Here is a 72,089-nt window from a genome sequence, read left to right on the forward strand (position 1 = left end):
TAGTTTGGCCACTTTCAGAGATCCTCACTTCTACTTTTATTTTTTGACCTACTTTCTCCTCTCTACGGTGTGTGAACATGGATGCAACAAGAGATAAGCATGGACGGGGAAGGGTCGGCAAAGGACCCGGGCCGGGATCAAACCCGGGTCACCGGTGTAGCAGTGCAGTGCCCTACTAGCCTAGAAATCTAGACGCCCCTAGCGACCGCAAATTGAATTTGCTCCCGGGGGCAGTCTAGCGGACCCCGGTCGTTTTGCGAGGCTGAAAGTTATCCGATGACAGGGCCAATCAAATCGCGAGGGGGGCCGGGCTACCTAGTAAACAGGAAACTTTCTAAGAAGAAGCATGGTGTCCGTCCGTGCTACGTACAGCACGAAAGTGTTTACTTAATTTAAAAAGCCGGGATGATAATACATTTCGTGGCTGACATGGATTGATGTAATAATACACCATGAACTTATGGGGCACAAATAGATCTCAACACATTTGATCATTCGGTGTTTTAAACTAGCTCGGTAAGCTAAGTTGAGCATTTTACAAAACCAGATAGTCACACGTTATTATCAGACCACTACCGTAGGTGTAGAATGAAATTGCTGCTCCAATTTCTAACAAGACACATGCCATTAAAAACGAGACATTTGGGAGCTTTGGAAGTCTTTGAGTAGCTTACTAAATAGATGGGAATGACACCGAGTCTACCAAGCTAGTGGCTAGCTAACCTGTCGTCAACAACACAGACCTAGGTATCCATGTTAGGTTAGGGTTAGTCTTAGAAAAAAAACTAGGGTTAGAAACAAAAAACGAACATCAAAAAGATAACTAGCTCCGTTATATGGCGTTGGGATCGGTCTGGCTAGTGGGAGCGAGCTGACCGGGGAGCGTCCTGCATTGGGAGCGACAGTCCGGGAAAGTTATGGGTATACAGCTGGCTAGCTAACGCCGAACATGCCATGTTGACAACAATCATAAATATAACAATTTAACAAGCCCCAAATTGCTCGACATTTTGCTGATTGATCAGGGAGGGTCATGTGGTTGAAAACGAGGCATTTTTGAACTGTATAAGTGAAAACACGATTTATTAGGAAACTTGTTTGTGGCTGTGGTCATCACACGAATTCACTGCTACGACGGCTGGAAGTTGCCGCTTCAGCTACAAAGAGGCCCTCGCTAGTGGCTAGCTAACCTGTCGTCAATAGCAGAGCTAGGTATCCAGCCTTGTATTATATGCCTGCCCCAAATTCTAATAAGATCCATGTCATTAAAAACGAGACATTTGGGAGCTTTGAAAGTCTGTAAGTCGCTCACTAAATAGATGGGAATGACACCTGGTCTACCGAGCTAGCGGCTAGCCATGTATTAGTTATGGGTATACAGCTAGCTAGCTAACACCGAACATGCCATGTTGACAACAATCATAAATATAACCATTTAATAAGCCCCAAATTGCTCGACATTTCGCTGATTGATCAAGGAGGGCCATGTGGTTGAAAACGATGCATTTTTGAACTGTATAAGTGAAAACACGATTTATTAGGAAACTTGTTTGTGGCTGTGGTCATCACACGAATTCACTACGACGGCTCGAAATTGCCGCTTCAACTACAAAGGGGCGTGTCGCGTGCACGAGACAGCTGTGACGTTACACAGAAATGTGTGGGGATTGGTTGTTTGCCATCCAATTGCGTGACGTTGAGTGCTGAAGCAACCGTTTATCCCGCCCACACTGCTGCCCAGCTCTCCTAGACCCTGGTACAGCTTTTTGCTGTACGGGTCTGGCTGCGCTAGGCTAGTGCCCTACTGCATGCACAGCCCTTTAGGGGGGATTACAACCACATGTTTTGCTGACCTCATGACTCAGCTGTTTCCTCTGCAAAAATACACTTCCTGTTTTAAAAATTGTTGAAATCTGACGGAACTAGATCATTTCTTTTGCACAATACCAACACACACATACAGTCCACGGAAATTGGGTGTTATGCTGTGGGGTACAAAAATGATTTTACGTTGTCAGCTCAACACGCGGATTCAAGCTTGTGTGGCACACAGCTCAAGAGATTATCTCATTACACCATCGCCATCGAAGCGCGTGCCCTAAAAAAAAAGTACTTACCACTTGATGTTGTGCCTGTGTGGAAGTCAACAATTTTTAATGCAAATATCTTAGTGCACTAACCATGACAAAGTATGAGATTTATGAGTAGCCTAATAAGAGAATAACGGTGAGAAAAATGCACACCTCATCAGTCAAACATTATCACACACACACACACACACACACACACACACACACACACACACACACACACACACACACACACACACACACACACACACACACACACACACACACACACACACACACACACACACACACACACACACACACACACACACACACGTTACTAAGGTTCATTATTTAGTGCTGTTATCGTAGTTCTAGACAAACCCATCTTGAATAATGATGGGTAATTCAAAATGGTAGACAGAGAGAAGATCTATATTCATGTAAATTTTCAAGTCATAATGAATATTTAGAAATTGCTGCTGGTGGTAAACATTCATGAAAAAGGTAAATTGGTGAATATACAGCATACATACATTGAAAATACGCCTTTAATGAGATCAGGCTGCAAATAGAAAAAGCAGATGTGATAAAGTTGCTTGATTTTATGTGATGAGACAGTTTAAGTCCTAACTGTAGTACTAACTGTGGTACACTACCAAGCCATAAATAATGATAATGATAACCAATCCTAAAGCAATATCAGACTCTTGTCAGTCTTATTGTAGTCAAACAATCTAACAAAAGTTTCCTGACAGCTTTCTCTTGTTCCGTTAAGGTTTATCTGTGGGGTGAATGTTAAACATTCAGACAGAGAGCAGTTAAAGATCCAAATGTGTCTCACGGGCGTAAACTCAAGGTGCTAAGAACTTGAGTCAAAACGCAACACCTCTGCGGTGGCCATGCTCCCATAGCCGGTGGGTGCTACCCAATGACCGTGACCTCTCACCCTTGCGTCTCGCAGCATCTACGGCCAGACAGGGGTGAAGGCTCCATGCTGAGGAGGCTTACGACCTTAATGACCCAGACCAAAGCCAGGGTGCCATGCTGTTACAGATGTCTGTGTGTGTGTGTGTCTGTGAGTGCACGTGTGTATATGCCTCTTGACCTGACCTCTGCTCATATGGAGAATGGCTTATGTGCGCGCTAAGGTGGGTAGGAATCGGGTGTATATAATGCTGTCCTGGACCCTTGGGTGCCATCCCGTCATCTAATTTTTTCCGTGCCTAAGTTTAGGGCCTCCACATGAGGCCTGTCAGTAGCTTGGGTGAGAGGTGGGAGACCTCTGCCTAGGGGCACAGAGCCTCGGTGTCATGGTTCCATGTCAGCACCTCAGCAGGCCGCAGGGTCTGGCTACAAAGGGCCTACCACCCTGCAGCACCAGTGCCTAGCAACCAAACAACACCAGGCACCCACAAGGTCACCTTCAGAGATGACAAAAACAGACTCACTATTAGCCATGTCTGAAATGTCAAATTGCTCACCATAAACAGTACAGTGAATACATTTTTGTTTGGTGACTAACTTACATAAAGTGCACAGTTTGAACAGTGAACAGTTTGATGCCATGTAGAGCCATGTAGTATGCATGCATGTCTATGCATGTGGTAGGCACTCATAGGCACAGATATGTTCTTCTGATCACGGCATGAGTACATTATCAGAATGCCTACTGTTCACCAATTGTCTGGCAGTACATGAGTCCTTGATTCCATGATTCTGTAATTATGTGTCTGTGTGCCCATGTGTCTCTCTGTCAGATTTGTATTTGCTTGATAACTTTTGAAATAGTGGACAGACCTCCACCAAAACTTATGTGGTAATACTCTATAAGTACATAAACTGATTAAACCTTGGGAGGCCAATGCTTTCAAAATGGATAGCTGTCACAACAAGATAGGTATCTTTGTTGGAATAGAGTTCCACTGTTTTCCGTTTGTTTCATACATTAATTTGGGAATTGTAATTTATCTCTTAACGAGAGAAACCAGAGTTAGTGGATATCTCCAAATATGCATTATGCAGATAGATGCAAACAGTAGAACACTAATATGGTCAGACATTCACAAAACAACAGTTTTGTCAGAGTACACAAAAGACAGACTCCAGTTTTTAAGCATGAGATAATTGAGACAAAAATGCTACAAAACATTTTGATTTCTGACAGGTTGTATTATGAAACACGATCCTTAGACCCTTTCCAGATGCAACATGAGAAAAAAAAATGCATAAACAATTACCATAGTCTTGTGTCTAGACTCGAATAGGAACCCAAGGTAACCCTGGGAAATGCGACTGTGTGCAGGGTCGGATTACTGCACAGGCTAGATATAGCTGCAGCCTAGGGGCCCCCACCTGCCAGGGGCGACAATCGGCCAAAGGTGGGAAAAAGTCAATATTGGAGAAATGTAACAAGATGTTGTATTGATAACTTGGTCTGCCGCGTCAGGTAGAGTTTCAAATCTTATTGATACTCCTCTTGGGTTGGAATTGTGATGCCGTCTATGTCATTTTGTTATGAACTTTGCGTTCCGTGGGGGCCTACAGGAACCCGTAGCCTAGGGGCCCCAGGACTTCTTAATCCGGTCCTGACTGTGTGTGTGTGTGTGTGTGTGTATAAAGTCTGGACTCTACTGGGGTCCTTTCAGGGGCGCAGGGTACACGGGCTGATGTTGGTGGGGGTAGGGATGTCAGTCATCAACTTAATGACTCTGTGTAACATGAGATTAAACACATTGCTTTGTCCCCCAGAACCATATTCCTAGAGCACCGTCACATGACGCAGCCCAATGGTGTAATGCAGATACCCCAAAAAAGCTTGTTATGAAAATATATAAAATATGTCTACAAACCATGCTCGCAAAACCCACTTATTATAAAAAAAGATTCCTAAGATTGATTTGTGGCACTGTTGTGTTTTGCAAATGATATAGACTCATATCTGGGGCTAGACATTCTGCTAAGAAATTGGGTATCAATCACTGTGCTGCCAGTGATGACTTAAATGTGAGATAATTAAGTCTAGAAACCACTGTGCTTACATGTATGCATGTAGGGGCATGAAGAATGGTTATCTAGCCAGCACACGTCGAAGTACCTCAACAGAGAACTCAATGGATATACAAACTCACAAATAGTAACAAAAACACGAACACAGTTAATGTACTACAGTTAATGTACAAATTATATACATTTTTTTTCTTTTACAATGAAAAGTGTTGTATTAAGGGTCATAGGGAAACAATTCTTCCTTGACCAGATATAAACTGTCATTCCTGATGGTAAAAAAAACAAAACATGAAAGACTAATAAGCTATGTGATTAGGGGCTGTCTCATTTAACTTAAAGAAGGGTCCACTATGGGAACTATGGGAGCAATCATGGTGTGAACTCCAGTTTTGAACCCAGGGCCGCTGACAGCTTCAGCCGGGCCCGGGACAAAGTCATCTGAAAGGGCCCCTCTACCCAGTACACAAAAAGTAATGAGAACCCAGTTATGAGCCCCCTCATCTCCCTGGGCCCGGGACAACAGACCCCTTTGTCCCTCCCTGTCGGCTTCCCTGTTTGCATCATCTGACAAGAACAGCAGCTCCTTGCCTATAGAGGTCCACTTGGAAAGGAGGATGTTGGGACTCCCCTCTTGTGTCAGGGCAGGGCGTCTCAAATTTAGATTTGATGATTGCAAGAATCCCCTTCCCAAAATGGCCCTTGAGAAGGCATCTTTACATAATGCTGAGCTTACCACCAGGGCAAATTAATATTCATGATACATGCTGCCATATTTAGCCACCAGTGTACTGATTTTTTGTCTTCTTGTGCTGATTTTTCTGCCGCAGCATGCTAAAGGGTTTGAGTCATAACTGCCTGTCTAATTATTCTGACGTTTGATGGATGATTCCTCTGTGGCTATGATCAGTCACACTGGCACCATAGAAGTAGAGTGGCAACAGGGTATTTCCCTGGCCTGCAGCAGCACCTGTCATAGCTGCAAGCTTTCGCCTTTTGCTGCCAGGGTGGGGAGGGAGCTTTCTCTCTGCTCTCATTTCATTGTCCAAGTTAGCATTTACTATTTTTAATGGTTTTATACCAACTTGCATCTTGCAAATAGAAATGCCTCTATGAGTCTGCCAATACAAATACAAAAGCTGCCTGTGAAAATCAGTTTTTAATACATCTTACCAACATGCCTTTGCACACCCCTATCTACTGGCCTGACTCTGTAGCTATGCCATTATGGTGATGCCGTTGCCATACTAAACTAAACGTGTAAATGAATATTCCATAAGTCTTGTTGTACATACATAAATATGTCTAAGGAGCAGACAGTTTTCCTGGCCACGGCCGAATAAACACTCAGGCTAGATATGCCTGTAGCCCCATCTGCCAGGGGGCCCCTGATTGCCAAAAGTGAAAAATTGAAAGATGCAATACTGAAAATGTCATCTGTCGCGTTGAGTACAATTATGCCTCTTTTCCACTGGGGGTTTTCTGGTAGACACAGCGCGACTTATAGGACCCACTTTTTGCTCTTTGATTGAGCTGTGTCATGCCCAATCGAAACGAGCTGTAGGCCTACCAGAAAACCGGCAGTGGAAAAGGCATTGGTAGACATGCTATCCTTAATTCCTAGCCAGTAATTATAACAGAAACTTCTTCCCTGGGGGGTGGGGGGGGGGGGGGGGGGGGGGGGGGGGGCCTGTAGTTTAGGGGCCCCAGGCCATCTTAATCTGGCCCTGGACATGGCTTACACAAGCTAAATCATTATTAATGCTGTCATGGTTATACATGTTGTTAGAGGTGTGATGGTGTGTGGGCACGTTCACCTCCTTTTTCATGTGGATCTACAGTAAATGGGAATGTAGTAGCTTTTAACTCAATACACCAGACAAGTCATGCCAACCTTGAGGGCAAACATGATTCTCAAGATCAAGATTCTTTTTAATGGTTCCGAATGAACCATACACAGTGAACTTCCACATAACAGGAGATTCCTGCTATGTCACACTTTGGGCTCACTGTGGGGGTACTGGAGGTATACAGTGGATGCTTGAGAGAATAGCAACACTTTGCATCCAGAGTGTGGGTGATGTGTGAATTTAATGATACAACCCTTACAAATGCTGTAGGTGTGCCACCATGCATCATCGTCTGACAAGGTAAAATTATCTTTAATTGTAATGAGTATCTCCAGATTTATAAACACAAGTGCCAAAGCCTCTGTCTTATTTGTGAATGTTTGTTTTTCTGACATTTATATCTGAAAAACATTGCTCATATAAAAGGTCATCAGAAGCCATATCCATCCCAGTAACCCGTTAAAACACAGCATTATGAATTTGTTGTTACCAGAATGGCAATGACCGATTCGTAGTGGACTACCAAAGGCCCTGTGTTATGTCATAGCAGAGTGGTAATTAACCTTTCTATGACTATTACAGCATGCCTCAGATGGTATGGCGTGCATTATGGGGCTGCTCAATATTACCTTTTACAAGGGGAAACTCTGGCATGAAAGGGTATTATTATGCACTGGATGGTACATGTATGTCTCCCTCAGTAAGACCAAATTAATACAATGCCTCATTATCAGCACAGAATGGCTCCAAATTAGTTTTGCTTGTAACACCTGGCCATCAGAGAAGATCTGCACTCACATTTTGGCAACGGGTGGAACATCACTTATTGCTTTCAATAGGCCTACTGTATGGAACACACTGGGCATGTTCATTTCAGGCATGTACCTCACAACACCTCACCGCTGCTCCCCTCCCTGACACACACACACACCCTCTTCTCTCTCTCCCTGATCCGCATTTCACTAGTCAACATGATGCATAAAAAATGGCAAAAAATGTTAACAGTTCTGCACAGGGCCCTTGCCCAAGCAGAGAAGGGTAGAAAAGCCTGTTGCCTTTATTGGTTCCAGACACAACCTGCTTTACATGACAACATTTTAACGATTCATGGTTGACATAAATTGAGAGAAATATCATGACCAGGTGCAAAAGGTCATCCAGAGGACTTACATCTCTCAATCAATAAATCCCCATGTTTCAAATTATATGTCCAGATTCCAGAACTATTACATTTGTTATTGGCGAATCAGGCGTTATCAATAACCTACCTCACAAAGTGCCTTTTCCAAGTTGTCCAATTTGACCTGCAGTTGATGTGTCATAGTTGATACAGTGCCGTCTGCATTTAGTCCTATGACACACAGATTCGCACAGTATTGCTATGTTGCACTACTTCAAATGAAAATGGAGGAAGCTTGCCTACTACAGTTATTCATCTGAATCTGATCTTATGAAATGAAATCATTACAGGGCCATTGAGAGGCTGTTGTTGCACAGATGTAGTGTTCAGTGCTACTGGTAATGCTAACAGTGGCCTACTTTTTGAAGTGATGCAGCAGGTTAGAGAGAGGTCATTTGAATGTAGTCCACATGGCAGCCAGGGCCTAGCACTAGAGGGACAGTACAGTGCACAGCTCTGCAGAAGCTCTATCCTGGTGTCACGTACAGAGTACAGAGCCCCTGGGGCCTTGGGGGAGGGCCACACCACACTTAGATCAATAATGAACCTCTAAGCCATATGCCGAGACCTGCTCTGGGAACAGCACTTGGGCCACATTAGGGAGGAAGCAGAGCAGAGGCAGAACAAATGCCTACAGGGCCCCAGGGCAAAAACACTGATAGGGCCCTATAAATACGGGCTGCCAAGGTCACAATAGGGCCCCCACCACCCCTGGGCCCAGGGGGAAATGTCCTGCTCGCCCTCTCTGTTGCAACGCCCCTGAAGTAGAGGCTTAGAAAAGCACCATTGGATGCCCACCATCTGTACCCAACTGACCAAGACCCTGCATCCCTTCCTAGCACTTTCCCCCTGACTTGAAACACAAACTCCCAGAAAAGCTACAGTGGGTTCCTACGTGACCACCAAGCACCCTCCACTGACTTGTGTGGCATATTAGCAGTTGCACATAATATAAACACGTTCTGTGTTATTTCTGTGTTTTGTTTGAACTAATGACAAGCATACAGGATGATTGAATTCAACTGTTCCACAGCTTACCAGATGCATCCTGGAGAAGCACTACTACATGTAGAGCAGCAAGTATGAAACAGGATAAGAAGAAGTGGCGTTAGCATGGTATTTCTCAGACAGTGGATGTACATGTAAAGTATCAGTATTCACTTGGATTTCATTCAGTATTAATATTTTGCTATGTTAGTGTATGATATAGTATGAGAAGCTAACTTTGTTGTGGAGGTGACTATGGTGACTATGGTGCGTCTTCGCTAAGGTAGTTCAGGCCACTGCTCCAGTGGTCATGTTATGGGCTGGTTATAATAGTTGTAGTGGCAAAGGAACTGAAGGGCTGGGAATAAATGGAACCGGTGACCTTCGGGCCTCCAACTTGTGACTGAAGGATGGTCAGTTTGATGCCTGACCAGTACAGAATTGGGTTGAGGGTTGTGGTTGAGTATTCTATTCCATGTCCACGTTCATGGCTTACAGCAGGGATGGGCAACTGGAGGCTCGGTGGCCACATGCGGCCCGCCTCCTCAGTCAGGGTGGCCCATGGATAAAACATCATTAAAAACAAAATGACCAGACTTACTACTGAGTCAATCGGTTGTTATTATACTGTTGGCTGATGGCTACAAAACATTCCTATTTTTTCCAAACAATATTGGCAGTCAGTGAGAAACCAACTGCACCTCGAATTCTGTGAGTTGCTGTCAGAGCCGTGGTTGTGTGGCCCTCTGATCGTCAATTGTTCAGCTTTCAGCAGGCATCCCTCTTAAATACTTAGACTGTGAGGGTGCTGGCCCAAATGTTCAACTCAGTTTTTCAAAATAGAGGCCGCACCTAGCATGAATTGGGTTTTTTATTGCACAAACGGCATGTGCCAACAAAAAAGCCCTCTGATCGTCACAATGAAAAAATGTGGCCCTCCTTATCATGAAAGCTGCCCATCCCTGCTGTGGACTAATGGTGGAGCACTGGGTTACTACGCCAGCGACCCAGGTTTGATTCTTGCCCGGGTCATTTGCTGATCCTCCCTCATCTCTCTCTCCCACTCGCTTCCTGTCACCATCTCCAACTGTCCTATCAAATAAAGGCAAAAAAGCCCTGAAAAATATTTAGAAAAAAAACCCATGAAAGTTGCCCATCCCTGGCTTACAGTAGGCCTACATGCAGGGCACCACTAATCCGTAACCCCGGCCTCACTTATCCTAAGGCACCCCACTAGTAGGCTGCCCCCTGCTTACTGTGCTCACTCACTGTGCATATGGTGTGTAGAACTATGCCACTAATTCAGCGAGTTAAAATACAGAGCATAATTGCCTTATTTTATCTCTTTTCACAGTTTTGCATTCACTAGTATTTAACTCAGAAGGTACAAATATTTATTGGCAGCTGAAATAATTCACTACCTGGTCAGGTTAGTGGTAATTAACCACTGAAATGATAAAACTAGATATTGCAGTAACAAAACATTGTGCTGCAACTAAAGAAGAGATATGTACCAGCTGTCACATAGTTGCTGCAGACTACTTTGTCTCAGAGGGCTTTCTAGGAGGCTAGAGGGAAAAACTTGACCTGACTCACACCATGTCCATGACCTTCAAGATATAGATTAGGAGTCGGACAGATAAACAAATGCTTCAGTCTTTTTCCAGTGGACCTACAGACCTGTTCACCCTACCCTGTCAGTGGAATACCCCCTCCCACGTGCATGACAAGGGAAGCCATTTTAAACGGGTTGATTGTAAATCACTGTGTCCCCTTTGGCCTTGACATGCAACTGCACAGGATGAAACATCTCCTGCTGGGATATCCACCACATGCGCCGGCCTAACAACCCCGCCAAGGGCAAATCAGTCATGGGAAATAAGGAGCAGTGAGCTCGAAGGCCTCCCCACTGCCCCATACTCCTCACCCTTTGGGGAAGCCAGATTCCAACACAGGAGAGAGTGGTGGGGTTCGCATGAGCACCAGGGCCAGCGCTTGGCATAGGCAAACAAGGCGGTTGCCTTGGGCACCAAATGTCTTGGGGGCGCCAGTAACACCCAAAAGCCCCACAGAATTAGAACGTCAAGCGAAATAAAACATTCCACTTAACATTGATAATTCATGTGCATTCAGTACACTACATATAGGTAGGCTACTAGATCAGTTGTGATTGATCAGATGTGTGATGCTATGTTTACAGATGCCTGTTTCTAAATGCACAAAAAGGAAAGGGGGTGCTTGTTTAGGGCACCAAATTGACTAGAACTGGCCCTGATGACAAGCACTTAAAGCACTAGAGAGGGGGCAGGCACGCATGCCACTGTAAAAGACTGCCTGAAGTAACACACAATGAGCTCATTGTCAATTCTATGATATTACTATGCTAAGGCAGCAGCATATTCTGTATTACAGAGAGAAATGGCAATACATGATATACACGAACAACGACACAAACACTTGACATGTCATCCTAGTACTTTCCTTTGGTTAATGCGAACTCTGCGGGAATACAACACAACAACACACAATAGCACAAAACGCCTAGAGTATATCTGAAACGGCATGGGATGTAATGTCTTTATCTCGCCATTTGGAATGGTAACAGAGCTAAGGCGTAACTCTACACTGTAAGGCTGCTTTGTTTGTGCTTTTGTTTTACACACACGGCCAACAAACCCATAAGTGGTATGTTAGCACTAAAAAATGATGCTCCAGGCCTTTCCAAACATCCATACAACTTCCCTGCTTTACTGCCCACCCCCTGTCCAAATATGCTCCCCACTCTCCTGCTGGTTTTGGGCAAAATCTGCTCTGTGGTCTTGGAGATGGATGTTAGTCCAACAAGAAGTCTCTTACATGCTATATTCAAAACCCACATGAAATAGCCGTCTTACCCTCGCATGGAACAGCTGGTATTAGGCAACAAATACTGAGCTCATTTCTGAGAGTAGTTCAGCAGTTATAATACCATTAGCCTACCAGCATTACATGGAGCCACAGAGGACAGACAATAAAGACACCCAAAGGTAGTGTGTATGCTGATGATACTTGGTATGGTATCACTATACTGGAAAACGATGCATTTATAATGGGCCTACCCTTTTTTAGCAGCTGCACAATTTGATCCCGCACAAAAGCAGAAGTTTTACATGGTGTGCTATCAACTGTGAAATATGGACTATAGGTTTGGAGATGCAGTGGAGGCGAATCACTCATTTTCCATTGCATTTAATGATCAAACTGTTTTAGTGGTTTTAAATACAAAGCAGTTGGTGCTTAGTGAAGTCTATTTTCTGTGATAAGGCCCAGGCATCCACAGCGTGCTCAGCCCAAGTTTCCGAGAATGCTTGCTCAACATCTGAAAATCATAGAAAGGATGTTCCACATGGTTTTGATAAGGCCCCTGATTCGAACTGCAGTCTGTGAAGGAAGTGCACTGCCTCTGCTGTTTGAAGTAGCGTTCCATGTAACCACTAACACAGATTTACAGAGTGTGCAGCCCCCACGCACCCACCCAGCCTTTACAGCTTCATGTACTGTACACCAATTTAATGCTTACAATGGAAATGTGTTGAGATTCAGTGCATTTACCATGCAGCAGGCAGTCCGATTTTCCATCATTATTATTATCAAAGCAAATACTGTAAAGCTGTCCTAAGGATATAGCTTGTTATGGCTATGAGTATTTCCTTGATTAAAAATGGCCGGTACTCTCAATGACACAATAAATGAAACACACACACACACACACACACACACACACACACACACACACACACACACACACACACACACACACACACACACACACACACACACACACACACACACACACACACACACACACACACACACACACACACACACAATTGTATTTGTGACCAGAAAGAGACCAGTCCTTTGGTCCTGTCTGAGTATAGTTTACAAAAGATTGCATTTAGCTTTTAAAACTTAGGGGCAAAATCTTATTTTCATTTCAAAATGTTGTTTTGCCCAAAAATTGCAGCAATAACATGTAGAAAGTGGCCTAGAGTTTCCGCCGAATTTATTCCGCAACCCAGTCCACGATAGTTACTCACGGCACATATGAAAGTCTTCCAGGTCTGCTTTCGAGCACACTCACTCAACTTGCCAAATGCAAGACCTCGATGAAGACTGGAGAGAGCAAACCCAAGGAATTGAGGAAAACATCCTGACTCCCAGCCCATATGTTACGGGTCCCTCAGTGAGGCTTCAAGAGAAGTGATTTATGGAAGGGTGGCCAGCATTTATTTAGCTTTGTACAGTAGCGCTGAGAGATGGTGGACAGATTACTGCTCAAGCAGCGAAATCTAGAGAGGCTCTGTCATTTATCTGCATTTAATGCTTTCGACCACTTTGGAATCAAACACAGATGTGGCATGTCTTCACGGCGAGGGCCTTTCTTTCCTGTTCCATTGTTCTACATTCCACCATTCAAAGTGTTCTGCTTTAAAATCCTGCATTCAGGTTTGCAGGGCTGACTGACCTCCCAACTCTCATGTACTGCAAGTGGTGTGGTCAAATATATTCCTTCATATTGCGCATGATTTCTAGAGTGTAATAAAGTTTGGACATTTTTTTTGTCAAATGCAGAATGTAAGAGGGTGATGGCGACTGTGGAGGGCTGACTGGGCAGTGTGTACTGTTCATTTTCCCGTGCTCTGCCTGGTTCCAATTCGTCTTTCAAGGCTACAGCGCTCCAAAACACAACACATCCCTCAGTGAAAAGCCGGCAGTATTGCCGTTTATTTTGCATGGTCTTCACGTTTGGGCATATTTATTTTTCAAATTATGACCTCAGATTTTAACTCAGACCATTGATCTTTCTAAAAGACAGACTACCCTCATTTAACACCCAAAAAATAAACCTCACCAAGCTCAATAACAAGGGCAAGTAGATGAACTCATGCCCTGGGTATTATTTTACAACATAGAGAGGCAATAGAAACACCTTACTGGGTGTTTTAATATGTGCTGTAATGGTTTGTATCAACCTTTAGGTAACCCTGCAGAATGCTCATCATAGACAGTAGGCTAGAACAGACAGTATAGTAACCTAGAACCAACCTGAAAGCAGGCGTATGAAATTATAAGAAATTCAATTTTTGGTTCCTGGAATGTTCTGCTCACAGTTTGGCGTTGGCATGAGGGATGATTTACTTTGCAAGACAAAATGAAAATGTGAGAGTAGATATTGGACGGAAAATTGTGAAGATCAGAGCAAACGGTTCCCAGATGCAGCTCAACAGTTTTCAAGCTATACTGGACACTGCTTCAGCTAGAGCACCCAAGAAAAACACTTAGGCTACCTTCATTCTGTCTCTTCTGTCAGTCACGGACAGTTGATCACATACTTTGTTGACACTAATGCTTCATGCAAAATTTGGTTGTTATACACATGATGTCTATAAACCATGAGTGCTAATAAATTATCCCAACGAAACCAGTTTGTTCCTTTGAGTGTCTATGGCAGAACCATTTAGTGATGCATCCTAAATCCACTTCTTTATCCTACTGCCGTTAGTATGCAGTGTTGAGCTGACATCCATGTAACATATTTTCCACATGTACTGTCAGCTTTCCAAGGACATTTTTACAGTGATTGACTCAGTCTTTAACCTTGAGTCATAAAATATCATGAAGGCTGGAATGAGGTGAAGGGAACCAGTACAGGAGGGCCGAGCATGATGTCAGTGCAAGGGGAACAGCAGCTACACCCCCCCCCCCACACACACACACACACACACCACCACCACCACCATCACCACCACCTCCCCCCCCCCCCCCCCACATACACACACACGCACACACCACCACCACCACCACAACCACCTACCCACCCACACACACCCACACGCACGCGAACGCGCACACGCACGGCACGCTCAGTTTCAGTTATTGTGGTTATATAATAATTCAATTTGTAATTACATAATATGTTTTGATGCCTTTAGCTATAGTGACATAATGTTCCCAAAATATTTGTTTTTCTATTTTATGACAAAAGGCCAAAACATTTTTCCTTCCGAGTCTTAAATGGAAGTAGACGATGAAAGACAATACAGTATCTAAGATCAGATAACTTCAGGGTTCCTCTCAATGAACATCTTTGTTCACTAACATTAATCATTAGTGCAAGCCATACAGATTGATTCTCTTGTGCAAACAGTAGGCCCATATGTCTAATATAACAAGTAAAACATTTAGAATGGGAGAAATTGAGTTATGTTCTAATAAGCAATCATTTGGTGATGGTGAGATGGTGAAAAGGTTAGAGCCCAGAGAATCTTTGATTGAAAATTCTCTTATGCTTACTTTTACGCCATCTATCCTGATGCCTACCAACATTTTGTAACATAATTTGGCAGGTTAAGCAATGAAAGGTAAGTATCTTCCTTGCTAGTAGTGTATTTGGTGAACGAAGTGATTAGCTGTTGCTTCATCAAGTTCACTCCCTTATCCTCCCTTTACTTGGACTACTTTTACGGCACATCACCAGCACCAGGACAGTAATTGTGCACAGGGACTCTACTTTGTGTACAAATCACTGACCTGCATCATAATGAAGAGATATGATTAGAGAATAAATCACTACTCTTCTGAATTTGCACCAGACTGAATGGAGCCTTGTCATTACACGCAAGACCTCCTGAACAAAAACATACGCTTATTGCTTAGATCACCCCCCTGACATCATGATCATAAGTATGTTTTGGCTGAATCAGTAATGATATGGCACAAAGTATGATTTAAATATATGTTGTTTTATTAAAGGTTTAACTCTATTAAAACATTTGGACAATGTGCTTCACTTTATTATTTTTAAAGATATTTTTTTTGGTCTTTTCGACTTTATTTCTGATAGGACAGTGAAGCTGGTGACAGGACGCAAGTGGGGAGAGAGAGACGTGGAAGGGCCGGCAAAGGACCCGGCCGGGAATCAAACCTGGGTCAGCCACATGGTAGACGAGTGCCCTACCGTTTGGCCATGGCAGGGCCGTGCTTTACTTTATTGAGAAGTTATTTAGCTGGAAAGGGCATTTTGGATATGGTCTTTGAGATGGATATTAGGATTCAGTGGCGTTATAAGCAAATCCAGTCCATAAAAACGAACTAGTTAAAGACAAATACTTTGCCATTCAATATCAGTAAATGAGTTTGTGGTATGCAAAATGCACAAGACTAAAAAGGAAGTTGTCGGTGGGTCATTCAAATCATTCAGCACGGCACTAGTTTACTTGTGTGGAAAGCATGATGTGAATATCATACCTAATGACAATCACTGCATAGTCTTTGGCAGTCTCACCATATGTCCACCATTTGTGAAGAACCCCAGAAATAATCGTATTATAGTCACAAAGATGGTCATTAAAGCATTGCTTTAAAGCATTAAAACATTTGAGCTTTGAAGCACAACATGAAAAGGCGCCATCTCTAGCGCAAGTCCACTATGAGATATTTTATAGCAAAACGAATAAGACAAAATTATAATGAAAACTATTACTGAGCAGGTTCTGAGATATGCTATTGCCAGTGTAGACATTTGATTAGGCCAACTACACCTTCTTAGACCACAAAATGCTAAGTTCACACTTGCATAAGAGCACTTTCAGAAACCAAGCCAAATCCCAGCCAAAATCACTGTCCAAGATGAGGTGTTATAGCAGATTCAAATAATTCAATTCAAATAATTCACAACAATTCAATAATTCATATCCTTTTACAGCAAAGTGCTGTTTTTGTTCTACCTGCCAACGTGCATATAGCACTCAAAAGGGATGCCAAAGGGTTTGGCAAAACGGTATTCAGAATCCCTCTGTTGACACAGGAGAGAATGTGACTCGGATGTTCAGAAAACAGCTTGGAGACAGCACTTGTTAATTTAACTGTGTTGTGAGTTCTTGTCTAACCCCCTACTGCAGTGGTTGAGAATGTGAATTCAATCCATAAAGTACCAAATTGCTGGCATATTTCTCAACGGCAGAAAGCGAAAAAAGCTGCAATTCAAGCAACACTATCAAGAGCATCTCTTTGAAAATCTCAGAACTATGCAAGAGCATGAATGTGTCTGTCTGGATGTGGTGTTTAAGGGTAGATGTAGGACACTCTCCAACTTGGAGAATGGCAAATGATTTTAACGATTGACTGAGGACTGCATCAGGGATGGTTTAGAGAGGACCACAAAGGGATCCATGCTGAGTGGGGGTATGGGGTTGAACAGGAATGGGCTTCATGGAACCAAAATGCTTTGCTGATTATTTTCCAAAGACACATTATAGGGGGAGTCTCTGCTAATTGAAAAAAGCCATCTGATAACCAGGTACAGGCCAAGTCTCATCTTATTGTGTGTGGGGAATTGTTTGTGTTGTCATGGCTGCTCCTGTGACTCTTAAAACAACCAGTCTGAGACCATGCAGTAAATATGGCTCATGCTATATAAATATTTTATCTCCAATTATTTTCATATGACCGAATCTTACACACCATGGCAATTGTATGGCAACTGCTGAAGCAGTGAAACTGCAGGGGAAAAGTTCAAAATCTTGAACAGCTCTCTAAATGTTTATCCGCGGCATTTCCAGTTGTTAATGATTATGAAAACACACAAGCAAACAGGAACCATTCATTTATTATCATACATGTTCATTGTTGAAAAATAACATTCACCATCACATACTCCCTTAAGTATTATTCATAACAACATCTGGTTGATTAACCATATAAAATAATTTAACAGAATTTCTGACAATACTGTACAATAAAGTGCCTTTACAAAAATAGCAAAAGGAGAGACAGGACATTTTTGAAAAATAGTTTGACATGACGGTGTCCTGTATTGCATTTAGCACATGGTTCGGCACTTTGGCCTGGACTTAAATCAGCAACTCTGCAACCGTGAACTGAGCTAAAGTGAGCTATCCTCACTGGGAATCAGGAAGTAAGTGAATCAACATGCATAGTTGTAATCTACCAGTTGGCTAAGCATGTTCAATACTCTGCATCCACATTTCTGATCAAGTTTGTAGTCATCTTTTGATTTAAAGGTCCATAGTGTAAGGTATTTATTACCTTCTTTCAACTCGACAGGACAGAAAAGTGACGTCACCCATAGCTGTTGTGAGTTTATCATGTCATGTGCAAGTGAAAATTGGAATAGAGTTGAATGGAAAACTCAGAGCTGTGTGTCTGTTGAGTAGATGAAATAGTTCATGTGGTAGTGAACAAAGATGGAATGTGCTTGGACCGTCCTTCATATACATGAAAATATAACACAATACAAATACTTGAAATGAATGGCCATGGTCAGAATTAATGAAACAGAACAGTTTGTGAATGGGTCACAACAATGTTAATAATGAATACCTAAAAATGCCAGACTTTAACTGAATATTTTCTCCCTGTGGATACCCTAACGGCTTTTCACACAACAGATTGCATAGCTTTCTTTGTATAGTCCCATATCTTAATTAAGGAATTGAATATTTGCCATCATTGCAAATTGGTCTCTAACTTAAGAAGGATGACCATAGCCATTTGTGAACACAAAAGATGGCAAAGATGCCTTTGTACAGTACATCTCCTGAGAACCACACAAAGCGCTGTCCATTTTTGTGGGGTTGGGGATGGTGGGGACCGCAAATTCCTTTACAGACTGCATAACATAGTAATACTGTTTGGAGATACTTTCAAATGAACTGCATGTGTAGTGATTTCCCTTGAGATATTGAGCCACACAATGCAACATGAGCCAGATCTCCATCTAACCTCTGCTTTTCTTCATTATGGAGGTGAGTGATGAAGTGATTAGACCCCACAGACAGCTGAATGAACGAGAGGGTTTAGTTGATCATATCTGTTCTGGAACAGCCATCAAACACAGGGGAAGCTGGCCTTAATATATGTGCTGAGTTGTTAAATTAGTATTTTCATCCTTTTAGATTCACATGATGTTTGGCTAAATTTATTTAAGAACAGAACAGATCAGAGTCATAACCGGCACAATATGGCAGTGCTGACCTGCTGCATTCAGAGAACAAAACCTGGTTAAACACACTGGTACATACAACACAAATGCTCACTGGACCTCTGCCATTTAGAAAATCATCCAGTCCAAATGACTTGACATTAGGATGCCTGATATGCAAAGTACCTGGCATACAAGTATGGCTTCATCACTGAAAATGTACACAGAAAGTGACATTCCAGACAGACAATCATGTGTCCTTTCCAGATTATCCCTTTTCATCCTTTCCTGAAAGTTAGACCTGTATTTCTCCATCACAAATGATATTGCCAGGAAGGGGAGTTATTTTGGTGTGTCCCACCATGCCCGTCTCGGAGACAACTGGGGAGGCATTGGGTGTTCTCATTGTGAGCAGAGACAGAGTGGGCGAGAAACAGGGCGTCATTGCAGCGGGACTTAGTCCGCTGTTGCGACCCAGAGGAGAGTAGGCATATTTGGGGTAGGATGGCCGCCTGCCGAGGGTTGCTATTTTAGTAGGCATTCTGGGAGGAACGGCCCGTATGCCAGGCTGTGCCACTGCAGTGATGAGGGGTGGTGGACGCATCAGGCTGGACAGTTCTGATCCTGAGCTGTGGCCAATGGCCTCCTCATCTGGCAGAGAACCAATGTCAGTGAACACGGATGCCAGTGGCTGGAAACGAGGCTCCCAGTTCAGGAGGTAGTCCCAGCTGTAGCTGCCCTTGTGCTCCTCCTCTGCACAAGTCAGCGATGCCAGCGACCCGTCAAGCGTCGCCTGACTGTCCATCAGGGGGTTGTAATCTATCATTCTCTCCTCCACTTCTCTCATATTCAAAACACGTGACAGCATTGCCTCGCCGCCTCCCTCTTCTCTGAAATTATGAAGGCTTTCAGCGCTGGCCATTGCTGTTCCCAGACTGGCAGGAAACGAGGAGCTGGCGGTGCAGAGCTCCCTGTCCTCCGACTGACAGGAGAACTGGTCAGAGTCCCTGGCGAGGCCGGAGTCTGGCATGTGGGATCCCTGATCGCTGAGCGTCAGCTCGGATTTCCTGAGGCAGGGGTACTCGTTGATCATTTTAATCTCCTGGTCCTCTGCAGTCTCACCCTCTGCAGAGCCCCGTAGGCTTGTGTCAGACATCGTCAAGGGGTGAGAGATATCCAGCTTGGCACGCATTTGGCTTCGCATGTCTTGCAGGTTTATGCCATTGTGGCGTGGGCCACCCTTCCGACCAAACGTGCCCGTTCCGTTGTTCAAGTTGGCAGCAATACAGGCGGCCTTCTTCAGCGCGGCCTCCTTGGTCTTGTACCGCAGCACAACGGCAACAAAACTAATCAGCAGCAGGAGGAAAACAGTCAGTGCAGCGCTGAGGCTGACCATCTGCACACTCAAAGACAAGCCTGTCAGAGCCTCAGCTGAGTTTGAAATGTTTACAAAAACCATGCAAGAGCTTGACCTGGACTCAAACCTTGGACTGTTGGCCTGCACTCTGAGCTCAACTGTGCTCTCAGTGGCAGAGCTACCTCTCCGTCTGTACACCGGACCAGAGATGTAGACAGCACCAGTCGTTTTATTGACACTGAAGAATGGAGAAGGCTCAGCCAGGGAGTACTCCACCACTCCGTCTAAGCCTCCATCGTGATCCATTGCCACAACTTGGCCCAGGGCCTGTCCCATTCGGGACTGCTCTGGCAAGAGGAAGCGGTAGTGTCTCTGGGTGAACACTGGGCTGAACTCATCCAGGCCTTCAATGTCAACCTGCACTCTGATGGTGGCCGCCTGATCACCCCTGTCTCTGGCCTCCACAACAAAACAGTACTCACTCTCCCTCTCGTAGTCAAATGTCTGCCGGGTGTGGATGTCACCAGTCAGAGGGTCGATGGCAAAGGCCTCCTTCCTGTCTGGGTTGCCGCTGCCATAGTCCATGAAGCAAGAGGATAAGATGGAGTAGGTGATCCTTCCAAATGGCCCAGCGTCCTGATCGACAGCGTGGACCACACACACTGGGGTGAAGGCAGGCTGGTTTTCCAGCACAGAGCAGTTGACAGTGGGATGTGTGAAGTATGGGGAGTTATCGTTCTCATCCAGCACAGACACAAAGGCGACTGCGAAAGAGATCCGCCTATTGCCTTGTGCATCTCCATCAGATGCTTGTATGGTCAAGGTATATTTGAACTCCTCCTCGTAATCCAAACTATGGTTGACCTCTAGTACCCCCGTCAAGGGGTCTAGCTTCAAATGACCTTTACTATTACCAGAGATAATGTCATACTTCACCATTCCATTCAATCCTTCGTCAGCATCGTGAGCTGATACCTGTACAATAAAAGTGCCAGGTAGACTGTTCTCACGGACTTGGACGTGATATTCTGTACAACCAAAAACGGGAGAGTGGTCATTCACATCAAGCACAGTCACAGATACGGTGGCGGAGCTGTTGAGAGGGGGAACTCCCCTGTCAGACACGGTCACGATTAGAGAGTATGCAGCTGTGGTCTCACGGTCCAGCGGGTCGCAGAGGACCACGTGGGCCACACTCCTAAGCTGATCTTCCAAACGAACTGCGATGACCTCCAGGCAAAACCGCCTCTCCTCGTTACCGCCACTGATGCTGTAGTCCAGGACGCTGTTCTCCTCTGAGAAGTCTTCATCTTTCGCCATAAGGGTCAAAAGGGTGCTGCCCAGGGCTGTGTCCTCGGGGCACTCCACCTGATAGGCGTCTTGCAGGAAGTAAGGGGCGTGGTCATTGGCATCCAGCACCTTGATGTCCACAGAGGTCACACTAGACAGGACAGGATCTCCGCTGTCATGGGCCTCCACCAGCAGCTGGATCATGCTGCCATCATTCACATACTTCAACGGCTTGTTTGTAAACACAGATCCTAAAATAAAAACATCAACAAATATATTGGTATTCTGTTTATTTCTCAAAAGATATGCACTTTGATAAAGTTGTTATTAAACCACATCGAAGGAAAATATGACTACATATAAACATAAAAAATATAAATATCCATCCCATACAAATACATTTTGAATGAGGCTTGAGTCTTGGCATTGTTGTATTGTATTTCATTAAGAAAGCCATAATTCATAAGTGACACACATAATCCAAAGAGTATGTGTAAATTGAACAGAGCAAGATGATGTCTAATTGCAGATTTAATAAAGTTTGATAAATGCAAGATTTTTAAACGCTCAATTCTTTGGCTGACTCGAGTCCAAGTTTCACTTCCCATTTGTCACTTTAACACAAAACATGGCGTTCCCATTTTTTTCAGCTATTTGGCTTTGGCCCTCAAACAAACAGATGGTGCAAATCAAGCTAAAATGAGGAAAATGGCCGACAGCTTTCTATGCGCTGGACACAAGACTTTGTTCTGTCGGCCTCAATCCATCTTGTACTGTCCTCAAAAAATGTTTGTATTATATAAAGAATTATAGAAGACAGATAACCAGAGATATCGCTTGAAAAAGTTATTTTTCTATCAGTTACAATTCATCACCTCCCCTTGTAATCCCTCCTTACTGGCTTCACAGAGGAAGCTCTCAGATTCTGTACGTCGACTCGTGAAACAAAAGTTGCAGGCACAGACACTCTCCACTGTTCCCATAGTAGTAGGGGTGTTGTTTAGGGGGGTAAAGTGTGACTGAGTCAACAGGCCCCATGTACCGTATATAGGGGGCCCACACACAGTTCGATTTATGAAAATATATGGCTGGGGGGGGGGGGGGTGTACACTGGAGCTGATTGTACATAGGACCCATCATTTCCTTCTATGCCCTTGCCCACTAGTGTTATTAAAATGAACGCACATACTTTAAGAGTCTGACAGAACTGGGCATGGATTATCATTTGGCCTCTCGCCTTGGCGAAGACAACTTGCATGGCAGAGCAGGCAAGGGAAAATACAGGAAAATAGAGGAAGACTAAAATGGTAAGAGGAATTCTCAGTGGGAAAGGCTTCAGACATGAACTCTGGAAGGCCCTTTGCAATTACTTTTTCACTTTCTGCCGAGATGTTGGAGTGTTTGCTGCTTGTGTAGCGACAACAACTGTTTGAAACATGAAATAATGTACAGGGGTGGTGGGGTCGCTATATTTCAAGAGGCAGAGGTAGACATTTCAAGGCCAGTAATGTTGAGGGGGGGAAAATCCAGTGAGCAGAAAAGAGGGTGACACAAATTGTTGCACACATGTAATATACAGTATGTGCACAATTCTTCAACCCATTTTAGCGTGGGGTGACATATACGCTGCAGGCTCTTGAGATTTGAGTCTTTGTACAAACCCCAACTCCGGTAAAGTTGGGACGTTTGGTAAACAGTGAATAAAATCAAAATGCTATCATTTTCAAAACATTCAATCTATTCATTAGATGGAGAATAGTGAAAAGACAACATATTAAGTGTTAAAACCGAGAAAAAATATTGTTTTGGGGGACATATGTACTCATTTCTAATTTGATAAATCCAACACGTCTCAAAAGAGTTGGGACGGGGACAATAAATGGCAGCAAATGTCGAGGAAGACTAAAAACAAAACAAAAGACAACACTTAACAGTTAAATACATTAACTGATGAGATGATTTTATATAAAAAACAGTATTAATTCCTATCTTGGACATGATTTCACCAGCTTAAATGGTGGGTGTATTCCTTGTCATGTTTTGCAATGTTTTCCTTTCTGTAGTGCTTACAGTGTGACAGGTCTTGACCAAAAGCCCACCATTTTATCACCTGCTGGTCCTTATGATGGAGCCAAACTGTTAAAACATAGTAGAGAATGCAATTTGACCTTACTATGTGGCAGTAATTGAAGATCTCCCTTCAAAATATAATGCATGAGTGGCTTTTCATGCTGTTTAAAACCCATTTATACCATTCAGCACTGTATTTAACTCTACAGATGAGTGAGAACATCTTAACCAATGCACTACTGCACCCGCATGCCATCATGGAGGCTGACTTTTGAAGTTAGCACTAACACAAGTTGGATGGTCCATTTTCACTGTAGCACAGGATGTGCAATGCTCTATTATTGTCAAAAAGAATGGACTTCTACAACTTCTGCTGACTTCTGAAAGCAAAGGACAGTTTCCCATGTCTTCTGGGTCTATTTCAAGTGAGCTCAGGTGCTTAGGAGAATGTTACACCCCTGTATCATTTGCACGCATTAAGCATTCTTAATATGGTCAATTTTCAATAGCTCTAATTCCTGGAGTGCTAGAGTGAGACTACAGCCAATATATATTTCATGATGTCATGAACCTATACAATGATTTTAGTAACAAAAATATGTCTTATATACACTCAATTGTGGTAAATCAAAGGGAATTCAAAAATGTATGTAATAACTATGGTAATTATTCCCTTTGCATCTTTAATTCTGAGTGACTCAGCCTCTCTGTGATGATCTTATACCTGGACACCTATATTGTCCGTCAGTACAATTCATTTTGAAATGTTCTTCTTTGTTGTTTTATCTTATTTGGATGTTTACTAAATTCCACTGATCCCCGTCCCAACTTATTTGAGACGTGTTGGATTTATCAAATTAGAGATGAGTACATATGTCCCCCAAAACAATATTTTTTCTCGGTTTTAACACTTAATATGTTGTCTTTTCACTATTCTCCATCTAATGAATAGATTGAATGTTTTGAAAATGATAGCATTTTGATTTTATTCACTGGTTACCAAACGTCCCAACTTCATCGGAGTTGGGGTTTGTATTACGTATGTGGGGATGTTAGAGATGAATGAACACATTCTAATGTAAGATGAAGGTCCTAGCTTTTCAATGCAACTTATTTCATGTTTTTATGTGCTTCGGAGGCTGAGATATTTAGATTTTAACAGGCAGAGGGCACCTTTTCCCAAAAAGGGCTTAGGGCTAAAATGGGTTAAAAAATGATTCGCTACATTTTGCTGAATAGCATTAACCTGGAAGTTTGCAACATTACCATTTTGTGCATCAATGTAGAAGCCTTTCAGAGGAGAGGAGAGAAGTCTGTATGAGATCTTGCCATTTAGCCCTGAGTCTCTGTCTGTGGCAGACACAGTCAGGACAAATGTGCCAGACGATGTCAGCTCTGGCAACGTCACCTGAAAATGACCAGCCAAAAGTCAGCATGAAGTTTCTCATCAACAAACGAAGATATTTTGTAGCAAAACATCTGAACACTGTTACCAAAAGCAGAACCATTCCTGATTTTGTTTTCCCTTTTAAAAAAATCAACCAGGAGGTACAACTACTACTACTACAACACTGTGGCAGTGTGGCACCATATACACACTGACAAACATTAACTCTTTCCCTCTGTGGGTTTCAGCGTACCTGATAGGACTCCTGAGAAAAGACAGGAGCGTTGTCATTCACATCCACTACCAGGACATGGACGTCGGCCTGCGTATGGTGGACCGAGTCAGAGGCCTGCACTGTCAGGACGTACTCATTCTCCTCCTCGTGGTCCAGACTCTGGGTCATGGTGATTACTCCAGTATAGCGGTCAATGGCAAAGTTGCCATAGGCGGCCGTGTCCCCAAGAAACTGGTACGTTACAGTGGAACTGAGGTCTACATCGTTGGCAGTAATTTGGGTTACAACGTAGCCAGGGGGGAGATCTGATGGGAAAAACAACAAAACAAAGTCACAAATCATGCAAAAATGGTTTCAGGGTGAAGGCCTTCACAATTGAATTGGAATGATCATTAGCAACCTTTCATAGTTAGTTATTGTTAGATTCGTTATCTTAAGTACACACTGGGACAGCCGCCAAACACTGGCTAAAGACCCTTGATTTTACATTATGCTTTGATCATAGATATGTGCACATTTAAGACTTAATGCTCATTATGAGAATGAACATTTGGCAACGTAACAAAGCGACCACATTTAAATATAGCAGAAACGGGCATAATGCCTCCATAGTCAGTCCCACATTACGCCCTATGCTGCTAACAGAGTACAGTACACACTCACTCTCAGCAATGACCACCGGCTCTGTGGGTGGGATGGCAGGGCTGTTGTCGTTCACATCCACCACCTGGACTCTCACCGTGCTGGTGCCTGTGAGAGGGGGGCTTCCCCTGTCCACGGCCTGGAGCACCAACCTGTAGTCAACACAAACATCCATAGTCACCCATGACTGGAACTCACGGCACTGGCTGCCTTTACAAGTCCTCGAAATGAAACAGACATCTTTCTGACCTTGTCAAATATCCCAGACATGGCAAATGTGCACGCGTGTTCAGCGAATGACTTGACCCATTTTACAAGACCCTAGTGTGCGAGTTCACACTTCAGTTGCAAAATAGTGCTATTACTAATACAAGAAAAATGACCATAAAATCCCAAAAAGCGATACTTTTATCAGGCATGATATTTGGTTATAATTCCATTATACTGACTCATAGCCCACACTGACATCAAACGGATTAAGACATAATGACTAGAGGTAAATGGCAGTACATTTGGGAGGCTTATAGGATTGGCTGGTCTGATGCCTGTTAAAAGAGAATGCCATGGGAAAAATAAATGACTGTATGGTTTCCAGTTCTTTGAAAATGTGGTTTGTTGGTATGGAGGTTAGGCATACTTGTAGGATGAGGTGATCTCCCGGTCCAGGACTTTGTTAGTGGCCAGAATTCCCCTCATTGAGTCGATGATGAAGGCATCGTTGTGGTTTCCAGACACAATGGAGTAGTCAAGCTGTCCATTCATGCCACTATCAGCATCCGTAGCAAATGCCTACAACACATTGCAGATCACAATCAAATAACCTGCATAATATGGATTGTGATGCATGTCTTCATAAAATCATCTGTTGAAGGCTAGGCCTCACCACCCAGACACATCTCTCACTACATTATATAAAATACAGTACTAGGCTTGAGTCCCAGACAGGCTCATCCCTCATTACAAATTTAGTACCTAGCTGACAAGTCAAGGGTACGTTTTGTACTATTATTTCCAAAAATACAACTATGCTGTCTGGACCAGGAAGATGATTGAGAGTTACCTCACATGGTCTTTCATTTTCAGTTTTGCTGCACATAGCCTATTGGATATCATGGGTATCTTTTTTGACTGTATGGAGAAGTATATATATATATACGTATGTGTGAAGTATTCATCTTCATATTGCTCACCTGCATGACATATGTGTTATGCATTTGTCCTTCCCAGACTGCGGTTCGGTAATAGGCCTGCTTAAATATAGGCAGGTTGTCGTTCATGTCCTTCAGGTTCACCGTGACCCGTGCATAGGTGGTCTGCTGTCCATTTTCAGCCAGCACCACCAGATGAATTCTCTTGTCACTCTCGTAGTCAAGACAGCTTTGGTCCTTTATGGTTATATCACCTGTAATACCAACATGACTTAATTAAAATGACTCTAAAATTACACAAATTGGTAATTGCTGCACTCTCACACCAAAATATATATTGAAATCTTCAACACTATGATGCACAGACCAGGCTTGTACGAAATTCCGAATTGAATGAATTTGAATTCAAAGTAATGCCATAATATGAACACTAGGTGGTGGTGTTCTATGTACTCTCAATGGGTGGTGTAGCCACCACCAAGGGTTCTTGTTATGGCATTACTTTGAATTCAAATTCATTCAATTCTGAATTTCGTACAAGCCTGGTACAGACTATCTAAACAATCTGTGGTAAAACCCCAAATGGGAATACTGTTCTGCTGCTAAAGAAATATGCAAAACAACTACAAAGAAAAGAAGAACTGCGCGTGATCCGCCTCTCCATTCTAATACTGAGCTACGTACATCCAATCAATGGTTTAAGTTAATATTTTAACATACACATGTTGTTTAATTTGTAATTAATAACGTGTATGTACAATGTACAATGTTAAAACTAGGGCTAAATTGAGACAGTTTGTGCAAGCATTTCAGATCTACAATTATCAATATAAAATAGTATATCCTAAACATGCAACTTGAGACTCAAAGCAGAGTCCCTGTGCACAACCACATCTTTGACCTCAGTGGAACATGATGAAGCAACAGTGAAACGCGTTGTTCACCAAATAAACTACCAGCATGCAATTTTAGGCTTTTTTGACACCGCCAGCTAAATAATGAATTGTATTAAAACAGGTCAATCTCCTTAATTGGGTATTAACCCTTAAACCCAAGGGTTTTAAAGATGGTGGCCGGGCAAAGTGATAGTGACCTCCCACTGACACAAGCTGCTACATTTTGTGCAGAAGGCAGGCTGACCAAAAGAGTTCCATACAGCTTACAGCTAATCCCACATTTTTGGATAGTGATTCAAAGAGTTGTTCATAGTCCAGTCATTCCCGAATGATTATAGTGACTGGATATTTGGGATGTTTGGTATGATTCGGGGTACCGCCACAAAATGGGATTAGACCACAGCAATACTACAGCCTTTGTACATAATGTAAAGAGATAGCCAGATAGAAGCAAAGGGGAAGGGGCATGGAGAGAAGGAGAGAGGCCCAGAAAGTTAGGACCTTTAGGCTGTGCTGTTCTAACCTGTTAAAGGATTGATGGCAAAGGCCTCATTCTCATTGCCATTGAAAATGCTGTAGATGATGGCTCCTTCTCCTGAGCTTTGGTCATGGGCCACCACATTTGCCACCCAGGAACCTATCACGATATCAATAAAGTCAGTTAACAGATAAATCATTGATACATCACAATAATTCTTAGGTAGGAAAAACGTCCAAAGACATAGGGCATGAAGAATTACCAGATTTGCTGTTCTCGGGAATAGCCACCTCATAGGTTTGTTCGGTGAATCTGAGGTTATTCTGCTCCCCATTCAGATGTAGGAGCAGCAGGCAGGTGGAGGTGAGCGGGGGTGTGCCCTGATCTGCGGCCTGCACGTGCAGGACTCTGGTCCCTGAGGCTCCGTCAGGCAGGGGAGACATCAGACGCACCTCTCCAGATGTCCTGCCAATCTCAAACACACCTCTTCCACCTTCATCCCCCTCACCCCCCTCTGTCAAACTGAAAACCACTGTCCCATTAGGGCCCTGGTCTGGATCCTGTGCTATTACTATGGCTACGATCTTCCCCTTTGTTGTCCCCACAGTGACTGATCCTCGAACAGGCTCGTCAACACAGACGGGCGAGTTGTCATTCACATCCTCCACCTGCACTGTCACCATGGCAACTGAACTGCGAGGACCTTGGCTGCAGTTGTCTGTTGCCACGGCTCGGAAACTGTACTGTGACCGCGTCTCACGGTCCAGCAGTCTGCTGGTGCTGATCACCCCTGTTGAGGAGTTCACTGAGAAGGCCCCCAGAGAGTCTTCAGCCAGAGAGAAGGTCACCTCCCCGTTGGGGCCAAGGTCAGGGTCTCTGGCACTCAGCCGAAGGACCTCCGAGCCAACAGGAAGCGCCTCACTGATGACCGCACGGTAGCTCTTACGGGTGAAGGCTGGGCTGTGATCGTTCTCGTCCAAAAGGGTGATGTGGAGCTGGGTGGTGGAGCTCCGTGGTACAGGACCGTGGTCTGTAGCAGTGATGAGCAGGGTGTAATTCTCACGCTCTTCCCTGTCCAGAATCTGTGTCGTACTCACAGCACCAGAAGTGGGATTGATCTCAAAACTACCACTTTCCTCTTCATATGGAATAAAAAGAAAATTCACGTGTAAGTATCAATACACAAATACAAACACATAAGTTACAAGGATATTCAGAAAATACTTGTGAGTCAAATGTGAAAATTCTCTCATTTTTGGGTTCATGAAGTCTCAGAATGAAGCCCCTTACCAACATAGAGCGTGTATGTGATGGTGCCATTTGGACCGCTGTCGGGATCGGAGGCCTGGGCCGTGTGGATGACTCCAGGGGGGAGGTTCTCTTGGATGCGGATGTGCACAGAGCGCTGCATGAACTCTGGCGCATTATCATTCTCATCCAGAACAGAGACAAGGACTGTCGTCGTGCCCGAGAGGGAGTGCAGCCCACTGTCTCGACCCTGGACTGTGAAAAACACACAAAAAGGAAAATTGGACCATGACTTTTCCTCAGGGACATCCAAGGTGATGTCATTACCTGAGTATTACCGTATTGGCCCGAATATAAGACGATCCTGAATATAAGACGACCCCCCATTTTCAGGCTCATGTTTTGGGGAAAAAAGTTTTTTGAAGACTAAATTTTGTTTCACATTGGAACTTCTTTCAAATGCAGTTTTTAATTTGTTGGAAAATCTGAGGCTTTTTACATAGAACAAATTTCACAATATCATTTTCATGAAACTCATTCCCTTTTCCTTTCTTTGCTCACTTTACCTGTCAAGCGCCAGTAGGCACACAGCCGCCTGGACGCGCCTGTTTTAAGTGCGACGCAACATAGCCTACACTCAGAGCAACTCTGCGCCAGCCAGGCAACCAGTCCGGTAGAGATAGGCTACCTATCGTGCAATGCACAGATTTTGCAAAATGCTTAGTTGACAGCAATATCTAGCCTAACAAACAGTCGTCTTAAATCGCCTTTCATTTTATGCATCCAAAGTTTTCCGTTGGACTGTAGAAACCGAACGCAGATCTGAAAGCAGATTGACGCATTGCATTTGAAACCCATGCGCTGCCGTTCAGCACCAAGTTGACATTAGAAGTCTGATTGGCATTGATTTCGTGCCAAGGGTAAAACTTAGTGATTTTATATGAACAAGGCAATCTCTTGGCCTAACCATTATTCTATGCTGTTGCATTGTTGAGGGATAGGCCTATCGTTAAATAGGCATGCTTGTCAAAGACGTCGCTCTCTCGCGCACAGATGACAATTGATCGGCTGATGATGACAGCATCCAAAAGTTAGGCTACAGGTTGTTCGTCAAATCACCCTTCATTTCTTTAGTTTCAAGTGGTGTTGTCGGGTGACCAGAGAGAACAACCAATGCTTTCCTGATGAGACTGTAAAACCGAACACAAATAAAAGCAGAGCAACAAGCCGCGATTGACTGATGTCCCTTGCACTGTCGACCGCATCGCGTTGACATTGACAGTTGATAGACGTGCGGTGCAACAGTCATCACGAAACAAGCATCTGCAAATTTGATATGGACAAATCAATCTCTTAACCTATCCATTATTGAGTTTTGTGGCATTGTTGTGAAGCATAATGACCGCATTCAGGTTAAGTTAAAAAAAATAAAAATAATAACGACCCCCCCTTTTTGGAATACTATTTTTATAACAAAAACCACGTCTTATATTCGGACCAATACGGTATATCACATCCTCAGAAATTCACAACAGCAGGTAGAGCTACAGACAGGCAAACTTGACAGACCTGTAAGTATGATACTTTCTATACTTCTAAAACTTCAAGAGTTAAAGAGTTTAAGAATTAAAATAACACTGCAGTGATTCCTTCAGTTGAATAAGCTGAGTGTTACTTTGACTAAACAACTTCAAATATAACCCAGCAGAAAGGACCTAGTCACTCAATGCCTCTTTCCCCCCTAATCCTTCTTCGTGAAAAAAAGAGTCAAGACACTTGTTCAAGCACTTAATAAGCTAATCCATCATCCAATAACTTCTGCCAAACATAAAATCCTACAAAGATTTGCCGTTATTGTAGTCTGGCTGTAATTGCTGTCGTCATTCTTGACAAAACAAACATAGTCCTCTGCTACATCTGAAAGCATTTGATAACTACATTCACCATAAATGCATGCTTCAAACATGCACCCGTGAGGGGGAAAATGAAAATGTCTTATTATACTAGATCAGCATAGGCAGTAAAAATATTTCAGTTGTCCAACGGATCAAACAAACATCTCTGACGGGTCTTAAAAGACGCTGATCCATAAATCTGGCCAGTCAATAAGGGTGCCGTCAGAGAGTGTATCGGCCTTTTATTATTTATTGCTGTGAGCTGCATGGCAAGACTGCCGAAAAATCTCAGATCTGCTTTACAGAGCAAAACGGTGAAACCAGATGTGAAAGGGCAGGAGAGTGACCTCAGAGAGAGAGAGAGAGAGAGAGAGAGAGAGAGAGAGAGAGAGAGAGAGAGAGAGAGAGAGAGAGAGATACCGATCAACGGAGAGAGAGAGGGGGGGGGCAAGAGAGAAAAGTCACTTGGACCTACTTGACTTGTGTGTGTGTGTGTGTGTGTGTGTGTGTGTGTGTGTGTGTGTGTGTGTGTGTGTGTGTGTGTGTGTGTGTGTGTGTGTGTGTGTGTGTGTGTGTGTGTTTGTGTGTGCGTGTGCGTGTGTGCGCAAAGCCCATGTGTACATACACCCGCACGTGCCTGACTATCTGTTTGGAATGCTAACTTCAACATACCTTTAAACTCTCTAAACATTCTATGGTACATCAGATAAACTTTATAGCTTCAACTAATGTATAGCCTGCTCACTTTTACTGACACAGTGAAGTGCCCCAAGCTTTTTTTTTCATTTCAAGACAGCATGGACAGGGCTTTCTGGGGACCTCGTCCAGATACACTCACCTCTCAGGCTGAAGGCCTGATGAACCTCTCTGTCCAGATGAGCAGACGTGCGGATCTCTCCTGTGTGAGAGTTGATGGAGAAGAGGTCGTAGCCAGGGCCTGGCAACAGGCTGTAGTAGAGGGCAGCATTCTCAGCTGTAGGGAGGTCACACGTGCACACACACACATGGATGAAAACACAGGTAGAAACAGCACGTTCAGCAGAAACAGGACAATATTGTAGCTAGGGGTGTGCAAAATAATCGTCGCATCGATGCATCGCGATACTTACTCTCACGATACAATGCATCGATTCATGACAAGGTATCGTGATACTTATTTTCTCAATATACTGCATGGATTCATGACAATTGATTATTTGATAACAATAAAATTAGATTTGCCACGGGTTATTTTGTTCAGTAGAGAATAGGTAATATTTCTGTTGTGATGTAAGCTCTCTCCCAGATGATAGAATGCTTTTAGAATGAACTGACTTAAGAAAGCTACACAGCAACTGACAAATAAGCTGTATTTTACACATTTACTGAAGTAAATATCGCAATGCATCACAGTAGTACATGAATCGCAATGCATCGTGATAGAATCGCATCGTGGCATGTGTATCGTGATGCGCATCGAATCGTGAACCCTTTGCCAATACCCACCCCTAATTGTAGCCTCGTAATTTGCATCCTTTCAACAAGCGAGTGCTTTACTAATCATTGAAAAGAAAAACTTAACTGCCATACACAGCACTACAGTAAGACATTACACTCTTAAGTGTCCTACGTAACATATTATGGCTTGGAGACTGACATTCTGCTAACAACAAACTTATAACAGAAGCCGTGTCTTAACAAATTACGTAAATAACTTAAGAAACTACCGGCTTTTGGATGGATTTGGGATTACAAATGTCTGGTTGACTATTGAATGTCAAGATGATAATAGCAGTACAAAATTAGAACAAGGTTCAAAATAAAGATGGGAATTTTATAAACTGATTGATCATTATAACCAGAAAAAATTCTACTTTGTCTTCCTCGAGTTAGGGCGACACATATAATAATAATTCCATTCCAAAGTCTCCTTTTTCACACCTCATTAGGTCAGGGCAGAGCGTTGTTTATGACCCTGTCCTACAAAGTGCTGTTCCTCAGACTCTTATCTCATCTGCAAACTGAAAACAGTGCTAAAGGAATAAATCAACCAAAGATATGATCTGACATGTCTGACATGACCACAAAAACTATGGCATTCACTCTCACTCTCTCTCTCTCTCTCTCTCACACACACACACACGCACGCACGCACGCACGCACGCACGCACGCAAACACACACACACGCACACACAAAACTCCATCCATCTGAAATAAACACACACAGTCACTGCCAAATAAAATTCTAAAAAAATATAAACTGTGCTATCTCACTCTGACTCCTAATCAAATTCTTTTATATCATTACTGTTATATAAATGGAGGTTACAAACACATTTCTCTTCTATTCTCTCTCACAAAAGCTCCCTGCAATTGGAACAGTACATTTGCTTTCCAGAGTTTCAAGCCAAGGAATGTTGCTGCAAGTCTGATGAAGAGTACAATGCATAAAAAGCTCTTTGAAAAGACCAGCCTGAACAAAACTGAAAAGCATGGACCAAATGTTGCCATGTGAGCAGCTTCGGTGGACATCTATGTCAAACTCCAAATGAGTAGCTTAAGATTGTGTCAGACGATGGGCCCAAAAGAGAAAAAAATGTGGCGTTATTAGCACAGATGGTTTTGGTTACGGAATCAACGCAAGAGCTTTCAAAGGAGAGAGCTTGATTGCTGTTCTTGGACAATTCACACTCAAAGAATGTCAGGCTCACCAGCAGAGAGACACTGATATACTAGAAGAGGAATTTCCACAAGTGTGTAGAGGAATCGTCAATATTTGGACAGGCAAAGGCGCTGGGAGAGAGGCATGCGACGTGTGAAAATGATCATGCCAAAGTGTTGATTTACCTAGGTAATTAAGGTCAACACAGTGGAACTCTGCACAGTGTAAGGGGTGATGTGAAGCACTGAAAGGCAAATAAACATTACACTGCTTGAGGGGAATGTCCCATATAAGGGTCTCCATCCAAAAGTGCACTCAGAGCATGTTTGTATGGCTCTATTTAGAGAAAACTTTGACCTGCAACAGATATACGATCAGTGTATGGTATAGCTGCTGATGTGGTAAAAAAAACTGGCCTCATTCATTTTAATATTCCATAGGATCTCATTACTACTGAGTGATGTTCTTGAAACCCATTGGGGTCGTCCGAAACAGTGAAGGGCAACATTAATTTGTTAGTCAATCCAGTGCCACATATTCCAAATTGGTTTTGCCTGTCCAGTTCAGCCAGGTGATTGGCTGGTTGAATCATCATCTTGTTGAATTGGACAAGTGAAAAAAGGCAATTTGTGGCATTACATTGTAACTATGAACTAATTTTGTCCATCCCTTCTCAGAAATACATACACAAATGGCCCAAAACACTGCTGACAAGTGTCTGTGTATCATACAATCAACACATACATCAGTCAACACTCCACTTGTGAGTGTAATTCAGGAAGCTTATTTTGGATTTCAGTACTCAGTCATTTGTTGAAGTACAGCCATTCAAACACAGTTTAAAATGCTACTGCCATCTTGTGGTGTTGTCACACAGTGCCATGGTCAAAGACAGCAGGATGGAAAAGGGCAAGTAAAGAAGCAAGTAAAGACTCTTCTCTTTCGTGACTATCTACTACTGTACATTAATGCTTGAGCTGTATGTGGGTAGATGACGTGACGTGTAAATTTTGCTGTCGCAGGCTCTTAAAATTAAGTAAATTCATGCTTTCAAAATTGTCAATGCTTTAAATGATTAAACTAATGTCGTTGTTGTGAAAAAAGTAATGTGTAATAAATCCAGAGCTTAAATAAGTATACTTAATTTTGAGTCAAATGTCACATTTGTCCTATGGTGTGACTGAGGCAAGCCTGGTTCTCCATATTAAAACATTTTTAAATAAATAATCAAAGCTCAGTCATCTGTCTAAACAACCCTGGCATGTTTTTCCAGATGTCTATTTTAGCAAGTGGCAATGCTTAATTTTTTTCCTGTTTTTCTGAGACCATATGGACTTATGAAACTTTGTCGCAGAAAATAATGTCCTGTGGTGTGACATCATTTTTTTGGTTAATTCTGTGGATAATTATCTATTGTTCAAGCTCCAGCGGTACATAAATTGTGACTTTAGACTCTTAAGAAGCCAATGGCAAGGGTGGATTTTAGATTTTTCTCTCAGAGTTCTTCAGTCAATCAATTATGTTTTGCTACCACAAGATGTATTAGTTTTGTAGTCCTTTGGTGTGACAGCCATAAAATACATTTTGACAATAGTGTATATTTTTCATATTTTTTTCCTATGTAGATGTATGAAAATGCATCTTACTAAAGGTGAAATTGTATTTCAGTTGGCAACGACATGGCTTTAAATTAACTCAAAAGCTCAAAAGTCCTATGGTGTGATGGTAAAAGTCCTATGGTGTGATGGTAAAAGTCATATGGTGTGACACTTTGGAGTATCACACCAAAGGACAAACAGGTCACACCAATGGACTAGATATTTGAGAAATAGCTTTTAAAACAACTGGTAGTACATATTTTTTTTGTTTTGTTGTTTGACTAGATAAATATTGTGTATTCAAATTACTTATTCCTTTATTGGCCTTGTATGAATGTTGATGAATATTTGCTGTTGATTTTAGATACTGTCAAATGATATATACACTGTGTGCAGAATTATTAGGCAAACATGTTTTTTGACCATATTGTACATTTTATGCGTTTTTTCCGCCATCAACCTTTATGAATATGAAAACCTATTGGATTTAAGCATTCCAGAACATGCATATGTGTATAATAAGATGGGGTGTGATCAAAGGAGCCCAACACCCAATATCAAGTGTGCATAATTATTAGGCAACTTTGCTTTCTTCTGGGAAAATGGGCCACAAAATAGATCTAACAAATTCTGAAAAGTCTATGAACAATTTTGAAGTCTTCCAGGGGGACGTGGGTCTCTTGAAATTGGCAAGACATTGGTCACGTTAGCACAGAAGTATCAAATGCACCGTTACAAAGTCATCAGTCTCACATGAAATGTCACTGCCATAAAATGAGAAGAATTTAAGGTGAAACTACAAGAAAAGTATTACCCTGCAGTGCTATCATATTCCAGAATGCAAACTTACATCAGGTGTCCAGAGGAACAGATTGTCGAGCACTCAGAGACATAGCAAAGGTAAGAAGGGATGACACCAGACAACCATTTAACAAGTTAATTAAGTCAAGACTGGGTCAAGAAATACCCTAGGACAGAGTTTTCAAAGGTATTATGGACTGGTGAAAGTGACTATTGACAGACAGGGTGGATGAGCCCATAGCTGGATCTGTGAGGGAAAAGTTTGCAACTTTCAAGAAGACAATGGTATTTATGCAGTATTCTGCTGGCATTTGAGTAGAACTCAGGAACTAATCTGTGTGTGCACATTACCGATCTAGCCATGGGCTCATCGATCTGATCCAATTACAGTCACTTTCACAAGTTCATAAAACCATTGACAAAATTGTCTAAAGACCTTTCTTGACCCAGTCTTGACTTGCGTTTCTTGTTGAGTGGTCTTCAGGTTTCAACCTGTTTTACCTTGGTCATGTCTCTGAGTGCTGAATACAATGTTCTTCTGGACACTCGATGTAGGTTTCAGTTATGAAATATAACAGCACTGCAGGGTAATAATTTTGTGGTAGTTTGACCTTCAATTCTTCTCAATCCGGCAGTTACTTTGTGAGCACAATGCATGTGACACTGATGGCTTCGTAACGGTGCATTAGATGGATATGACCAATATCTGGGCAATTTCAAGACAGCCACATCCCTCTGGAAGACTTCAAAATTGTTTATAGACTTTTCAGAGTTTGTTAGATCTCTTTTGTGGCCTATTTTCCCAGAGGAAAACAAAGTTGCCTAATAATTATGCACACCTGATATAGGGTATTGGGCTCCTTCGATCACGCCATCTTTTAATATACAAATATACATGACCTGGAATGCTTAAATCCAATAGGTGTTCATGCCCATAGAGGTTGGTGGCGGAAAATATGCATATAATGGACAATATGGTCAAAAAACATGTTTGCCTAATAATTCTGCACACAGTGTAATGTCATTAATGGTGCTTTGAAACCATAAAATATAACGGTAACAGTGAAGGAAAGATCAGTGAGAAAGTATGTAGAGGAGTATAGATGAATAAAGTATGCTGTGGAGAGCTCAATATACAGCATAAATGTGCTGTCCAGCTTGAGATACCAAACAGGCACTGGCCACTACACACTACAGGTTCAATGGTGTGACAGTCATAGCATACCTACAAAAGTGTGATGGTCATGCCAAGGTCACACTTCAGTATGAGTCTTATGAGCTCTGCAGGTTACATTCAATGACCGCATGGCTGTCATTAAGAGTTACGATAGGCTGATAATCGACGATTCAAAGACTTATAAGTATAAAGTGTAGGTCCATATTGACTACAACATTATATTATGATCAAAAGACAAAATAATCATGTTGATATATTTGTTTCTGGCTCAGTTTTGCATTTCTGTCCTTTAGCGTGACATGAATGTCCTATGGTGTGACATGTTTTAAACGCTCAAATATTTGTTTTGAGCTAAACAATATGTTTGATTAAACACTGAATATTGCATTTAGGGAAGAACAAATTATCGTCCCTGAAAAGTTAGTATAAAATTCGGACAATTTTGAACATTTAAAAGAAAGATATCCCTGTTTTTCCTCTAAGGTTTCTAATAATCTCACATCTAATGGGGAAAAAAATACTTAAATGGTAATTTCTCATTAAATTAAGACTTTAAAAAATTGCAATAAATATGAAGAGTGTAACAATGTTCATAAAACTCCATCAAGCCATTTCTACATTACTTAATATATTTATTTCTTAACGTCACACCAAAGGACATATTTTCAGCAAATTGCTTTATCAACGTAAATAAATAATCAATGAATAGACCAATATTGTGACCACTTGGATTTTTTTAAAGATTAATTGCTGCACTACGTAGACATATACTTTTTTCCCTCATAAACAATGTTTTGTGAAAAAAATGTTTTTTGCTGCCTATCCGTCATCTACCCATGTACTCTACTTAACCCTGTGCTAATGTACCATTAAAAAAACCCTACTTAGCATCAGCACTTGTTGTTCTGTATAATTCCTGTGCACTTTGTTTCTACTAATGATGTCGGCAATGATTATGTCCTCGATTGTAAGTTGGTTAAAAGGCGTCTGCCAATGTAAAGTAATGTAATAAAGGGAAGTGTGGTACGGTACCTGAGTCTCCATCAAAGGCAGCCACAAAGATGACGTGTTCTCCAGGCTCTTGGTTTTCAGACACAGTAGCATTATACACGGTGTGCTGGAACTGAGGTGCCTGGTCATTGATGTCCCCCACCGCCACCGTGAGGGTCTGGGTGGAGGAGCGTGGAGGAAGACCCTGGTCTGAGGCCACTAGAGTTAGAGTGTGCACAGCCTTCATTTCATAGTCCAGAGACGATACCAAATATAATAGTCCTGAAAAAGAAACAACAAAGCAAACCTTTTCAATATATTTTTCAAGCCATTATCAGCAGTGAATAATTTGTTTCCTCAGCTGGTTGCCATCATACACAGGGAAGACAAAAGAAGGAGCAGGGTTACATACCTGTCTTTTTCAATGAGAAAAGAGAGTCTTCACTCTGCAAGCTGTAGGTCACCTGTCCGTTTCTGCCCTCATCTATGTCCCTGGCGATGACGTGATGTATGAAACTCCCCACCTCCATGTCCTCTGCCACGTGGATGGTGTCAGCGGAGACAAAGGTGGGACTATTGTCATTGACATCCAGCAGGAACACCTGAGCAGTGATGGAAGCCTGTTTCTGACCGTCTGTCTTCTCTGTTTGGTCGGTGACAGTCACAGTGATATGATACATAGCAGAGTGTTCACGGTCCAGTGGCATGGTGGTTGTGAGGACTCCCGTGGAAGCATGGACCTGGAAAGGCAGCTCTTCCTGAGGAGTCGAGGGGTCGAAGGACATCGAGTAACGCAATGCACTGTAGCGAAGACTCCCATCTGCGTCCCGCGCGTTAAAGGCGTACACCGTCGTCCCCACAGGAACATCTTCCCTGATCCCAAACGACAGCACGGTGTCAGCGCCAGGGAACCAGGGAGAGTGGTCGTTCACGTCCCTCACCGTCACCACCACCGACATGGAGGTGTTGACCAAGAGCAAGGCCTCCACCTGCACAGAGAGGGTGTAGCGCTGCGCGGCCTCGTAGTCCAGAGGCTGAGCCACGTACAGGTCTCCTGAGGAGGCATCCACTCCAAAGTGCAGGCTTCCATCCCCCTCTGCAATAGAGTAGCGCACCTGGCCAGCAGGGACCCTGGGAACTCCCAGAGAACCAATCACCGTGCCTAGCTTGGCGTCCTCTCTCACGGAGAAGTGCTTGATGCCAGAGTTAGAGCGCACACTCCCAATGTTGACGATCTATTAGGGGCAAGTAAATCACAGCTTTAACATGAACCAACATTCTTCAATGACTTTGACAATTGTTCAGTCATTATATTCAGCATTAGAAGTTGTACTAATACAGTATCAGTAGAGTAGAGTATGTGTATTAATCCCAAGGGAAATTAACCCATTGACGCCGGTTGTTGCGTTACGCAACATTGGCCCTGGCGCCGGTTGTTGCAAAACGCAACATTATTGATTTGTCAATATTTTCAAGACGCATGAGAGATGCAATGCACAATGTTTTGTTAAAATACACAAGAGGTGGGTGTTCTCGATTTTTTTAAAGATCATGTAGCAAAAAAAAAGTTTGATTCGTCGACAAAAATGTCAAACGCAATCATCAATGCTTGCTTCTGTAGACGTGGGTTGTTTAGCCATTTCACACAGGTAAAAAAAAAAAGAAGAAGAAGGCTGTGGTCCGCAAGACACGCTGTTACAGCGAACGTGATGTTCAGTTGAAAGGTAATGAAGAAATTTTAATCGAGGAAAGGAAATATGATTGAAGACCCTTTTGATAGAGAGTGATTGCCGCGGCCGCATGAAGAGGTGGGCGAGTGGCTTCCAAATAGACAGTCAGCTAGATTTCGCCAAAACCAAAACTTCACTCCGACACTCGGGGCAATTGGCGAAGGTGTCAATATCTGAGGAAGCACGTCCTTCAGATATATTGCAGAATATTTTCACTGAGGAACTCTCGGGTATGGTGATAACCTATTGGTGAGGCAGACAACGGTAGACATGCGGATTATAGAAGCGCGGCCACACATCCAGCTCAAAGTGGAGCTCTGTCTCAAAATAGAATATGAAATTGCTCATCGGTCTCTGCATAACGTTTGGAGGAATAAAACGGCCATACTCGCCGGTGGGAGAGCAAGTGGCTGTATCAGACAAATGTCCCCATTTATGGCAGAAATGACTGCCTAATAATTATAATAATAGATTATTGTGATTTAGTTATGGTCGGCTATTGTAACAGTAGCAATAGTAGCCTAATAGCCTATAATAAATAGCAGCATCAAGCATTAGGCCTATTCTGAAAGCACATGAAACTTTCTTTCAATCATTTGATTATGAGATGATTTTTAAAGGAATATGTGTTAGTGTTAATGCTGAATGAGCAGAATCCTGTGAAAGCAGAGGATTTTGCCTTTTAAATGCAATTTATCCCGTCCCTATGTGTTCCAGAGGCTGAGATATTGAATTTCTCATAGGAGTTTTCAACCAATTTTTCTTATCTCAAAAAACCCTCAGGCATTGGGGACCTTTCTAAAAACTGGCTCAGGCGCAGATGGGTTAAGGTGTCTGACAGCTTACATAAGTACACAAATACACAAAAACATACACAAAAGTCTAATACACATTGTTGCACATTGGAGTAAACATATAGCACACATTTGAGTACAGCAATTAGCCTCGCATCAGTTCACATACACATCATGCATTCACCTGTAGGTGTATTATGGCTTGTGTTTGAAGTGGACTGGGGCCCCTGTCCTTGGCAACCACAGTCATTGTGTAGTGTGGTTGAGGATTAAGGGAGAAATGAGTGGTTGTTCTAATGTCCCCACTACGCCGGTCAATCTCGAAGTGGCCCATATCTACAAAATCACAAGAATCAAAGTCATGAACTATTCCATTTCTGATGACATTCCACAGTAATAATAACTTAAGCTTTCACATGACCCTTGGGAATAATTGTCATAATTCAATTTTTGATATAACCATGTGCATTTCAAAGTAGTACACTCTAAAACCTAAATGGTTGTAGTTACAATGAAATAACAGTGACATTCAGCATGTGACGGACTATTGCTAAATGTTCATCTCCAACACCGCACTCTCCCTTTTCTTGTATCTCAGAAGTAGCATGATTAATAATAGACTTTCAAACCTTGTAACGAGATTCTGGTCTAACCAAGAAGATCATGTTTCCAAACGGCCTGGTTAACCTGCCTCCCTTGGTTTACTACTGGTCGAGGACAGACAAGGCTGTGCTGAAATTTAAACCAAACATTTTCTTAGCCCCAATAGAATGTCTCTGCTTAAACCATGTCACTGCCTTGAACACGGGTCTACCCAGACCCGTTGGAGCTGCTCAAAGTTGATTGATTCCCGAGTTCTCCAAAGCTCAGAATGTATTGCATTGCTCTTGACCTGAGTAGGAGGGCGTCTCCTAGTCACTAGGACGGCGTAGCCTGGCTATCTCAGAAGTGCCAATGGAGAAAACAATTGAGAGAGTTAAATGTAAGTACCCGTTTTCAGAGAGAACGTGACAGTGCCATTCTCCCCTGCATCCAGATCCTTTGCAAACATGCTGGTGATGACTGCTCCTGCTGGTAGACCAGCCCAGACCTTTGACAAAGGAGGGCATTCAAGAGATGAGATTAACTTTAATCGGAGGGAAGGAGAGTTCATAATCACTACGTTTACATGGCGTTTTTAATTCCAAATTAATAATTCAGAATTAAATAGTTCAACCGAGTTTGCTTTCATATTTCATTTAATTCCTAATTCCGAAAAGCTTTATTCAGAATTAAATGGCGCTAATTCTGAATTAAATATCTCATGTAAACGTATCCACTGTCTACTCTGAAAAATATCAGCCTGTGTGGCAGTTAAGCACCATTTGGGCAGTAGTGAAAGAACATGACAAATTAAATGTCATGCCTAAATCAACACCAGAATTATAGCGGTGAAAAAAATGAAAGTTCATTTACACAGACCTGCAAAGTGAGCTCTTTGCCAGGGGGGAGGTGTGTAAACTGTGGGGGGTTGTCATTGATGTCTTTCACCAGGATGTGGATGGTTGTGGTGGCATTCAGGTGCGGATGCCCTTGGTCTGTCACCATCACCTTCAGCGTGTGGTGGGTCTGCTGTTCCCTGTCCAACGCCACCCAGTTTGTAATTTCACCTACGGCAAGAGAGCCAGAGAACGACAGAACGAGACATTATGACAAATGATGTTTTGAGAAATATGAGAACCAGGCAAATAAAACACACATCAACAACATTATCATCATCAGCCGTGGGCCAGTCATGGCCAAACTGTTAAGGAGGTGATCTTAAAATCGGAGGGTTGCAGGTTCAAATCCCACCCTTACCTCTCCCCACACCTCCATCCATGGCTGAAGTGCCCTTGATTGAGCAAGACATCTTACCCCATATTACTCCAGGGACTGTAACTAATACCCTGTAAAATAACTGTAAGCCGTTTTGGATAAAAAAGTGTAAGCTAAGTGCCATGCCATGTAATATAATCATCATCATCATCAATAACAACCACAACAACAACAAAACATGCAATACTTTATATCAAAACAATACCTGTACAAAAGAGACTTGCCTGTTTTGGAGTTGATGCGAAAGTGTTTCCCATCCGACAATAGAATGTAGGAGAGCTGGGAATTTTTTCCAGAGTCTTGGTCAGTGGCCTGGACAGTTCCAATCAGGCCTAGTGGAGCAGGGCCTTCCTGCACAGTGAAAAAGTAATCCTTCTGGCTAAACACCGGGGCATTGTCATTCTCGTCCAACACCATAACGACTACCGTAGCGGTGGCAGTAACGGTGATCTCCTCCTCGGTAGCTGACGCCCGGACCTGGAATCTGTAGATGGGTGTCACCTCATAGTCCAGGCGGTCGGAGAGGAACATCCAGCCACTCTCCGGGTGGATGAGGAAGGGCGGAGAGCTGGAGAGGGACTCCAGTGTGTAGACGAGGCTACAGTTGGACAATACAGACGCCGCTCTCCCCTGGGGACTCATGTGTGCTCGCACCTGGATGACGCGCGTGTCCCTCTGGGCATTCTCCCCAATCTCCACCTGGTACACCAGGGTCTCGAAGGCTAAGGTGTCTTCAGCGGCAGAGGACTGGTCCACCTCCACAGCCAACGTCAAGCGAGACGACAAAACTGGCAAGCCCTCGTCCTCCGCCAATATCTCCACGGTGTGCGAGGCTTGCAGGTCATCTGAGAGGCTGGCATTAAGCCACAGCGTGCCTAAAACTGGGTCAATAGAGAAGAGCTTGCCCCCCGAACGCAAAGAGTACCTGATCCTTCCGTTGGCACCGCTGTCGCCGTCATGGGCATGCGCTATGAAAAGCAGAGTGCCAGGGAGAGTGTTCTGGGCGACGGTGATGGAGTCAAAAGGGCGGGGGAATGATGGAGGGTTGTCGTTGATGTCAGTGATGCTGATGTTGACCTGGGTGCTGCTGTGCATGGGTGAGGTGCCGGAGTGGGACTGGATGGTGAGCAGAGCGTAGGGCAGGGACTCGTGATCAAGCAGCTGCCTTGTGGTGATGATACCTGTCTGGGCATCCACAGAGAACAGGCCTTGCGGATCGCCAGAAGAGATCCGGTAGGTCACAGACTCCACAGAATCTAGACACAGAAGCAGCACGATGCTTAATGAACCACCGTTCACCTGTTCTGCTGGAGACATCAAATCAAATCACTCTTATTCTGATTCTGTAACCCTTCTTTTGGATGATTATCAGACATGTGTAGCCCCTTAATACACGCCGTATCATCTGAGGCACCCAGTAATCGTCATTGAAAGGTTAATTACAATAGTACTACTCTACTATGACATAACACAGGGCCTTTAGTAATGCACTTCGACTCGGTCATTGCCATTGTGGTCAGCGGCGTGGAACAGGGGGGGAAAACCCCGACTCATTCTCAGGGCCCAGCCCACCTGGGGGGCCCCTATGGAAAATGTTCTTCTTGTTTTGCTTTTTTAAACATTATTTTTACAATAATGTCAATACATGTTGGTAATTTATGTAATTCCAATGTTCTCTGGAAATACATCTGTTAAATTGGATATCCTAGCCTGCAAATAGGCTACAATATATATCAAACACCCCCATAATCAGTACGCATTGGTTTAGTCCGCCCTCTCGCGGACTTTTGATTGCACAATATGCGTAATCAACACTCACTCACTTCGTTATAGGCATTAAACGCAGCAGCCGGTTAGCAATGAAAGATGTCTAAAACACCAGGCTTTCACAAAAAGAATAGAAAGGCAAGAGAGACAGGGGAAACCAGACGAAGCAACTGCTGCTGATTTCTTGCAAGAAAGGTGAGCCCAAATGTCAAAATTACCGCCTACAGTAGGCTAACTGGTTATCTCATTCCCATTCCGTGTGGCCTACTGTGATAGCCTGAGTCAGATTAAAAAATATATATCATTTTTTGGCTATAATTGTGATAGTCTATTGAACCCATATTTGTCTTTGATATATTCATAACAAGTCACAAGACCAACATAGGGTCGATGTTGGTTCAAATATCCAAATAGCAAAGCTAATTTGTAAAATGAATCAAGAAAATGTCACAAACGTGAAAGATGCCCCCTGTCACAGATGCAAATTGTGCGAACTTGAGTGAAGGTGAGCCTATTTTAGCTAGCCTAATATCCTAATGTTGAGGAAAAGCAGTTTCTCAATCGGTGCATCACCATTTGCAGATTGATTATGTCCTCGTAACGATATTAATCAACGTCACGTTCATCAGTTGCCAATGTCAAGGTGGCGGTGCGAGCTGTCAGTCCTGAACCGTCATTCTGCTTTCATTTTGCGGTCTCAACACTCTCAATAGGAAATCTCTGGTTACTTTCCCTGGCCATCTGACAACGTCCGTTGTAGCTGAAGTGTGGTAAATTAATGACGAGATTTTGACGGGGCACCAGTCTGCGTTTTGAATGCTGCTGACGCCATTCTAATCTGCGCAAAGCGCAAGACAAAAGATAAGCAGAGTAGCCTACCTACCTCGGTGCTGAGCAGGTAGCCTATCTGCATTGAGTGCTCATGACAATTACCCTATTTAAGGTAGGCTACTGTGAAATAGTTACTGGCCAATTTAAATCTGAAACTATAGCCGATGCAGTAGTCTAATAAATAATGATTTCTATGTGACTAGGTTCGGGGTGCCCTGACTTTAGAAGGTTGAGAATAACGGCATCAAATCCAAACAGCGATACTTTTGTTCCACCCTATTTTAAGCGACATTCCATAGTAAGCTTCTGCCAGCTGATTCTCTATTCCTTGCTCTCCCAAAAAAACAACTAACGGACAAATGACGTGCGGGTGCGTGCAGCGGGCCAGTGCAAGTGAATGAATGTGTGCGCGAGCGCGTGTGTTTCTGTTCAGGGATGCATATTGAAGAAAGTTCAGTTCTATATCAGTGTCTCATGTCTCCTTATTGCACGAAATATTAGGCTAAATGCATTGTGAAGAGAGATTTACCAGTCTCTCTCCTCCCCCTCACACCATAGTGATGAAGTGATTAAAAGTCATCTCTATGAATATGATAGCAGACTTTTCACAACTGGTGATGTGAAAAATAAGGACATTAGTCTGTTCTGTGATAGGCTATCATATGATTGAAAATGAGGATGATTCAAGTGAAGGGGAGGAAAGCATAGGCCTAGAGGGGTTTTCTGAGGAAGGCAAGGAGGATGACAATATCAGTCGCGGGGGGGGTGTTTGGGGGGTTGTGAGTAGGGGGGCCCATGAAAGAAGTTGTTCCTAGGGCCCCAAATTTGGTGCTACGCGCCTGATTGTGGTAACAACAAATTCGTAACGCTGTGAAAGATTGTTATGTCACATGCTGCTGAAATGAATGGCAAATTGAGCATGTGTTTACTGTTGTATATTCCTTTACGTAAATCATTTCTAAATCAAAGACTATTACAGTAACAAAAACATGTGCAATGTGTGTACCGAGGAAAGAGCGCGCTACCTGCAGTATCTTATGTTAAAAGGAGTATTGCTCTACTAATCCACTTATTGCGTACTTGCATGCTAGCAGTTACTTATAGCTTAAGCACAGCTTGGGTGATTAGGACCCTCCCCCCAAACCACACACACACACACACACACACATACGCACACGCACACACACACACACACACACGCACACGCACACACACACACACGCACACGCACACGCACACACACAGAAAATAAGTCCATTCTTGATGTTGATGTTGTTGGGGCTTATCTGTTAATCATCATGACAACCTCAGTTGACTGTCTATCGCCTCTGAGACAACAGTTTACTTCTAGGGCATATGCTCCATATTCTGTATACCCAGTTAAATGTAGACTAGGTACATTTGAATTCAGTCTAAAAATATACCTGTTACCAAGGCAGCTAAGTTAACACAGCAACATTTGTTCTCTAATCTACTTCCTCAATGGTAATGTACACTAGTAGTGGCTGTCATTTTCATGGAGACCCATCAAATACAAAATGTGACCCAGGACTTGCAAATTGATGACCAATATTTAACCTGCTCTATGCAACTGTAGGCCTACTCTCCATATTGTCTATGACTGTCTTGTTACGCGTTTATAAAGTCATGGAAGTCATGACATCAACAAACCATGTCTACACTGTTGTGGCTGAATAATAAATACATTTGCATTGATCATTCAGAGCATCTGTAAATCATATTCCACTGCATCTTGCATTGACATCATTGTTCTTTTGTCCTGAAACTGAATTCTGAAATTCTGTAAAAGTCAGCAATACTGCATGAGTACTGGTCTAGTTGCAGGCTGATGCACTTTGTACTCACTAGCAGGGTTGAATGCTTGGACCATGCCGGCAGTGGTGCCTATGGGTGCGTCCTCAGACACGGAGAAGGAGTAGTGGGACCTCTGGAACATGGCGGGAGCTTGGGCACTGTGGAGGATGTGGACCGTAACATTGGCAGGCTGAGGAGATATCTGACCACCTCCATCTTGAGCCGCGATGGAGAACTTAACACTGGCACTGCCCAAGTGGCTCAGGGCAGAGGTGAGGTACACAGCCCCTGAGGAGAAACACATGAAACAAGTTGCCCTTTATGCTCCATCCGACAGATAGACAGAGGGAGAGAGAGAGAGAGAGAGAGAGAGAGAGAGAGAGAGAGAGAGAGAGAGAGAGAGACAGAGAGAGAGAGAGAGAGAGAGAGAGAGAGAGAGAGAGAGAGAGAGAGAGAGAGAATCAAGATGTCTGTGTCCTTGGCTTGACATGCTGTTATTAATTATATCACAATTTGGTAAAAAAAAAAAAACTTACTAAAACACTATCTTGACAATTTTAACTGACAAGCACTGTATGCATGTGGTGCACAACCTAACTTCTAGATAAAAATACATTCTGATTGTTCAACCATCGCAAACCCAGACGAAAACAGATGCCATAAGTCTGGCAAACTTTTCACCTGTGATTACCTCTAAATCTCACAGATTTTGCCACTGGTTTAAGGAAACCTCTGTTAGTCTCCTCAGCCATATATGAACTATGCAACAGATGGTTGGTGGCAAATAATAGCAGTAAAAATGCAATAGCAATAACGCAAAAGCTGTGTGTGTTTCGTGTCACTTGGAAAATAATCAGTTTTAACAACCAAACCATTTTGCTGAGCACATATCCCGACCCTCTACAACGTCCCTCAAAAATTTCAACTGCATACTTAAAATGAATAAATAAAACAAATTAATTAAATTAATCTTAAAGAAATCAACACAATTTTTTAATTCTATTTTAAGTCATTGCATTCAAACATTTACTATAATTTACCTTATTTATCGTAATTTTTCACACATCACAAATGCACGTTTTTGAGTCATCTAAATGGTCCCTAATAAATCCGTCTGATTCCCACTGAAAGTAAACAGCATGGGCAGTGCATTGTGGGGTGCAGAGCGCATGGTGTCTGGGATACTGCAAGAGGTGTTTCTGTAGTGTTAAGAGCCCCCCCGCTGAGGGATGACCACAGTGATTATGGCTTTACGCATCACCACACACCGAGTGAGACACAGACCTACTGTACACGCCAGTAGGTGGGCCCGACAATTAGTTGGGCGGCTTGTGTATGAGCATGATTTTTATGAGCTGGGATGACTGTGTTAGCGCTTAGTGAAATGAGCCCTCCATTTACTAGAGTCTACACGGGCCCACATTCCTTACAGATAATGCAAACAGGGATAGAGTAAACATGAATAGACATTAATACGCCAACTTGGGAAGTTGCTTCATTCACCTATTGATTGTAAATCAGGAGGGTATATCATGATGCTGGAGTTCATAGTTATGATTCGTAGATTCAGTCACACATGAATAGGTTTCGGCAGAGCGTGCCACAGACAAAACCCATTTTTACACGACCGCCCTCCTTTCAGCACGATTACCCTAGTCAACCCCACTTAAGGCAGTGGGACTAGGGAAAGAGGGTAAGGGGATTTAGCAAACACAAACTGACACCTATCATGGTGCTCCTTTGACCCCAGTCGAAGTTCACCACCTGCGAAAAACACCAACTGCCACAGACTGCAGTACAGTCGCATCAGTTGTACAAAACATGCAAGTAAGATAGTAGCCCCGTAATGCACGCCATACCACCAGTGGCACGCTGTAATTGTCATTGAAAAGTCAACTACCATAGTACTACACTACTATGACACAACACGGGGCCTGAAGTAATGCACTATGACTTGGTCACTGGCATTCTGGTAACAGCTTTTTTATAACACAGTGTCTTAACAGGTTAAAAAAAATATATGCAGCTCAATAAAGCTTGACAGATTTTCACACTAAGGGTTTTTTTTTGCAATGAATGCACTATGGTGTCTTATTCAGAGATTCTCTTCTATTTGTCTATATAATTTGCAGTGGCAATCAAATTGAAGTTTGTCCGAACCAGAATACGCTTCCTTGCAACTCACCCACCGCAGAAAGCTGAGCTGATATGAGCGGTGTCTGTGGCAGTGATGTACAGATGTAGAAAGGGGGAAGGAAAGGAAAGGTAGTCTCCTACTCACCTGATGTCCTGTCCACAGAGAAGAGAGACGAAGAGTCTCCAGCCTGAAGATCATATGTGATTTCCCCATAGAGGCCGGAGTCTCTGTCCGTGGCAATGACGTTCAGGACCTCTGTTCCAGGCTGGGTATGCCCACTGATGCTTGTGGTGTAGTTCTCAGGGTTGAAGACAGGCGCATTGTCATTAAGGTCTTCCACTTCAATGTGGACGTATGCCTGGGAACTGAGGCCACCCTGGAAAAGAAAGGCAAACACTTATTACATAATTACATAATAACATTTTATTACATTATGAAAGATTTTTAAAACATAACCTGAATCACCTTACATGAGCATAGCACAGCATTTTCTTACCTGATCACTAGCTTTGACCTGAAGGTCATAGGTAACGAGTCCTGTGTCCCGATCTATGTCCTGACCAACGCAGATTTCCCCTGTAACAGGGTTGATGTGGAAGAGAGGTCGCTGGTCCTCCCTGTTGAAGCCATCAGAAAGGGAGTACCGCACCGTCCCAAACTCACCCCCATCAGCATCCGTGGCAGTAACCTGAGCAAGACATGGTACAGTTACATGGGCATTTCGACCTTGCGGTCTTCTTCAGCTTTGAGTGTGCGAACCATTAAAAAAAAAAAAAAAAACGCCTTTTACATCATTTCCCCAAACCTGACGGGCTACTGTTACGATAACATGCTCATGGCCATCTAACAGCCTGGCCATTGGACTCGGTGCTGTGTGTTTGCTTTGAAGGCTGATTTCTTTGGCATGACAGACTGTATTGTCAGAACATAAAGCAGTGCAGGTTCTTGACAGTCTGGGTGGGATTACCGAGTGCAATCTGTGGGTTAATGAAGACATTTCGTGTGATTGGTATCGAGGTGATTCAGTGCACATCTGCCCTTGAGATTAAAGAGGCCGTTTAAGGAGTTATTACTAAACCAACAAACAGTAGACTACAGACTGGTTTAGAGCTGAGCTGACATTCAGAGGTACTGTCCTAAACCAACATCATGTGACTCCAAAAGTAAAATAAACGTGAAAACACAAAAACCATCGTAAATAAATAATTTGCTTGTCAAGGCAAGTTGGGGCTTTTCCCCCAGTTACTACACTGTCAGTAATCATTTCCCCTCCTTTTAAGATTCTACTCCCATTATCACAGCATTAACTGGTTAATAATACACTCAGGTTTACTGTGTTTGTGCGTGTTGGTATGCCTGAATAAATACAGTAAGGTCACAAATTGGCTACTTTTTCAATTTGTAACTGTGGCTTATCAACATGATTTGCTATAATACTACAGACATGTTCACTGCAGAGCTACTGGGTGGTAATTCATAATTCATAACTACCTCCTATGAAAAAAGCTGCTCCAGTAGCTGTTTAGCTATCTTCTATTGTGAAAATGGCTCGTTCAATTTCATTGTTACAACCTAACATGTTGGAAAAGCCTACACTTAGCATACGATTCTCTTGGAAATAGAAGGATAACATAATTAAAAAGCATTATTTATTTGACATAAGACATTGCCATTTTATGTACAATAATAGAAAGATAGAAAGAGTGTGCTCACTTAGGAGAATGTACATTAAAGCACACAAAGGATTTTTTGCTCTCAAAAGTGACTTATGAGACGTCTTTGAAATTATTTTCACGTAGAAAGATACATGAGACATGAGTCACTAACAATAGGGTGCAGCAGAAATGAAGTGATAACAGATCATGTTGTGTCTTTGATCACAGTTTATGACTATATCCTGGGTTTAAGATCAGAGGGAGCGCTCACATTTGATTCAACTCAGGAATCCAGTCTACATGCTTTTCTCCACACCCTCCAAATGACACATTTCTGGCAGTGTGTTTGAAAACACCTTTGAGCTTCCTTCCATAAAGTGATATCGCACTCATATTTATATGGACTTTGTCATGCTGCTACTCTCAGTCTAGCATACAGTACCTAAACTTGTCAGTGGCTAAAATCATATGCAACTTTTAATTTTGCATGCTTATGACACACTATGTGTGCATGTGCAGAAACATGTTCTGAAAGGGGGTTGACAATACTAAACACTCACTTCTTCACAAAAGGGCGATGTGTCTCAACAATGATGAAACGCTTTATGGTGACTGGGGCCTTGTATTATCAGCTGTCCACTTATCTTACATTTTAGCATGGGCAGAGTTCAGTTTCCATTCTGCCACAGCGCCATAATTAGTCTTGGGAGAGGGTTTGTGTGGACTAATGCTACTGTGTGGGACCACTCACCCTTTCACAGAGATTGAGAGAGAGAGAGAGAGAGAGAGAGAGAGAGAGAGAGAGAGAGAGAGAGAGAGAGAGAGAGAGAGAGAGAGAGAGAGCTGTCATGGGACGAGAAGTAGCTTCAGACTTAATATTGTCTAAATACTTTTTCAGTTTTACACTAGAGTTCATATGTAATAATAAAAGTCACCATATTACTTCTAGTCATGTTTTTACTGTAGTCTTGGGCCTTTATATCCTACCTGAAGAGAAAATGAATGGTTTACACTCTGTCTTGTTTAACTCTGTTGCTAGGGAAATTCACATAGGCCCCTACATGAAAGAAAACTAAATATATAGGCTACTTACATGTATGTTTGTTTTACATAGTTATTCAACAGATGAAAAATAAATACATTTGTGAATCAGACGTAAGAAGGCATGTGCACTAAACAAGTAAATGAAGTGTAAGTTTACAGAAATGATCAGCATTTTGCCTTGAGTGCCAAGGCTGTCACTTGTATCAGGCAAGAGCAAGGTGGTACCAGGATTCCCAGCGCTCAGACTACATAAACACAGCACCAAGCGACTGCTTAAGGGACAGCTTGTGCCCTGGCCTGTCTCATCTACACAACACTGATGCCTTTGTGCCACCAGAGAAAGCCTGGCACTGTTCCTCTGGTGAGGGATGGACAATGTGCCCGTGAGATCTCCAGAAGAAAAAGCAGTCCTCAGCTTGCAGCATGCTAGGTCATACACATATGACCAATAACGGCCTTGCCCTCTTCTTCTGACAGCCTCCCTCAGTTCCCTGGCTTTGCTGTAATGACCTACAATACTATTTAGTAAATAGTATTGTAGGTCATTACAGCATTTAGAGTGCAAACTTGCTCCTACTTTGAACTATACTTTTTGGGTCCATGCATCTACTTATTTTTCTAAACATCTAGAGCGCAACAATATCCTTGCCTCCTTATTAATATGTGCATTCTGATTTTATTGCAGAGGCTGTTTATGAAGGGAAATATGTGTGCTGGAATGACATACTTCATATTACCTTCTAATTTTACTCTTCTGTTAAATGTCCAATGGTTTGTGATAAGTCATGTTTACACTGTACCTGTAGGAAGCAGCTCCCCACATCAAGGTGTTCTTCGATGGACACGTTATACAGCTGCTGGTTAAACACTGGTTTGTTGTCATTGATGTCTTCAATGTAGACAGTCACTGTTGCCGTTGAGGACAGAGGTGGAGACCCTCTATCCACAGCCACGACCAGGAAATGCATCTCCGCCTCTCGCTCCCGGTCCAGCGCTTTTGCAGTAGTGACAAGTCCAGACTGTGCATCTATTTGGACAAGGCTATCCCATTTAGACTCCAAGATGTTGTAGAGGAGGTCTGAGTTGGAGCCCTCATCAGTATCTTGGGCCTTTACCTGCATAACAGTGCTACCTGGCTTGGCATCCTCTAAGATGTGTGCCACATAGTACTCCAACTCAAACACAGGAGCATTGTCATTGACATCAGCCACGCGGACCAAGAGAGTCCTCTCAGTCTGCAAAGGTGGCATGCCAACATCAGCAGCTATGACTCTCAGCTCATATAGGTCAACCTCTTCCCTGTCCAACTGGCCTGCCACACACAGAGAATACACAGAGCTGTCCGTCTGCTTTAGGATGAACTTCCCATCTCCACCTTGCAGATCAACATGCACCATATTGCCTTCTCCTGGATCAGGGTCCGTCACTGATATCCTGGCAACATATTCCCCTGGGCTTGCACTTTCTGAAACCTCTGGTTGTCCAGATGCACTAAGGAACAAGACGCTGATGGTGGGGCTGTTGTCATTGATGTCCAGAACTCTAATCCCCACAAAAGTGCTACTGGATTCTGGTTGAGTTCCACCGTCCCAGGCCCGAACAATCAGTTCATAGAAGTTTTGTGTTTCATGATCTAAAGGTCGGTTCACACTGATTACTCCAGTATTCTCATCAATAATGAAATATTCATTAGGGTCACTCTGACGACGGTTTATTTCATACGTCACCTTGGCATTTGCCCCCACATCCATATCAGTGGCATATACCTGGCATACAGGGGTATACAGTGGAATATTTTCCCACACAAACACAGTGTATTCTGTCTGGTTAAACATAGGCGGGTTGTCATTTTCATCTATTACATTGATATGCACCTGCAGTCTTCCTGTCCTCTGGGGGATTCCCCCATCAAAGGCCTCAATGGTGATGTTGTAAAAGTCTCTTGACTCTCTATCTAATTTGTCCAAGAGGATGAGGTCCACGCTGCCCACTCCACTGCGCTCCTCCACCCTGAACAGTTCTCTCATCGCCCGGTCCGTGATGCGATACCCTTGAGTTCCCAAGCCCCCCTCATCCAGGTCCCGGGCCCCCTCAAGTTCATAACGAGTTCCAGTTGGGCTTAGTTCAGAAACGTTCAAAACCACAACAGGAGAAGGAAACACAGGAGAGTGGTCGTTCGTGTCCCTGACAATTATCGTCACTTTGATGACTTCACCTGTCAGAGTAGCGGCAACAAAATCATACCTGTCTCTTCTCTCTCTATCCAAGACCACGGCTGTTGAAATAATCCCTGTTTCTCCGTCGATTTCTAGGTCTCTAAAGACATAGGATTCTCTGCTCTCTGATATGAAAAATCCACTTGTTTGAATGTTTTGAGGTAATCCAGCGCGTATATCACCAACGATTGTTCGGGCCGGCAGCCCTTCTTCAACGGATAGACTGAGGTTGTACACATGTGCGTAAGACTGCACGCATAGAAGGCACAATATAGGCAGGTAACAAAAAAATATATTTTTCGATGGCAACATTTTGAACACTTTGTGCCGGAAAAACTTGTTGCATCCCTCTAAAACTTGATTTCCCTTTCGTCTGTCGCCGCGCAAATCGGTGCGTTAAATTGCACCACGTCGAACAGCCCACTGATCATTGTCCAAACCAGTATCCTTGAAGCTTCACATTCTCAACATTGTTTCCCACCTGCAATGCACATACATTATTCTACTCAGACAATTTCGATGTCGCCCGACTTTTTCACTCCACCAGACGAGGACGGTCAACAATCTCCGGTTAAGCGCTGTGAGCCTTCTGTCACGCGTCTTGTCCTATGGCTAGAGTGTCTGCCAAGTGTTCAATGTCCAAGTCACGTGACATGTAACTATTGCAGACGGCAGGTGAGATGGTTACAATTATATTTTACTTTATTTACATTTTGCACGTCTTCTGAGTAGGCTAGTCTGCTTTGAAGTGACACAGACTATTGGCTATTAAATTAACAGCTGCCAACAGAATAGCCGATATCCAATATATTACCATCTTTCTTTAAAAAATCCTCTGCGTCAGGATGCCAAGTGTTCCATGCAGACCATTGATAAATTGCATGCAAAATCATTCGGGCTAAATTATTTACTAAGTGATATAGTTCATATTAAGTTGAGCCCTATATTTTAAGCATAAGCATACTTTAACAAGTACTACATTAAATAATTATATAGGCCCTATTTGATAATGTAGTCGGCTATTTCGGCCGTCACAGATTTACAGGGTATCCATTACACGCATCGTTGAAATGTAGGCCTACATTAACTTCACTTAGGCCTATCAAATATTTTCCACAAGTTTGGGCTCGATATTAGGATTTTCCCTTGAACTGTTGCCCCGGTCTGTAATCAGAAAGGTGCAGGTTCAAATCCCGCCTGCTCCAATGATAATGTATGTGAAAATTAGTAGTATATGTAATATGAACTTCTGTATAGATTTGATATAATTTAATGTAGGCCTGCTTGTGAATATACCTTAAGTGAACTTAGTCTATGTGAAGTAGCCTATGGAACGCTTGCGGTTCATGTCAGGAACCACTGTCAGCACTGGGGGCTCAGCACCCCCATCAGATGCTAAAATTGCTTCTGCTCTTATAACATAACCATAGTCTAAATAAAATCTCATAACAGTTGAATGCTCTATCTTCATGTCGATGTCTATAAACCCAAAAGTGAGGCAATGTGTATGAGCCCTTAAGACAGAACCACATGAGTAAAGATGGATCAAAGTGTCAGATAAGTGCAGTGTAATGTAATAACTGATAAGTAACTAAGCAGCTCTGATTAACAACATATCAGCATAATGTCACTGGCAATTTTATTAGGTCCACCTTCTTAGTACAGAGAGCATCCCCTTTTGCATTCAGAACTGGCATAACCCATTTAATGTGGGTATGTTAGAGCTGAATGAACACATTCTAATGCAAAATGAGGGCCCTAGCTTTTAAATGCAACTTATTTCATATTTGTATGTGCTTCGAAGGCTGAGATATTTAGGTTTTAATATGCAGAAAACGGCTTTTTCCAAAAAGGGCTAAAGCGGGTTAACTGCCCACCTACAACAAGGTAGGCTGTGGCATTGCAACCATGCTCAATTGGTACTAAATATAATTGGTTCATTTTAAACACTATATAACTACATTCTCTCATTGTGATGATCTTGTTGTTTTTACAGAGACCTTATCAGTGTATGATGTATAAACCATCTGGATAGACTACATAGTTTTGGCTCCTTGTTTATGTAGACAAAAGCTTCACCTGACTGAAAGTAATGCTTTATTGAGATAATATTGTGGCTTCTTTTTGGTTACTTTGGTTTCTCAAACTAAGAAATCTTCGTTGAGATCACGGTAGAACTGGCGTTTCTCCCTCAGCAGCTCAGTGTTGACCTTATCCATCATCTCAGTCGTCTCTGTCAGCTAGACACATGGGAGAATTCCATCATTAGCCTCACCTTCAATCAAGGTGCTGTAGTGCAGTGGTTCTTAACCTGGGGTGCGGGCACCCCTTGGGGGTGCGCCAGAGATTTCAGGGGGTGCACGGAATTTTGTTTGTGTTGAGGTTGTGACCAAAAATCTGCTTTCAAAGATTATAATTAGACAAAATTAAAACATGTTTTGGTCCCCATGTAAAGTCATTAAAGTATTGATTAAGGTCTAAAGCAAGGATCATTGTAATTAACCATTTAAATATTTTTTTAGTGCGTAAATACATGTAGAAGGTTGGGTTGGGGGTGCGCGGCTTGTCTTGAGCACAGGTTAGGGGGTGCTTCACGAAAAAAAGGTTAAGAACCACTGCTATAGTTACTACATGTGTGTGTCTGCATTTTATTGTATTTGTTCAATTATGATGTGTTGCCATTTTCACAGATTTCAACACTTAACACTAAGAATGTGTTTTGTGAAATTATTATTCTGCATTCAAATGCCAATGGACTATGCAATACATTTTACAATGTTAATGACTCACCTTCTCCACCTTCCTTGTAAGAACCAAGACTTGCCTCTGCAGTTCTTTGATTTGATCGTCACGCCTCTCAATGTCCCTTTTATGTTGTTCCTTGGTATCACTAAGCTTGTCCCTGAGCTTGTAGATTTTGTTATAGCACTTGCTGTGAGATAGTGGTGGATATAGAAATGTCAGCCAGCAGTACCCACAAAATGGTAAGCACTAAAATCAATCTAAAAATACAATTAAGAACACAAGAAAAAACACTTACCTCCGCTTTTGGCTGGTTTCCTTTAGAGTCTGTATGAGTTCCTTCTCTAGGGCCTCAGCCTTGCTTAGAGCTGCTACCAATTTTTTGTCAGTGATAACCAACTTTTCTTCAGCGCTCTGCAGACGGGTAACGTAGTGGTTCATCAGCGTATTAATCTCTGCATGCTCTTCAGCTCTCTCCCGCAACATTCTCTGCTGGGTCTGAAACACAACCCCAAGAGTATAAGCTACTGTAGGTGACACAGATGAGCGGTCGCTGGTTACATGTTAGGATATTTACTGTAACGAGTTATTAAATCCTTCCGCATACTCCTCTTTCCAAACAGAAATATAATAAAACTCTAATGATATTGTTGAAATGATGTGCATTTAGCTGTGGTCAATCCATAAGGATAATAATGAAATTAAAAATGCTTAAAGTGTGGTCCTGGTGAAAAAAATACAGCAAGAGCAAAACTTGTATACTTGACTGTACGTGTATTTCTCAGAATAATGTGTAGTCCATATTACCTCAGCAAGAGCTTTGTAATCCCGGAGATCATCATGGTTTGGCGGCAGCTTTTTATCAGACTTGTGCTCTTCAATTTTTTTGTTGAGATGCTCCACCTGAAGTGCGGTTTAAGCACACAAACAAAGGAAATTAGATATGGTTACACTGGCCATTCAAAATTAATACACAACATGCACAAACTCAGTCTCTCAGACACCTGCTAAAACTCACCTTCTCCTTGATGGCATCCATGGAGATCTTGTGGAATTTCTTCTGATCATGCAGAAGTTCCTGAGCCAAGCTGTTCTTTCGTTGCAGATGTTTTACACGATCCTGCAGCTCGCAGACCTCAAGATCTTTGTCCGTCATCTTATCAAGGCACCTGAAGATGAAAAGGAACATCAGAATCAAAATCTCAAGTATCAATGTGATGACACAATAATATATAATTATGATGGAACTTGAGAAAATGGTTGTCATAATGGTCATAATGATCATAATTAGAGATGCACCGGATCCTAATTTTTAGGAACCTGCCAGATACCGGATCCACTGCTTAAGATCCTGCCGGATCCGGAACCGGATACCGGATCCTACAAAAGGGTTGAAACATGTAGTCTACTCGCACACATGGGCCCTTTTTATTACGTTGGCTCAAACTATTTTTTAGACTAATTGGCTTACAGCCCAGAGTTCGAATTATAACTTTGACCCTAAGGGGGTCTCAGACAACTTTTAGGATGGGGGGTTTGAGGGGGGCTCCCCCAAGAAAATAAATTTGTGTTTCTTAGATGCAATTTCATGCATTTTAATGCATTTTTGTCCGGCGTAATCCTGTGCCATGCCGGACAAGAAAAGACGGACGGTTCGTCCTATAGCCTATACGGACGTCTGGCACCCTATACACAACACGAGTGGAGATTAAATTGAAATGATTGTTTTAGCATTTGTAGGCTAGACCTGTCTTGCATCTTGTTTCACCTTTTTACTGTGCATTAAAGATATAATTAGTGAGGATCGCCTGTGCGTCATGTCTGAAATTTTAAAACGTTATCCAGAGGGAGAAACGAATGTGATTCTCTTACCATGATTGGGAGACAAACGGACCACGTGCTACTCTTTTTAGCTGTTAGATGATTATTCCAGGAAGATGCTGATGTCCTTATAGTTTTTTTTCTATCCAAGTCATCAAACAGTGAGGCGCAGGGCGCGTAGTTTGTTTATCTGTGTTGGATCGTCTGTGTCATTGCAACCCGAAAAGTCCCTTTCCCATTCCGCAAACATCGGCAAAGCAGTGCTGCTTGCTATGATAGTTTGTATTAAGTTTTTGGTTCAGAATAACCCAGCAGTTTGATCACCACGGCTGCACATTACCTACAGATTCCCTCAGCACTTTTATTCCTGCCTTTTTTTTGTTTAACATGGCCCATTTCAATTACGGTAGTTGTTTGCGCAAGACTGCCATGAACAGATATTAATTATTTTTCATACTTCACAATTTGAGCCGTTTACATAGCCTACTGTCCCATTCATCCAAGCAGCCCAAGTAGTGCTCAGTGGAGCTAGTTTTCTGGTTAGTGGATGCTAGCTAGGACTGTTCTCTGCAAAGTCCGACACAAGCTTTTTTTCGTGGTGAATCCGAACGGTGCGAGATTAATGGATGATCTCTGGTGCGGTGGCCTTTTCGCTGGCATGGTGGAACAGAAGACGATCGCGGCATGTATTTAAAAAAAAATATATAGGCCCTATATTTTAATTGATTTCGACGAAATGGAAGGTTACCAGTAGGCTACTTCTTTAGATTCAGAAGCAGGCGGCGTTATCTTCGGATGGTTTGCGCGCATGGTGGTGTGGTGGTGGTGAAATGCTGGCGATACAAAATTGTGGTAGTAGGGGGATTGGAAATGAGTTTTATGCATGAATATATTAGCCAATTTATTATTGTGTTGCAGGTCTCTTGTTTTAAGATGACTAGGCCTACAGCTATTAGGCTACTGCAGTCTATGGTGAATGTGAGAGACCGTCTCACATAGCCTAATTTATGGGATTTTTCTTCTTTTTTTGCCACAGAGGGAATGGGAGCTCCCATTGGCTCCCACATAATGACCCTCTTTTAAGACAAGTTAAAAGAGGGAATATGTCGCTAAACTAGTGAAAGTCAATGGATCCGTGTAGCAGCATGCTACACGGATCCATTGACTTTCACTAGCTTAGCGACATATTCCCTCTTTTAAATTGTCTTAAAGCAAGACAATGCTTAACATGAAAAATAAGACACTTTACCACCTTTAAAAACCCCAGCCAACGATTTTAACTGTATTAAGCCCCCAAATAGTGGCATACCCATTTAAGGGGCTACGTCACAGATTAAGACATAGTACGATTTTGGTAAGGTTATAACATAGGCTCTGCGCTAAGGGATTAAGACCAAAATGCAATAAACTTCAAACATAGAACGTAGAAAAGAACCCTATTTTGGAATATATGACTTCAAACAATGGCAATGACTGCTGCCCTTTCTTATGTTTCATTTTTCTTTCCCTCTTTTTATATGAACACAATATTGAACGAAGATGTCAGGCACCAACATGCTTCTGACATGGGGGGTCCTATGAAGTAGGTGGCTTCGGAAAAAAGTAATGTAAATTGATAAATTATTTACAAAATCTTACATATAATAAAACAGTAAGTTACTGATGAATACAATATTCATAAATTACACTACTCATTGTCCATAGCACTGTTTTGCTTACTTTTGCTTTTTATCCATTTCAGCCAGAGTATTCTCCATATCTTCCTAAAGGCTTATAACCTGACTCCGAGTAGCCACCAATTTGTTCTCAGCTTCAAGGCTGTTAGCATGTAGCTAAGAGGAGAAAACACGAGAACTATTAGATATTTCATTTTGCTTTGGTAGGACACTTAATCACAGCTAAAAACATGGACCACGACTCTCTTCTGTTAAGGCCACCTCTTAGTTCAGGAAGTCCACCTGAAGTCCGGTTTAAGCCCATAAAAGCGGAATATGGTATATACTACAACCATTCAGAGTGCATAGAGTATGAGAACATAAAGTAAGTAAAACCCACCTCCTGCTTGATGGCATCTATGGTGATTTTGTTTCTTTTATCCTGCTCATCCAGGAGCATCTTCTCTCGCTGAAGCTGCTTCACACAATTCTGCAGCTTGTAAACCTCAAGATCTTTGTGCTTCATCTCATCAAGACACCTTATGGCGATCAGGGACATCATAACCAAAAACTCAAGGATTTGTGTGGTAATAAACACAAGAATATATATTTATGATACAAAGCACACAGTACTTCGAAAAGTGATGTCAGGTACTAATATGATTCACATGTTCATTTCATATGGAAAAACCATGTGAACTTGAAAAAATATATATTTTGTTTAATATGAAATTGTGTCTGATTTGCTCACAGGTTTGCAATTTTCATGAACTTATTATGGCAAATGGATACTTGGTGCTAATACCAAGCAGCAAAACTAATGAAATTACAAACCTTATCATAGCCTATATTAAACATCATTGTAAGCACAAATGATTGCCTGTATAATAGGCTACGTCTCTTTTCAGTTACACTTGGTATAGCAAAACATTTAGCTACTCCTGAATCCAAAAGGCAGTGTTTCCCACAGCACTAGTCTGTCTCGCTTACCTCTGTCTTTTATCCATTTCAGCCACAGTGTTGTGCAGTTCCTTCCGAAGGGCCTCAATCTGACTCTGAGTAGCCACCAGTTTTTTGTCAGCTTCAAGGCAGTTAGCATGCAGCTAAGAGGAGAAAACATTATTATTATATATTTATTTATACCGTTAGATATTTAATTTCACTTTGCTAGGTCACTGTATTACAGCTAGAAACATGGACGATGCATTTTAGCCCTGCACGATGATCAGACCATATCTGTGCCACTATACCTGTTGATTTTTTTAGTTCGACTTCAGCCTTTTTTAGTTTTTCTAGTTCATTTTTGAGATTCTCCATCTCCAGAGCCCTCTCTTGTACTAGGACAAGTTTTTCATGAGACAGCTTCAGCTGGGCAGTGAAGCGTTTTGACAACTTATTAATCGCTGAAATTTCTTCAGCCCTCTTCTGCGACAGTTTCTCCTGGGACTGAAAGCACAACCAACATTATAGGTGACACACATGATCGATCGCAGCGCAGGATAAGCATTTGGATTTTGGCTACTGACCAAACCATTCTGGTTTGACACAGGAGTTAAAGATGGATGTGTTATTGCACCATCACTGTTCTTCATCTTCATTGCCAGCATCCTCCATCTTACATATTATGAACAGGACTGATGGACATCTGAACATTAACATATTCAGGGACAAAGGTCAAACCACCACCATAACCAATATTCATCACAGAGCTGCAGTATGCAGATGATACTCCTATTGTAGCCCTCTCAGTGCACCTTGACTGGTTTTGCTAAAGCACACAAACAGCTTGGTCTGGCCATACAGGTTGGCAGCCTTCTGTCATCTAAAAACCCACCACTGATGAAGAAAAGGGTGTTTGAAAAGACCAAAATCCTAGTCTACAAAATGATACTGCTCCCCACTCTCCTGTATGGCTCAGAAGCCTGGAGCACATACTGTATAGTGAACACCTGAGAGCACACAAAGCCTTCCTTCACAGATATCTAGAAAATCCTCAAGATAACCTGGGAGGATTGCTGAATAAAAACCATCACAGTCATCATTGCACAACACCAATTCAGATGGACTGGTCATGTCATCTGAATGCAAGACTACCCAAAACAAGTCCTGTACTCACAGAGCTTGTCCTAGGGAAACATGCTCCAGTAAATCAAAAGGAAACGTCCAAAGACAAAGTCAGGAAGTGCCATAACACATAACCCCTTAACACCTGGGAGACTACAGTGAAGAACAGACATGCCTGGAGAAAAGTGGTTCGAGAGGGGGCTGTACAATACAACAATGATCTCCACTGTGCAACAGAGCAGAAGTGCAAATGGACAAAAAAAATCACCTCCACCAAAAAGGTTCCATAGAAAAACCATAACTACCCCTGGCCACACATGTCCACATTGCCCATGGTCCAGAATTGTCCTCTTTGCCCATCTAAAGAGCCATAACGGTGCATACACACTGCAAGCGCAGACGTCCACTTGAGGTCCACTTCACGTGTCCGTTATCAGTCCGAAACGGTTAGAATGCATGAAAACAGATCATGCCTTGCACACAGGAGCGCAATGTAAGTGCGCACGGGCCAAAGACGTCCTTCATTGCTAACAGATGCTTTTGCGTACAGTAACTGTGAAAAACATGAAATTTCAAAACAATTTTTTGAAAAGTGAATGTATGAAAGCCAAGCCAAAAAGCACTGAAGGACATGTTGGACGTCTTTGACCCAGGCATGTCCGCGATGCTCCTTGAAAATAGAACTGAAGTCTATTTTCCTGTGCAGACGTCCGCGTTCAATGAGCGGCTTTCATTGAAAATGAATGGCTGCTGCCCGTGGATAGAATGTGGACGTTGACTGTGCAGTGTGAGAGGCAGCCCGCGAACCTCTCGGCAGTGTTACCAAATTAGCGACTTTTTGACGTCCCTGGCGACAAAAAAACAAATCTAGCGCCTTTAGCGTCTTTTTAGTGCATCTGGCGACTTTTTAAAACGTGCATTTTCAGTGACAAATTCATTGTTTTCAACATGATTGTGACTCTGCACTAACCTGGTTCTCGAGCTCACAAAGTGTAACGAAGATGCACGAAGCACTAGGGGTCTCGCGAGAGCCAGGTTAACTCTGCGCCGCCGTCAGAAGCGTTTCCCACGGTGAAGCAGGGCTGCGGATTAGCTCTGATCTCCAAAAAAGCTAGCACCGCCCATTTCTACTGTTGATGAAGGCATGTGGGCACGTTTTCTGTAGATCAGCGCGCCCTGCGTGACGTTGTGACGTCATATGTAACGTCATGACCTCATCTAGCAACTTCTAGCGACTTTTCAGCGAGCCAATAGCGACTTTGGCTGATTTTCTGTTGGCAACACTGCCTCTCGGAGTCACAATGCTCCCGGACACGTTCAGCAAACACGAATATCTTGGTGTGTATGTACCGTAAGGATCATGAAGACAGATAGCCTAGCGAGCTAAACCCATTCAATTTGCGGCCTCTAGGGGCGTCTAGATTTCTAGGCTAGAAGACAGACATAGTCGACCATGAATGTCCACCGATGATGTCTTTCTAAATGGCAGTGGTGACAAAAGTAAAAGTAGAGGTAAAAGTCATGCTATAACACTTTCATTCCAACAAAGGCGACTTCACAGAGTAACTGTTCTACAGCTGCTGTAGACTACAATACCTGTCTTACAATCAGCTGATTCTGAGCTGGATGGATGAAATATGGCAGCTTTTTGAATGTTTTTCTTCTTTCAGTAATACTCAATCTATGCTTGTGCAAAAGCATACTGTACAAATAACAAAACGAAAGTGTGAATATAGTTACCTTAACCAATCAGTAATGGACTTCGCGGGTGAGTTCTGCGTCACCACTCTCAACAGTTTGCTGATTGGCTAAACGCTGAGAGAACCGAGCTGGAGGCTTTTGCCAGATGATGTGCAGCGCCAACATTTTTGGGTGGAGTACATAGGATAGCGTCGCCAGGCTGTAATTCTGTAATGATATGATCAATATCTGGCCAATTCCAAGACAGACACATCTTTCTGGAAGGCTTTTAAATGTTCAAAAGACTTTTCAGATTTTGTTGAATCTTTCTTCTGGCCAATTTCCCTAAAGGATAACACAGTTGTTTAATAATATACACACCTGATTTATGGTGTCTTTGCGTAGCCTAAGTGAAAACCTGGAAAGATACATTTTCACTTCAAATTTCAAATGCACCCGTCCATGTATAAATAGGTTTTCTTGGTGATTCATGTGATAGGCTATGTCAGATTTCACATGAAATTTAGTACACATTTTTCATGTTAAGTCTGTATTATTAGCCTACATTTGAAAATATGCTTGAAAAGTTACTTAGAAAGCTTTTTTTGGGGCATAAGCAAGTTTTGTACATGAGGCCCCTGATTTGTAACCTGACTCTCGCGCAGATGGATTGTCACCCTGTGCGAGCTCACGAAGTGTAACGAAGATGCACGAAGCACTAGGGGTCTCGCGAGAGCCAGGCTACCTGATTTGAGGCCTATTTACATTATGTTGCTGAAGTTGAAACAGGTACACTGAGCCCTCTAGTGTTCACCAGTGTCATAGAATCACACTGGTTGAACAGAACTGCTAGGTTACTTATCAAGTACTACTGTACATTACATTACACTTAGCTGACACTTTTATCCATTTTTACTCTGATATTTGTTTCTCTCTTATGTGATCATTACTGCAACCACTCAAACTTATTTCATAACCAATGCACAAAAAATGTGCCAGTATTAAACATTTAAAATATCAGAGCAATGTTACACTAATAATATAATCTCTGAGTAGCCTACATTGCCTCACTTTTGGGTTTATACACCATGAAGACACAGCATGAACTGCAATGAGATTATATTTATTATGATAATGTTATTACATCAGCCTCCATGGTGGTCTATTTGTGAATATAGGCAATAGTGAAAGTTGAAAGAGCGACAGTGATTGGTTGGTGTTTTTTATATGATATGCTTTCAAAATTAAAAGGCTGCAAAACATGTGGTTGGCATGAGATGTATGTTGTGGTAATACACAGAGAAGCCAAACATGACCTTCTGACAGTCTGTCTGAACATGCAACAAGCAGATAAGTTGCAGACAGACATAAGACTGGATTTGGTAATTGACAATCTGACCTATACGGTTGTGCCACACCAGAAATAGTCAACTAAATTTAGTAACAATGTTATGTCCAGCAGATGGGTAGCCTATATTTAACTTGGCATTTATTATATTTTTCAAAAGTTGTGAAACATTTGCTGAATGTCTCTTGATCGCTAACTAACTTCATACATCATTTCAGTACTTTTCATTTTTCTACGATATTGCTAATCACGCAATATCAGGCTAGTCTAAAATTACGGTCGAAATCATTATGTCTGTATTTCTGAAGTAAATAACTCAAAATAGATGTTGTATCTACCATGAGCAAGGCAATATTGATTCTACAACTGACCAGGAGACAAAGAACTACTCCAACACATGACCGCAGTGCAAGGAACTGCCTCGAGCTCACACTGTTACACTCATCCAGACTCAACACATTGACTGCAGGATATTTATTGGACAAAAGGGATTGTAATAGCTGTACCGTAAATATGGCTGGGGGAAAAATGGGTTGTATTTATTGTTACACAAACATTGCTGCAGATAAAATATCTCTTAACCCATTGATGCTGGATGCTGTGTAAACGCTGCATTGACTTAGGTATCTAGAGCGACATAGACACGGCATTCAGGCTCATGAAATTTGAGATTTTTAAAAAATGAAAAATGTGGATAGAGTTACTGGATATTTTAGCAAAGGAATTTTGGTTGATTCTGGGTTAGGTTTGTGTTAGTATTAATCATATCCAGTCTTATCCACCTGCAGATTAACCTTTATGAGTCCTCTGAATAGGCTATATCCATATATCCATGTGTGTGTGGATAAATGTAGCCTACTGTGTGTGCTGTGTCTGTATTTTGAGGACCCTCTCAAAAATGAGATTCTCATCTCAAGGGGCTATCCTCTACAGTAATAAAGAATTTGATGAAATATAACTGAACACTATTCACTTGAATACCTCAGAGTATAACCTCATAGGCTACCTCAAGTAAATACAAGAGCAAAATATATTTGTTTTATAAAACAGAAATCATTTATTAATCATTGATTCATTTCATGTTTGTCACATTAGAACGAAAGCCTTAATCTTTGTAATAATATGATCATGGAGAAAAGAATGGTGTGCAAAAACAAGGAATGTGGGTCTCTCAAGTTGGTCCTCAGTTATCGCCAAACACCTTGGTTCCGGCTTGCTGGCCGGTTCTTCCATGCAGGTGGCTAACGGGGATGATCTTCATGGTTGTCTCCTTCATTGAGTACCAGCGGCTGTGCCATGTGACCCAGGTAATGCCGTTATCAAAACCACCTTCACCAACATCCTTCTCTGTGTAATGGCCACCTGAAGCAGACGCAAGAAGAAATGCTCAAGTGCATGCTCAAGTAGAAATGAATGCCTGAACTTTCACTTAAATAGGTTGTTTTTAAAATATCTTACCCTGGTAGTACACTCCGTTAAGATTAGCAGCATGGCAACGGTTCATCCACCATCCTGCCCCATCTTGCTGGGCACAGTTTCCATCATACCTGTCGTTGTCTTTGTCAGGTGTGCTAAATTGTTGGCCATTGTGCGATGTGAAGTACTTGTCACTTGGGTCATCACCAAAGTCATAGCCATCGAAGGCATCACCTGCATCACCACCACTATAGTAAGCGTAGGTCAGGCGATACATGTCCTGCTCTGATCCCAACTTGAACACAGAGTAGTCAGCATGCCTGTGGAAAGAGACAATTTTCCAAAAATGACTCACTCCAACATCATTTTCAAATGAATGCTGTGCCATTTCGACAAATGACGTTGAAATGTCTAATTACTTTTTCACTCCGTTCCAGTCGACCACCTCTATCCTCAGGACATATGGGATATTTGACTGTACAGACAGTTTGTGGATCTTCTCAAGCCCCAGCCAAAACTCTGTAGTGTCATCTGGAGAGAGGTATCCAAAACCTTCCTTGTAAGGGACCCAATTTCTCTTGAAATCCACACTGCCATCACGTCTCTGGAGGTCGTGCACAAAAATACAAAGAGTGTACATTTTTAAGTAAGAATTTATTTTCTGTTAATTGCCTAAAATATACAATAGGTGTTATATTTAAAAATGTAAAGTAAAATATCGAAATACATTTACCCAAGAAAGTATGCTAACCAAAGTCCTGTTACATAACACTACCTTGACCCGAGGACAGAGACTGTCACTGTTGATTCTGTACTAGTCAAGCAACATTTTAGTCAATCTAGTAAACATACCCTTTGGAGTACAGTCCACCCTCGGCCGAGGTTGTCAATCTCACAATACACCAGGAACTCCTCCTCCATCCCGTCTGGTTTCACGTAGTACAGGCCACTTTCTTTGGCACCTCTGTTAGCAACATCTTGACAGTCTGTTGTAAAAATAATAATGTATATATAAGGATTATAAAGATATGCAACAAAACATTTAACATACATGTTTAATGGATAGGTCATGAGATGAGGATGAAAGTGTGATGTTTTAGGATCGCTAATTGAGGCAATGTTTTCCCAGCAGCAAAGCAATGGTAGATGGCGTGTGGCTGGTACCTTTGCCTGTGGTGGGCTGGATTTCCACTGTCTCTGCGCATGGCTCCTTGCATTTCTGCTCCAGCTGAAGAGATAGCTGCCTAAGAGTGAGTATGTCCCTGGCATTTGAATCCAAAATGCTTTGAAGTCCCCTGAAATAAAAAAACACATAAGATTGTATTCACTGTTATGTTCTCATTATGACAAAACATTTGTAGAGATACTATGTAAACAATAGAGGTCTGAAAAGACATACAGAAGCTGCTCCTCCTGGGAAACAATGGTCTTCTCATAGCGAATGATATCCTCCAACATGCTGTTTGACTTTTTAATGTAAATGTCTGGAGATAAAGAATGCACATTAAATACAGCATACACGCATATCAATCTGTGCTCAACGTCAATGATTTGAAGTCATTAAGTGCATTAATTGTTGCCTGCCTTGTGAAGTTTTCTGGGCCTGTGTTGCTTGGTCTTTCATGTAGTTGACCTTCTCTTCAGCCCCCCGTGTAGCGTTGGCAATATCCTCCAAAATGTCCTCCATATATTTTAGATCTTCCTCCACTGCTGGTTTGTACTTGTGAAGATAATCCACTACTCCACATGTGGTAGGGCAGTACGTTCCCTGTGGCGACCAACAAATCTCTTAAATGACTGTATTTCCAACAGCAGCATCAATACTTCTGAGGAGTCTCTTACATTTGTAATGAATGCAACAATAACATCAAATGAAACAGATTGGCGATATCATACTCACAAATTCGTCTTGTGGAACACATTGGGAATAATCACCCCGTTGCTAAAAGAAAATAAAAACAACAACAAAAAACCTGTGTTAATTCCACAACTCGACAAGCAAGCTTACACAGACAGTTGCTACGTATACATGAGACATTTAATTCGGAATTAATTGACTTTAATTCTGAATAAAGCTCAATTCCGCTTTGAAAACGTCATGTAAACACCTCTTAATTCGGAATGAAAGGAAAGATCCAAGTAAACTCGACGGAACTATTTCATTCTGAATTATTAATTCGGAATTGAAAACAACATGTAAACGTAGTGAGTGTGTAAGATGAGGAACTCACCGCATAGGCAAGAGAGGTTAGAAGCAGTGCTGAAGCAAATGTATGCACTAGAGAAGGAGCCATGTTGCTGTCTGGCTGGCCCTTGGGTACTGGGGATCTGATGGCCCCGGCAGGAATATTTATCCGATCAGGGTCCTCTGTGAATATGGAGATAACGGATGTTTGAGTAAACAAACCAAACCCCACAGTCCTATTTCTCGTTGAGTGACAGCCTGTGAGTCACCAGAATGAGTAAAAAAACAAGCAAACAACATGGCATTTGGTTTTAATTGTGCAATATCGCATAGCATGTGGAATTATAAGTGGTTTACATTCAATTGTACTTTTACCTAGTCCCACCTATTGTAGTCACGATATGCATTTTAAAATAAATCTTTCTATAGATTCTGTGACCTCTTCAAATGACAAAATTTTAGCATGAATGCAACACTCCATACAGTCCTTTGTCTATTTGATGGTATGGTCTTTGGGGTACAGGCCTACATAAGGCAAAAAAAAAAATACAGATTACTACAGGTAAAACAAACATGTATGGTAAGTAGAGTAGATATTGAAATGAAACTGTGAATTACGATAAAACCTTTAACAGTTAAATTTTAAATCTAAAGAACAAGCGTGTATTGAAAGTCCAAGCGCAGAAGAACAGTGCATTATAACATCTAGAGTAAGGGATCATTCTGAACAGTTATATCCATGGTTACCAATGTGTGATATACAGTATGTGTTTCAGAAATGTTATGATTCTTTGCCATACTTCTCATGCAATTCATTCATATTTATCACAAATATGAAATGCTTTTTTCACACTGATCTATGCAGTTGTTTTTTGTTTGTGCAAAGATATTATATTCGTGTTCTGGGTGAAATTAAGTAAATAGTACATTGCAGTTGAGTTTTTAATTAATTCATTAATTTATTTATTTTCCCGCAAAACTGGATCACTTCGTACTAAATGGTAGCATGCAGTTAATCATTACTTCTACGTAGTCATTATTTGAAAAGGCATGAGTCAGTTACTGAGCCGTCTACCACCCCCCACCACCCCCCCCCCAAACACCCAACTCCCCCACCCCACCCCCCCTTTAGGGGCCGATGCCTGCTTACGCCACAGAGGTCAGTGTCACAGCATCCAGATCAATATCATTCCGGTAAGTGAAATTAGTCAAATTTGTGTATAAATGAGGGGTTAAATCTTGTATGCATTAAATGCATAATTGAAATGATCCAAATGCAGTCTTGCCTTTCATAAAATTGATATTAAAGAGCTTAATTGTGTAGAATCGCATTTAAGTAGGCCTATCACAAGAAGCGCTCTGGCCCAATGTGTAAGTAAGAGAATGTGTGGGTGTGTGTGTGTGTGGGTGTGTGTGTGGGTGTGTGTGTGTGTGTGTGTGTGTGTGTGTGTGGGTGGGTGGGTGTTTTTTTTTTAAGTCGACTCATCTGGCCCCTGTTGGGTGCCTCGTGCAGCTTGTCTTATTTTCCTGAGATGTTTCATCTTGTATGTATATTTAAAGTTCCTAAGGGTGAATTGAGGCGTTTTACATCCTGTGTAGAGGGATTTCAATGGGATATATTTTCATTTGCATCAGCATGTCTTAAGACAGGCATCTGATCGTCACAGCAAACAGCAAACTGCAGATGAGTATGACTTTGACCAAGTGAGTAACTTGGCTTTGCTGGTCCATGGTGTGAAGCATGTCTGAAAGAGTTAAATTGCTTTTAGCAGTTGATGTGTTGGTTGATGATAGCCTGCAGGTTTGCATTCTTTAGTCCTGAATTCTTTTCACTGTATGAACGGATGTACTCTTTTACACACCAGTTTTGTAGGCCTATTAGATTAGACCTGTACACACACAGAAGTGGAAATACTGTTCTGTACCTAAGGTTGTCTCTCCGGCAGTATCCTTTTGTGCCTTCTTCTTGTAGGCCTATCTTCTAGCACAATGTGGTCTTTGAGACCCTTTTATCTGGAGTTTTGTATCTGGAGGTATACCTCACAAATAACCACGCTGTACCGTAGAAGGTATATTATACACAGCGTGGTCAAAAAAAGTCTCCACTAAAAAAAAGGTTGCACACAAATATGTTGTTGGACCACCTTTAGCTTTGAGTATAGGGCACATTTAAATAAACATTCAGTTTCTATAAACTTCTGCAATGCCTGGATTTATTTACATCTAGGTACATACTGTAGCTGAACCTATACCTGACAGCAAATGTTTCAGTGATGCTGATGCCCATGATTTGACCCTTCTCAAAAACAGACTTAACATATTTTACATGACCATGGGATCTGTCTTTTGACATGGTTGTTTCATAATTGAGATGCAAGGCATTGCTCCAGAGTGGTTCAGG

General features: G+C 42.3%; 3 protein-coding genes across 3 annotated transcripts; all 3 read right to left on the bottom strand.

Moving 5' to 3' along the window:
- Nucleotides 1-19,058: 19,058 nt before the first annotated feature.
- On the bottom strand, nucleotides 19,059-55,208 carry dchs2 (dachsous cadherin-related 2). The gene is made up of 21 exons (XM_063219848.1): nucleotides 55,185-55,208; nucleotides 53,362-55,026; nucleotides 50,359-50,550; nucleotides 50,007-50,238; nucleotides 47,777-48,013; nucleotides 43,537-44,568; nucleotides 42,917-43,104; nucleotides 42,446-42,545; nucleotides 41,640-41,791; nucleotides 39,344-40,166; nucleotides 38,974-39,213; nucleotides 32,562-32,696; nucleotides 29,871-30,083; nucleotides 28,843-29,718; nucleotides 28,626-28,739; nucleotides 27,249-27,460; nucleotides 26,696-26,847; nucleotides 26,080-26,210; nucleotides 25,435-25,721; nucleotides 25,061-25,202; nucleotides 19,059-21,975 (listed from the first exon to the last, which is right to left on the bottom strand). The coding sequence occupies exons 1-21, from the start codon at nucleotides 55,206-55,208 to the stop codon at nucleotides 19,373-19,375; spliced, it is 9,750 nt and encodes a 3,249-aa protein (XP_063075918.1). The 3' UTR covers nucleotides 19,059-19,372.
- Nucleotides 55,209-56,857: 1,649 nt separating this feature from the next.
- LOC134465011 (kinesin-like protein klp-20) lies at nucleotides 56,858-58,714 on the bottom strand. Its single transcript, XM_063218396.1, has 5 exons — nucleotides 58,538-58,714; nucleotides 58,327-58,422; nucleotides 57,818-58,017; nucleotides 57,568-57,709; nucleotides 56,858-57,017 (listed from the first exon to the last, which is right to left on the bottom strand). The coding sequence occupies exons 1-5, from the start codon at nucleotides 58,706-58,708 to the stop codon at nucleotides 56,919-56,921; spliced, it is 708 nt and encodes a 235-aa protein (XP_063074466.1). The 5' UTR covers nucleotides 58,709-58,714; the 3' UTR covers nucleotides 56,858-56,918.
- An 8,406-nt stretch (nucleotides 58,715-67,120) lies between these two features.
- fgg (fibrinogen gamma chain) lies at nucleotides 67,121-69,843 on the bottom strand. The gene is made up of 9 exons (XM_063218390.1): nucleotides 69,735-69,843; nucleotides 69,404-69,445; nucleotides 69,088-69,271; nucleotides 68,903-68,987; nucleotides 68,668-68,798; nucleotides 68,356-68,489; nucleotides 67,923-68,107; nucleotides 67,546-67,823; nucleotides 67,121-67,449 (listed from the first exon to the last, which is right to left on the bottom strand). The coding sequence occupies exons 1-9, from the start codon at nucleotides 69,795-69,797 to the stop codon at nucleotides 67,271-67,273; spliced, it is 1,281 nt and encodes a 426-aa protein (XP_063074460.1). The 5' UTR covers nucleotides 69,798-69,843; the 3' UTR covers nucleotides 67,121-67,270.
- Between the last annotated feature and the right edge of the window lie 2,246 nt (nucleotides 69,844-72,089).

The sequence above is a fragment of the Engraulis encrasicolus genome, chromosome 16 (assembly GCF_034702125.1).
Source record: "Engraulis encrasicolus isolate BLACKSEA-1 chromosome 16, IST_EnEncr_1.0, whole genome shotgun sequence".
Classification (NCBI taxonomy): Eukaryota; Metazoa; Chordata; class Actinopteri; order Clupeiformes; family Engraulidae; genus Engraulis; species Engraulis encrasicolus.

Excerpts from the sequence above, each read along its gene's own strand:
- dchs2 (XM_063219848.1), bottom strand. The coding sequence starts at position 55,208 with ATGATCAGTGGGCTGTTCGACGTG. Across the intron at positions 43,105-43,536 it reads TCGCATCAACTCCAAAACAG|GTGAAATTACAAACTGGGTG; the intron begins GCAAGTCTCTTT and ends CTCTTGCCGTAG. Across the intron at positions 29,719-29,870 it reads CACATACACGCTCTATGTTG|AGGAAAGTGGTAGTTTTGAG; the intron begins GTAAGGGGCTTC and ends TTCCATATGAAG.
- LOC134465011 (XM_063218396.1), bottom strand. The coding sequence starts at position 58,708 with ATGTTCCTTTTCATCTTCAGGTGCCTTGATAAGATGACGGACAAAGAT. Across the intron at positions 58,423-58,537 it reads TGGATGCCATCAAGGAGAAG|GTGGAGCATCTCAACAAAAA; the intron begins GTGAGTTTTAGC and ends ACCGCACTTCAG. Across the intron at positions 58,018-58,326 it reads ATTACAAAGCTCTTGCTGAG|ACCCAGCAGAGAATGTTGCG; the intron begins GTAATATGGACT and ends GTTGTGTTTCAG.
- fgg (XM_063218390.1), bottom strand. The coding sequence starts at position 69,797 with ATGGCTCCTTCTCTAGTGCATACATTTGCTTCAGCACTGCTTCTAACC. Across the intron at positions 69,446-69,734 it reads TAACCTCTCTTGCCTATGCG|CAACGGGGTGATTATTCCCA; the intron begins GTGAGTTCCTCA and ends ATTTTCTTTTAG. Across the intron at positions 67,450-67,545 it reads TAACGGAGTGTACTACCAGG|GTGGCCATTACACAGAGAAG; the intron begins GTAAGATATTTT and ends CGTCTGCTTCAG.